The sequence below is a fragment of the Carassius auratus genome, unplaced genomic scaffold (assembly GCF_003368295.1).
Source record: "Carassius auratus strain Wakin unplaced genomic scaffold, ASM336829v1 scaf_tig00216216, whole genome shotgun sequence".
In the NCBI taxonomy this organism is placed as follows: Eukaryota; Metazoa; Chordata; class Actinopteri; order Cypriniformes; family Cyprinidae; genus Carassius; species Carassius auratus.
Window position 1 is genome coordinate 769 of NW_020528461.1, and position 56,062 is coordinate 56,830.

Below are 56,062 nucleotides of genomic sequence, written 5' to 3' on the forward strand. Positions count from 1 at the left end.
AATTAGTTATTGCATTTGATGCACAAAAAAAAAAAAGGTTTCAGCATTCGCTGCACTAAAAATAGGTTTAGTTATTGGATTTGGTGCACAAAAATAAACTGTTATAGCACAAAATTGATCTTCTATGATGCTAGAGTATTCTGAGTGGTTGCTAGGTGGTTACTTGCTGGCTAAAAGAGCCCATCACAAGTCTCCATGATGGTTTTGTCTGTTTAATGCATACAGTTAGGGGTTTGTTCAGCTCACTCATCCTAAGCATGAGCAAAAGAAATAGTGATGCTCTTTGAAAAAGCACCACTTGTGCCTGTTCTACCGCATACCCTCTGCAATTTCTTTATCATTCATTATTAGGATAGAGAGGCAGGAAAATTGCTACTGTTGAGTGTTCTGTTGAAATCAGAATAGCAACGAGAATGTTTTGCTTTTATGTTGCAGTGCTGAATGACTGCTGCGATTTATGATCTCCACTTAATGATGTCATCAAGCTTTCTCCTCACCGATGTGCATTTAACATCTGACACCCTGCTCTTGCAGTACATCTTTAATTTGACAGTAAAGTGGATGGGCTTTACTGAACAAGCTGGTTTAACTCTCTCTTGCAGTAGGTGCTAGTGATTAGGCAATGTCTCAGTGTATGAATGTGTTTTGTAGCTCCCCAGTGAATTAGAAAGTCCCTGCATATTCCTTCATCCTGGTTCTGACGCTTCTCTAATGAGTTTCAGAAAGAGAGATCAGATAAAAGAAGAGTCACCGTCCCGAGGGAAAAACGAGAGCGATTTAAAAACAAAGACTGGAACATAAAAATGCTGACTTTGCAAACAGCAACTAAGAGAGCGAAGTGATCAAGGCACATCTGAATCCACTGCATGCATATTAACATCCGTCTACTGTGATTCCTTCATCTGGTCGGGTTGAGGTCTGGACATGGGCCCCGAGCGGTCTGGTCTCACGGGGTCCGGTATGGGCTGGGGTCTCATTACTCTGTCTTGGTGTGGATCTGGGACTTGGCTTATAGTTTACAACAAGACCACAGTCTGTTTCCAGTGTATAAAGCTGATAATAACCTCAAACATTTCTGGCATGTAAGCTTCAGCATTAGAGTAAGATATTTCATCTATATAAATACTTTTCCCCCATATCAGCTCTTTCTGTATTTCTCACACTGTCGTCTTCTGGCTATTGATTCCTTTTTTTTGTGGTTCTCTTTCTGTGTTCCTCAGGATTGTTTCGAGGTCAGATGTCATCTACGATGAGGCCGTAACAACAGCTTTACCGGAGTTTGATCCTGATTGTTACCAGAATGGCCACTGCTAAGAAAGGTACGTCTCTTTCTCTTTTCCACCCTCACAATCAAAGTTGACTTTTTTTTTTACGTTTATAATTGTCAAAAATATCAACTATTTCCTCTTCCTTTTTGGCGAAAACAAACTTTCTTCCTCTTTAATTTGTCACATAATATATATATATATACACACACACTATAGAAGGATACAGACATGAACATTATCAATAATTATTAGTGGTGCTTATATGCTATTGTTCTTATATTTAGTTATATGCATATTTCCTGTTTGTTTATTATTATTATATTTTTGTTCAAAAGTAAGGATTTTCAGTCAGATATTTATTTTTACAAATTAAGGCTTTTATTTAGCAGGGATGCATCAAATTAATCAAAACTGACAGTAAAGACTTTTACAATGTTAGACAATATTATTATTTAATATTTAAATGTTATTTTGAACTTTACATTTTTTTTTAAAAAGTCCCGAAAAAAGCAGCAAACCAGTGTGTTAGAAGGATTTCTGAAGGATCATGTGACACTGATGCTGAAAATTCAGCATTGCATGAATACATTTAATTTTTTAAATAGTAAATTGTAATATTTCACAAAAATCTTGAATTTACTATATTTTTAATCAAATAAATGCAGTCTTGATGAACATAAGTCTTTCAAAAACAAAAATGACTGAATAAAACTATAACAACCTTTTTACAAAAGGAGTTGAATATGTTTTTTCAGAATAATCCCAGTAAGCTGACTTTTAAACTTTTTTTTTTTTTATGTCAATCTTCTTATGAGTTTTGACAACCTGCTGCTTTTTCCTTCTCAGGAATGAGACTTCGAGGATGATTTTAATAAAGCATAAACCGTACATGAATTCTTGCTCAGTCGGCGGTGGACTCAGCAGTTGCAAAACAAGTGGGCTGTTTCTTCTTATCACGGAAATGTGCAAGAGCTTGTGTCTGTTTTCACATCTGTCCGAAAAGCCTTTTCAGAGATGTCGGAAAACTCGAAAAAAAAAAAAAGATTAGGTCTTTCCACTATTTATTGTGGTTATCAATCCAGAACATCTATGTTTTCTTTCAGCTCCGACAGCTGTGCAACATTCACAGAGCATCTTTCGAGCCCTGGCTTTGTGTCGTTGCATGGCTGAAGCACGAAACTGAACCAGAACTGCTTTTTGGAAACGCTCCTTTCCATGGGCCGGTTCTCAGGGGCCAGATTTCTCCGTTAGTTGCCATGGTTACAGTGTGAAGTTTAGATGAGGTTCATAAAATGCGGTGCCTCTACTGCACCGCCGGGCATTCGTTTAATAGAGAGCCCGTCTATCTCTGATCCCAGCCAGACTGCAGCATTTCTGATTTGTTTTCAAGCAAATAAGACCTAAAGGTGGGGTGAGCTTTATCCAGCCTTATCTAGAAGTGATCCTAGTCACATACGATTTGAATACTCTGTTTCTTATGCTCCAGAATACTGGATCACTTTACCTTTAACAGACTCTCTAAATATAGATCTAAAATTAAAATCTTATACAATTTTGTACATTTTATTCAGGATAGCTTTTATTTTATATTTTACTATGCGTTTTTTATTTATTTATATATATTATTTTATATATGGTTAAATTAGGATAATTGGAGCATTCTTTTTCCCCAGTGATCTCAACAGCAAAAAAAAAAAAGTTTTTATTTTATTTCTTGCAGTTTTTATATTCTTTTTGGTGTACACACCTAGCTTAATTTAGAAGCTTGCTTTAAAAATAAAGCGGTTTATAATTTATTATTATTATTATTATTATTATTAATAATAACAACAACAAAAACACTAATAAAATCATTGAATCTTTTTTTTCTTAACCTATTGGCTTATGTAGCATTGCAGGGATGCTAGAGTCTTTTATTATTATTAACTTATGTTTTTTTTATTGTTAAGCACATTGAGAAGCTTGCTTTAAAATTACATTTTATTATTGTTTACTTTGTATTTTGTGTTCTTGTTTTCTCTGCTCTGTAATAACATTTAGGAGCTTGCTTCAAAAATAAAGTTTGTTTATTTTTGCCAACAAATAATTTGGCACTGGTAAAACATGTACTATATTATTTATAACATTGCATATCAGGACAGTCACTAGTGAAACTTGGTTTCTTGTGGCACCGTCAGCCAGCCAGTCTTTTTAGGCATCTATCAGGCATTTGGGGCTCAGGAAAAAACCCGAAAGTCAAAGACACAGATACATACACTGTTCAGGCTCTGCTGGTGCAGTGATCAATGTAGTGCTCAGAAGTCGCATGTAGCCAGTTTAATTGTAGATCTCCACTTCAGGACAGAGGAGTATTTTAAGTGTACAGATGTCATCCAGACCATGAGACTGTGTTTGGCAGGTCTGTCCGTCACGCGTGAGAGTGTTTATAGTGCTCTACATCGGGCAAACAGTTGGAGTCCATAACCTCTGAAATGAGGCCAATAATGTAGACACAAATGCCGTCCAGTCCCAGCTTACATTGCGTTATGTGTAATTTTATCTCTGTTGCACAAGACTTAGAGCAGCAGGCAAACAGCATCACCACTGACCCTCCAGACTCCTATCATTCTCATATTAGCATTATATAATCATACGCATTTCAAAAAAGTTTTCTTTCTCTTCTTTTCTGCATGTGCTAATCTAGTTTCAAATTAAAACTGGCATTGCACAATGCAAATATAGTTATAGCTCTTATGTGACAAATGGTTTGTAATGTTCTTGATGCTTTAGATCAGGGTTCCTCAAATCTTATCCTGGAGGGCCAATGTGCTCCAACCCTGATCAAACTAATCTACCTGTGATTTTCTAATGATCCCAAAGACATTGATTAGCATGCTCAGGTGTGTTTGATTAGGGTTTAAGATGAACTCTGCATGAAAAGTGGATCTCGTGGGTCAGATTTGAGGATCCCTGCTTTAGGTAAAAGCAGTTGCTAAATGCAATATTTACTGAAGCTAGTTTTGAGTGTGAATGTGTTGTATCCTGGCAATTGACTCTTCCTTTTTTTTTTTTTTTTATTACTCTTGCTACTCTCCCGAGATGTTCCCTGAATTTCACATGTCATTTATTTTTATTCATAGCGCAGGGATCTAAAGAGTCCCTGATGTTATCTACAGTCTGTCTGTCAATGGCTGCCTGTTTAATCTTTATTGTGGCTGCTATTGGCAGCTGTTATTGTTGCTCATACTTTGGTTTAGTGATCTGAATAAACTCTCAACACACATCTTAGATTGTTTGTGTCTGTGCAATCATGTGGTTGTTTGGCATTACTATATAAATCATATATGGATGATAGAATATGTGAAGTGGGTTTTTGATTTTGAAGGCTAATAAAACTTTAGCTCAAAAACCTTTTAGCGTGTGTGATCAGCATAAACATTTTCATCAGAAAATGTAAAAATATGAATCATTTTATAGTTACTTGCCCATTTAATTTAGATTCATAGTAGAAGAAAAAGTTAATTGTGGGAAATTAATTGTGACATCTCCAAAATGCAATAAAATCAGGTTATTTTTGCAGAGGCTTTGATCAGATGTAGAGGAATATAGAGAGAAAATGAAGGACAAATCACCATCGCTGATGTTCATTATGGTGGACTCGGATGTGAGTGATTGGAGACTGTTTAATACCCTTAATATGTGGTGTATCTAGCATTGATTTACTCTTACCCTGCCCCACAAATGGATTTTTAATGAAGAATGGGCATTGATCATGCACTCCAGTTTGATCTGTGTCTGAGAAATGTACCCCTGAGGGCCTGGTTACTTGCATTTATTAAATCAGACCATGAAAAGGAAGAACCTATAAGAGCATTAGAAGAGATTTTCTTAATTGTTTTAGTTTTGATATTTTTAATGCTGGTGCTTTAATTAGCACATACAGCTTCCACAGTAACATCATACCAGAAAAGTTGCATCTTTTAATAAATAATTACACTTTCAAAAGGCTCCTATATTCTTGTTCCATTTGCTTGTGCTCTATCTAGCTGTTTTTGAATGCATCTTACATAAACATCCCCTAAAACCACGTCAAGTGAACCTGATACCTGTTTTTCAGTCCTAATAGATCCTGTGGGAAAGAAAGACTGAGACAAACTTGAAAACTAAAAACACCCATATTAGTCTTCTTAGGCCCAATTTAGGTGCTTGTTTGGTCCAAAGCTTAAAGGAATTGTTCAACCAAAAATTTTAATATGCTGAAAATTTTACTCACCCTCAGGCCAAATTGAGTTTGTTTCTTATTGAGAACAGATTTGGAAAAATGTAGCATTGCATCACTTGCTCACCAATGGATCCTCTGGAGTGGTGTGTATTAATGTGGTGTTTTTATCAGATGTTTGGACTGCAGAGGATCCAGTAGTGAAGAGGAGAGATGTAATGCTACATTTCTCCAAATATGTTCCCATGAAGAAACAAACTCACCTTGGAGAGCCAACAAGTCAATACATTTTCATTGAGCGATCGTTTCCTTTATATAAAAAAACAGATTTTTTTAAATAGCATTTAAGACCATGAAGGCATTGGGGTTATTGTACACATCAGCTTTATTCTCTCTGATCCAAGTGTTTTAAACTGATCTGGTTTTGTATTCCTCTGCTTAAACGCAGTTTTTGCCTTTTACACTGAAGCTGGTAAATCCCATGCACATCCAAACTAATGTAAGCCCACTTATGATATAACTTTCTTTGACTAAAGTAATGAAAAGATCTCTGATATTAGAATGAAGGTCATTCAGGTTTTTAGGTGTGAGATGGCAAGTGTGATTTGAATAATTTCAACTTTAAAAGCTTATTGCTGAACATTTTCATTCAGCGACTCACAATCTGGATGTCTTTTAACCTGCGGTCAGTGTGTAATAAGTGCAGCTTTAATCGCTTTGCTTTTGTTCCTCCTGCAGCGTCGTCTAAGACAGGAGGCGTTCGCTTTGCTGAGGAACCCGCTGCAGCCGCTCACTCTCATGTGCATTTTGACGAAAAACTGCACGACTCTATTGTCATGGTGATCCCCGAGTCGAACGGGAACTTCCTGGTGAAGGTGAGAGCGAGTGCTATTGCTGGGGTTATTAATTAGCTTCATTTGAAGTTCTTCAGTCATGCATATGAGTTCATATTACAGGAAGAACATTGATTTAATTTCTCACATCAACGCTTCAGCTTCTTTCCTTTGGTCAGCATATTGTACTTGACTTCTAGCCTTGTCGTTATGTTGAAAGACAGTGACGGGACTCATGCTTGGAGCAGTCAGTATGTCAGAGCATGTGTACTGAACACTTGGCCAAAGCTTGGATGAGATCATTTTTTAATTCCGATTAACGGTTTCCTAATTTTTTCTTTTTGGTGCAATGCATTGCCATCAAGCTTTTTAATTAGTGGGTCTCACTAAGGCGAGCTATTTGAACCAATTGTAAGTATTAAACTGCTATGCAACTCATTCTGTAATGTGTGAAGCTGAATGATATCTGAAATCATGTGGCTTGCTCCAGAGAGATGCAGTGTTACTTTTCTAAGCGATCAGATTTAGTTTTTTTTTTAGAACACCTTGCATAGATGGATGGATGAAATGATGGATATAATGAAAGATGGATGGATGGATGAAAGAATGTATAGAATAAACAATAGATGGATGGATGGAACAAACAATGTATGTATGGATGGATAAAACGAATGATGAATGGATGAAACAATTAATAGAATGTTCAAAGGGTGGATGGACAGATGGATGGAATGAATGACGGTTGGGAGGGGTGGATCGATGGAAGATCGAATGATGGCTGGATGGACGAAACAATGGATAAAATAAAGAAAGGATAGAACGAACAATGGATGAATAGAATGTTGCATGGATGGATAAACAGAATGATGGGTGGACAGAAAGAATGATCGATGGAACAATGGATGCATAGAATGAATGAAGTATAGAAGCATCCCAGCGTTGAACTTGGTCTTGTTTATAAAACATTCCGCACTGAAATGACGGGAACAAACAAACTCCATTGCTGTCCCGGAAAAAACAAACTGCATCCACTGTTCCCTTAAAGCTGGGTTCTTTGAGAAGCCTAACAAGGTTATCTTTCCCACACAACCAAACATACTTCTTTGAAGACATTCTTCTTGAGCGGGTCCTGTTCAGCGCTGCCGATGACTTCCGTAACCCGAATGAAGCATGTTGAGGGGCTGCTCTTGCTCTCGCTCTGGTCGATGTGTGTGCGTGCTTTCAGGAGAAATGCCCATACAAGGAATTCTGCCCTATATGATGTCATACAGGGCCATATGCAAAAAAAAAAAAAAAAAAAATACTTAGTCATATGTCCAACATCTTTTTTTGAAACTTTGTTAAATAGTTGGATTCTAATGCTAACCATGGCCAGTGTAAATATCTCAGAATGTATAAAATAGCTCCCCCTCCCCTAAAAAGATTACTGAAGCTCAAGTCACACAAGTTCTTTGTTGTTGTTGTGAGAACAGTGACTTTTTGAACATATTTAATCACACAGAGAGTGTTTTTTCGTTCCTCCTACTCGCAAATATCTAAGACAAGATACACAGTTATGCTGGCGTTCACCCCACAGTGGGTGTCATATTCTCTTGACTCTTTTCATTGCAGATGTCTTTCTGAAACTGCCCTGTTACTGCCCCATGTTGCCATGGAGACCAGCTTCAGCACCGGCAAGCAGTATATAAACACCTGAACCTCTGGCCTGTCTGCTCTGTTTAATTATTGTGTTTAGATGAGGGCTCTGGTCAGATAAGATGTCATCCTTCACTGAGACACAGATGTAGTTTGATGGTTTCCTACCATGAGCTCTGTCACTGCCTTTCCTAATATTTTCACTTCCCATTCCAAAATATCATCCTAATTTCCTTCCTTGGTTAGTAAGATCTTCAATAATGAACTTTAAATCTGTTTTTTGGGCTGTGAAACAGTTTCATGCAGTTACATCAGTGGATCATATAACAGATTATAAATCATGTATTTCATGCTCCTAAAATTAAAGGGTTAGTTCATCCAAAAATGAAAATTATGTAATTAATAACTCACCCTCATGTCGTTCCAAACCCATAAGACTTCAGTTCATCTTCGGAACATAGTTTAAGATATTTTAGATTCAGTCCAAGAGCTCTCAGTCCCTCCATTGAAAATTATGGGTGCACCGATAAAGATCGGCCGATCATTAATGCGCATCTCGTCAGTAAAGCCGGTTCTCTAATCAGCGGTAAATTCCATCAGGTGCATGATTTTCACATAGTGCACCCCTATTGAAAATGTATGTACGGTATACTGTCCATGTCCAGAAAGGTAATAAAAACATCATCAAAGTAGTCCATGTGACATCAGAGGGTCAGTTCGAATTTGTTGAAGCTTCGAAAATACATTTTGGTCCAAAAATAGCAAAAATTACGACTTTATTCAGCATTGTCTTCTCCAAAAATAATAATATTCCGCACCGTCTTCTCTTAAAATAACATGCATGCATTTTTTCTGTAAAAGCTCAAATGTTCCATTAAAAAAAATAAATTTATAATATATCAGGTTTTGTGTGTTAATAAGTCAACTATGATTGTTGTTTGGCTCTAAATTCATTGAGCTAAGTTGACTATGCTTTCATCAACAGTCAAGGCTGATTTTGTTTATGAAATCAGCTAACTATGATGCCATAAATGAAGCAATCTACTAGGGACTTATAAATAAGTTAACTGTAATTCATACAATGATTTCATCACTCAACTAAGATTTCATTAACCTTGTTTATCACTGTAAACTATGATCTCAGATTTGACTCATTAATCTCATATAATCATAGACCTACTGACACCCAACCATAACCTCTCTGCTTCTCTCCATCTCCTCAGGTGGGCTTCCTGAAAACACAGCACCGATATGAGATAGTGTTCACACTGCCTGAGATGCCAGAACTCGGGAAAGATGTGTGTCCGGCCCCCATCCCCAATCCTCACCTCCATATCACTAACATAACACCGTCCTCAGATGGTACGTCCCATCACTTAAGGTTCAGCTCTCTGACCCATCACAGCTGAACATACTGATGGAGAAAAGAGACGTTAAGTCTGGTGATTTAACATTGCAGTGTTTCCCAAACGTTTTCCAAAATCCTTTAGGCATATTTAAATCATTTTTATAATGATAAAGAAACAAAAAAGTTGCAACTAAAGTCTTTTGGGGAAAAGAAAATGGTTCTTCTATATGGCATCTTTCTAAAAAAAAAAAAAACTTTTGGAAATGTTATATATAAGACTGAATTAGACCATGACATTCGCACAAACAGATCACAAATATACTTGTTTGACCGAGCTTTGCGTCCTCTTAAGAATAAAACTCCTGAGAGCTATATTCAAGTGAAGGGCCCTCAGAACCGGTTTACACCAGTTATGATTGAGTTCATTTAATGGGAAAGAATGAACGAGTGCTCTATGATCACTGCTGAACAAAAGATTAAGCGTGAATCATCGCATGATTGCTTTGAAAGCTGCGGATCTGCTGATGAGAAACGCTCACTATTTCAGCAGTAACTGAATTAAACTGATGCTCATTTGAGAGTATTGGCTGATCAGTTAAACAAAAAGATGCATGGGCCTATATGCTATTTTTTATAGGCATTAAAATAAAGCATTTATGGGTTTTTTCAACACGCAGCTGTTCTGTGAGACACAGTGAATTAAAAATGTCCCAACGTGTAAACATACGGCTCAGTAGCATTGCTGTTTGCGATTATAATACAACTCATGGTGCTGAATGTGGTGCCTACATTTAAAAACGTGAGACACATGTAAGTGGAGCAAGTTTTGCAAAGAAAAAAAAGATTCAAGCAAATTTACACCGTAAAAGAATGGAAAGCAGCCCCTCAGATTTTTGAGCCAAGAGTATTTTAATGCATTGAATGCATTTTCTATTTGATACAATCACACCGGTGTGATAAGAATGCTCAGTGCGGCACATCAGCAGCTGCTAAATTAAACCTGAGATCGCTCTGGCGCTGAGACAGAAGCATTTTTACAGCGCTGAGCATTATAACCAATCACAAACGATTCTGATGATCTTGTGAATTCAATGGCCAATCGGAGGTGTTCAGATGAGTCATCGCTTAAACCCTGGTGTTTTGTTCAGTGCGTGCACTCGCTGACTGAATTCTGCTCTCTGGCGAATTCTCTCACCAGAAACAATGAAGTGCAGATGTGTGTAAGATGTAAGCTAGATATTCAGGTTGGATATCAGGTAGGTTGCTTTGTCATTTAACTGAGGGCACATATTAACGAAATTCCATTCCTATGGCTCTGTACTAACTAAAACATGACTGTACAGTATCAGTAGCTATAAAAATATTTCAAAAAATATAATGAAAGATGCTACAGCATATATTAAAATAGAAGCTAGCACTAAAAGGAAATGAGATTTTTCTAATGCACATGGTGATGAGTGGCATCTAAATTCAATTATTGCACTTATTATGAAGTGGCAGCCGCTAAATACAATTATTGCACATTATAAATAAATACTGTTATTGCAGTATCCCCATCTTTACATTAACACTAACATTAGGCTACTTTGCCCATCACCCATTACATTACAGTTGATCAGCTAACATGATCTATAAAGGTGCAAAATGCATTTACTTACATATTTGAGAACGAATACGTTTGGTAATATTTCGGATATAAAAATTGAAAAATTACCAATTGTGGGCCTTTAATCAGTTTGTGCCCTCATAATCCATCCCTGGTGTATACATATGAGTGTCCCAACATCCCAAAACCTGCTGCAGTAGTGTTAGTGGAGACTGGCCTATGCCTGTTTGTGTTGTGATTTATAATGCTGCTTGTGACACCGCTCACAGCAGCTTCAAGGTATTTTCCATTGCGGCGATAGATTGTGTGCATTTGCCAAGGAGAAGATAAATATAGACATCAGATAGGAGATGTGCCCATGAATAAATACAGTTCTAGCTGAACTCATCGATTCCTAAATTGGTGTGACCTACAGCTAAGCAATCATTTTGTCTGTGAGATCAAGACATGTTTTGTGCACAGTGGCTGTAGATGATTGTGGAAAATACTTTTTGTTGTTGACTGTGTCTGTCTTCAGGAGGTCTGAGGGTGACTTGTGAATATATGGCCCATCAGGAGGGAGTGATGTGTGAGGAGGTGCAGATTCTTAGCGAGAGCAAAGAAGACGCGAGTGTGAAGGTCAAAGTTCATGCTCGTGTCATGGGTAAGTGACCGCTGATTTTCCATTATCCTGGCTAATGTTTCTGAGAAGTTGTGACATCTTTGGACAAAAAAATGTCCAAAAAGTTAAGGCACAATTTGAATGAAGCTCTGAATAAAAGGAGATCAGACACACGGTTGTTTGCTGCTCTCTACTGGTATTCTTATGTAAAATCTGATTAAAAGAATAGTTCAACACAAGTTTAGCTCTGACAGCATGTGCAGAATAATGTCCATCACAACAATAAGTTTAACTTGTCCCTTGTTTTGTTTTTAGTTCCACTGTAAGTGTTGATGTGTACGTTTTGCCATTTTTAAAGAAAATAATTTTTTATTTTCAGCAAAAATTTGCTGAAAAGGTCCTCACCCTCAGGCCATCCACGATTTAGATGAGTTTATTTCTTTGGAGAATCAAGCAATACATCACTTGTTCACCAATGGATCCTCTGCAGTGAAATGGGTGCCGTCAGAATGAGAGTCCAAACATCTGATAAAAACATCACAATAATGCACAAGTAATCCACACCACTCCAGTCCATCAGTTAATGTCTTGTGAAGTGAAAGATTGTGTGTTTTTAAGAGACAAATTCATCATTAAGATATTTTTTAATTCTAACCACTGCTTCCAGGTAAAATGTGACTTAACACTTTATAAGAAAGTAATCTCATCTGAAACCGGAGAGAATTTACTGTAATTCAAGCACCGTTTACAAGCAAAAACAGTTCTAAACAAATATTTTCATTGATTTTGATGTGGGAGGACAACGGGATTTTATTCTGTTAAGGACTCATATTTTGGCCAGAGGCTATGGATTAAAGTTAAAACATCTTAATGATGAATATGTTGCTTATAAACACAGCTTGTTGCGTCACAAGACATTATCTGATGGACTGGTGTGGATTCTCATGATGTTTTTGTCAGCTGTTTGGACTCTCATTTTGACGGCACCCATTCACTGCAGAGGATCCTTTGGTGAGCAAGTGATACAATGCTACATTTCTCCAAATCTGTTCTGATGAAGAAACAAACTACATTTTGGATGGCCTCAGGGTGAGTACATCTTCAGCAAAATAAAATTGTAAAAACTTCAAAACAGAATGTTTTGTGAACAGATATAAAGTTGAACTTGTGTAGTGCTGTAAACGTCTGTTCTCCTCTGTCAGACCGTCATCACGGGACTCCGATGCTGCTGGAAGGCGTGCGCTGCATAGGAGCAGAACTCGAGTATGACTCTGAGCAAAGCGACTGGCAAGGCTTCGACTGAGCGCCTGAACCTCACAGACTTCCCAATCAGTGCCATATATCTCGTGTCGGCGGCGACAGAATATTCCAGATTCTGGACTTCTGTAATCAGTGTCACTGCTTTCTGCTCGCAGCGTTTGGAAACAAACTGTGGTTACTAGCTTGTTTGTACTGTTACAATTGAATGTAGGAATGATCTATCGTTTACTGTAGCTCTCTGTGAATTGCTGTTTTTCAGGTTTGAATAAAAAACAATTTTTTTAGATAAAAACAAGTGTAATATGCTCTCATGTCTGTGCTTTTGCACTTTCTTGCAGCGAGCTGATGTGAGGATAATGTTTTTCAGCTTGTTTGTACCAGTAGGAGGCGCTGCTGGCAACAAAATCAATCTGACACGTTTCACCTTGAACTTCGGTGGCATCTTGGCTTTTAAAGTTTGAATGTTTTGATTCATCTGCTGAAATGAATTCGATAGTAATTTACTCCAAATCATTTTAGATCCAGCAAATGTTGGAGATTTTGTCTGCCCTGATAGATTTTTTATGAGATCATCAGTTTAAGGGCTTGTTCATTCATCTTTTGTGTGTTTTTTTTTTTAAGCCAAAGTGCCTGAATCACGTACCTTGTAGTTGATTTGATTGATGCTAGCATGTAAATCGAGCTATTACACATTGAACATTGACAGCCTTATTTCAGCATAGTGCTATGTCTATTCTTAACTCTATTTTACTGCTTTTATGAGGTCTCTGGATCTCTATGAAAGTTCATGTGTCTTTTCAAATGGAAATTCAAAATAATTTCTCCCAGAGCAAATAATGTTGAGGGTCTTCATTGTTAACGACTTGTTTCTCTGTCCTACTGTAATTTTTTAACTCAAAATTCAAATAAAATTCACTTGTTGATTCAAAATGCTTTTAGAAGTTTTAAGTTTATAAAACAATTGTGAATCATTGCATTGAACAACCACTAGTGAGCAGTGTACTCTAAAATTAATAATGAACATATTTACAGTTTCCTGAATGTTAAGGATTGGACATCTGGTTGCATGTTTTGGTTTTTGATAAATGTACAATAAAATCACAAGTCTGATAATGAATTATGAATATACAAATGTCTTCATGTCCACTCATGCATTTTCCTATGGAAAAGATGGATGTCTTCAGAAGATTAAATAATCATTGATCGGAGGTACTTGCATTACTTCTGAAGAAACTTTAACTTCATTTTCTGATCTTATTTTAAATTGATTAATGACTGACTTCATGCATTCCTCCTACATCCATCACGTGTAGCTTTCATTTTTCATCGCTAACAAATACACAATATTTTTTTGTATTTTTACATTTTAATTTTTAGCTATGCAAATCTGACACCCTGAAAGGAAAAAAACATGTGTAGTCTATCAGTATAATAATAAACCTTATTTCCAGACCCAGAGGGATCCATAGTACAACACAAAAACACATACATTGAAAAAAAAAACAAATAATAAATAAACAAGAAGTAAAAATAGACCCTCCACAGTGTTCAGTGTCTAACATACAGACATGTACACCAATGGTTCCACAGTCTGGACGAAAATCTTCGAACTTCGTCTAGGGTTAGCCAACACAGCAATTAGGTCATTTTTTGACTCAGACACCCTACCCATAAATTTAAACATTAAGTTACGCAAGACTGCAGCACAGGTACCCCAGCACTAACAAACATATGGCTGCACTGGAGTCTCTTGGGACTCTTAGCAGCAGCCTCATGCTGTCATTATAAGCCACTGTGAGCTTTCTAATGCTATCTTGCTTATAACGGCACCAAAGATAGGCAGTTAACAACGGTGTACAGTATGTTCTAAAGAGTGAAATCTTCACAGGAACAGAGCACATACTAAACTTACGACACAACATGTTCGCTTGCACATACAGCTTACGACGCTGCCTATAAATATCCTTATCATCAGACAGGTCATTTGCAATAATATGGCCAAGATATTTAATATCTGTGCATACATCAAGTACAGTACCAGATAGATAAAAATCAGGAAAATGAGAATGTTTATCATCTCTACTTCTTATAGTCATAATTTTACTCCTTTTTGGATTATACTTTATATCAAAATCTACACCATACTGTGTGCATAGTCTCAAAAGCTGTTGTATACCAGCACTATATGGGCTAAAAATTACCAAGTCATCAGCGTACATAAGGGGATTAATTAGTGAGTCACCAACCCTACAACCTGTACCACAAGCATTTAAAATCATAGACAAATCATTCATATACACATTAAAAAGAAAAGGAGACAGAATTCCACCCTGTCGAACCCCATTGGTCACTTTAAAGGGAGCCGTTGTTACACTCATTGTTAACTCTCATTGTCTGATGAGAATACCAATAGACCAAGATTCTAATCCAAAAACCAGGGACCCCACTTTTAATCAGTTTTAAAAACAATTTTTGATGATTAACACGGTCAAATGCTTTAGAGGCATCAATGAAGCACAAGAACATTGTGGAATTTTGTTTATTATATCTATCTAAAATTTCCTTTAGTGCAAAAATACATAAATCAGTACCATGCTTACGTTTAAAACCAAATTGATTATCCGTAGACAGGACGTACCTCTCAAGTCTACACAGAACAACTGTCTCCAGCACTTTTGACATAACACTGGCCAAAGCTATTGGCCTATAGTTATCTGAGCTATTCAGCTTCCCCACTTTATCCTTGATAACAGGTACCAGCTCAACAGACAGCATAGAATCAGGTAACTCCCCATGAACAAAAAACCCTGTGTAGCACATAGCCACCAGAGGACACAGTTTCTTACTGGCAAGTTTAAGATGTTCAGCTGTAATATGGTCCGGACCACATGCCTTATTATCCCTTAGCTTCAATATTGCTTCATGGATTTCAGAAGAAGTAATAACAACATCATCATTATGCTCCACATTATCCACCACAAACAGATTACTTTTTACACAGTTTAGTAGTTCACAATAATGTTTCCGCCATAACTGTGAAATTTCATCAGGACCACTCACACCATCTATATGAGACGGAAGAGATATTTTGCAATTATTAATAGTTTTAATTTCTTTCCAGAAATCATTAACATTATTATTTTGCAGCTTCCATGCCAGTGAATCAGACCTCATAATGTTTTCATTTTTTTTAATATAGCGAAGTGCACATTTAAATCTGGCATTAGTGCTTTTTTTTTTGTTGTTTCAAACAAGGGGCCATGCCTACTTTTGCCTGACTCAGCCCATTTTTTAAAAGCATTACGGGCCTCTGAAGCTCTTCTACGTATTCCTTTCAACCTGGCTTAGCAATGCACAAGTTTTTCCTAGGTTTATATAGAGGCCTACTCGAAATACTGAGAGCGTCATACAGGGAACATAAAGCCTTACAGTGTTGCACATTCTTACAATCCATATCCCGACACAATAAGGCATCATTTGGGACCTCAATATTGGCCAACAAAGCATCTGAATGATCAACATACCTATTAAGAAATTTTTGACAAATTTATTTTCTCTACATCAATGCCATTGTCCACAGGCAACAACACCGGTATAGTGCCCATGTTCAGCACCACGAAAAAAGGTATATGGTCCGTAGTAGCCAGATCATACTCAATCTTCATTATCTCAATGGAGTCATGGGCATCCACTGTACAAAGGCAGTGATCTAGCCAGGAAGTAGAGTGTCAGGCCTCACTGATATAAGTATAACTATCATTTGGCAATAGTACCTTACTAGATAAAATTAATCCACTGTCTGTACAAAACTGCAATAAATGATTACCAAATGAAGAGTTTGCATCAGTAATGTCAGCATTCATGTCACCTAAAACATATATGCAGGTGGATGAATTATCCTGAATAAAAGACATAATGAATGCCAATCTACTGAGGTACTCATCCTCATTAAATATGCACTCATATGGCATATAAACATTCAAAATGATTAGTATAAATTTTGCATGGTCTTCTATCTCATTTTCACTTCATTAATGAGAAAGCGCGCTATAGTGAGCAGATTACTGTGAGCCCAGATCAGTAATGAAGGTTTGTGGTTTTTATGTCAGTCATTCAGTGTCAGAATCTCCTCCTCAGGGAAGAGTATTGTCTCTATGTCTGAGTGTCACTATCTTTGTGTGTCACTGCGATGTCTGACACTGATCTACTGAAGCAGAAAACTCTGCTCAGAGCCAAATGAACACTCCTAATCTTAGTTTTATGAAAATGTGGCATCTTCTTCTTGACTGTGCCACATCTTCACAGCTGGTGAGAGCATGTGATGGTTTAACTGAGCTGCCAGAGTGTTTTTTCAAACTCATATTACAATTGATACAAACACAAAACTGACTTTAACAGGCTACACACGATACACAAGTTTCCATTAAGAAATGGTACAGAACATTGATAAAAAAAAAATTGTATTTTAAATAGTAACTGTCTATTTTGTTTATTGGCTATTCTTGGTTAGCCTAGCCTACTGAAATGTGTTTGCCACAATAAGATCACAGAACCTCGACTGTAATTTGAATTACAAATTCGATTTTTTTCTCATTACATCTATTTGATTTGTAAATGACTGTAACTACTATGGTTGGTTTTAAGTCTTATTTCAATAAAATGGCCTAGATTCATTTCTGTTTATTCATACTGATGTTCACATAGTTCACACGACGACGCCTTAAATTGATGCGAGTTTATTGCAGATTCCATGTTATAATATAAAGTTATCTATTGGATTTGTCGTTCCGGTTTAAACGTTTTCGTAGCTGCATTATTGTTCACTTTTAAAATGATAACGTTCACGTCTGATTCTATGATTTCTTATCAACTAATGATACTGGGGGGATTTTTTTTTATAATGTTTACAGTTAAGGTCCACGTTTTTCTATCAGAATGAAGAACCAAGAAACTGTTATGTCTTGATTTGACTCTTACATATAAATTAGATTGGGTGTAAATCAACGCACCCTGAGTTACATTCAATTATATTAATGACTTGAATCATATATTGAGCCTCATTTGATTTTACTTGACGAAACATGTCTGGTAGATAAAATATCCAACATATTAACTTTGAGAGCTTTTGAAAGCTTTTATTATAAGCTGGAAGCACGGGATACATTTTAAGCACGACTCACTTTCCTCAGCGAACGAATCACTTTCGTAGCCTTATTTTTGGACCGGGCCGCATGCCATACTAGACCTCTCTTGACTGAATACTGCTGGTTTGAGGAACTGACTGACAGCTCCATTCATCACCTTCACCGTTTAATCTGTGCTGAGCAGCTGAATTCAATAAAGAGCCATTTCACCACTGAATGAGAAACACTGTTGAAAGTGGCAAAACTGCAATTATGTCATTGCGGCCTCCGTAATGGGATCGCGCTCTAGTATAAAATATTCTAATTGTGTTGTTGTGTATTATGGCAGTGGTCCAGCGATGAGACGAACACATGTGGTTCACGCGCCGCGAGGTAAACACAAATAAACCTCTCCTTCATACAAGAATGACTAGAATGCATCTTACAAACCGAAACCCCATCCCTTCTGTCTATTCATGTGGATGTACATTGAAAGTCTGAACGTCTGTCAATACTGAGTCAAAAAGAGCTCAGTCTCATGAAAATGTGTATAAATAGTACTCTCAGTTTGGTTAACTATAGGCTACGCAATCAGGGGGAATACTGCAGATCTGACAGTAGTCCAGAAGACAATCATTTGACACCCTTCACAAGGAGGATAAGCCACAAATATTAATTGCCAAAGAAGCTGGCTGTTCACAGAGTGCTGTATTCAAGCATGTTAACAGAAAGTTGAGTGGAACAAAAAAGTATTGAAGAAAAAGATGCACAACCAAGAGAAACAGCTTTATGAGGATTGTCAAGCAAACTGGATTCAATAATTTGAGTGAACTTCACAAGGAGTGGGCTGGGGTCAAGGCATCAAGAGCCACCACACACAGACATTTACTTCTAAACCACAAACAACGTAAGAGGCATCTTACCTGGGCTAAGGAGAAGAACTGGACTGTTGCCCAGTGGTCCAAATTCCTCTTTTCAGATGAGAACAAGTTTTGTATTTGATTTGGAAACAGAGATCCTATAGAGTCTGGAGGAAGGGTGGAGAAGCTCAAAGCCTAAGTTGCTTGAAGTCCAGTGTTAAGTTTCCAAAGTCTGTGATGATTTGGGGTGCAATGTCATCTGCTGGTGTTGGTCCATTGTGTTTTTTGAAAACCAAAGTCACTGCACCCATTTACCAAGACATCTTGAAGCACTTCTGCTGACCAGCTTTTTGAATATGCTGATTTCATTTTAAAAGTAGGATTTGGGACCTGCCCACACTGCAAAAAGCACCAGAAGTTTGTTAAATGACTATGGAGAATCTATATACCAAAAAATACAGAGGAGCTGAAGGCCACTGTCAAAGAAACCTGGGTGTCCATACCACTTTAGCAGTCACAAACTGATCACCTCCATGCCATGCCAAATTGAAGGGAGCCCTACAAAGTATTGAGTAGCTACATGTACAGTAGAGTAAATGAGCATACTTTCCAGAAGGTCAACTCTTTTTATTGGTCTCATGAAGTATTCTAATTTGTTGAGATCGTGAATTGGTGGCTTTTTGTTAAATGTGAGCCAAAATCATCACAATTAAAAGAACCAAAGACTTAAACTGCTTCAGTCTGTGTGCATTGAATTTATTTAATACACGAGTTTCACAATTTGAGTTGAATTACCGAAATAAATAAACTATTCCAAAGACAATCTAATTTATTGAGATGCCCGCTTCTACCCCACAACTCTAAACCTAACCATCACGCATATCACGCCTAAGTCCAGTTTTGCATATACCACGAGTTTTCGTTTTTAATTGGTGTAGGTCTACTACTTATACGCACTTTCATGAGATCTGGTTTGTTTTCAAACATAAAGAATTAAACAACGGTGTTTAAGCAGGGAAATGGGCAAAAATCGTGTTATTAAATTTTAGCTTGACCGCTACCTTTTGATGTGTTCATCCAGGCGTATTTCTGCAAATAGTAGTAAATCCCTCGGTGCTTTTTCCATACTTTCAGATTTAGTTCGAAGAAATACTCATTCCGTGTTCTAATCTTTTAAAGCGCTTACTTTATAATCGAAGCATCAGATCACATTTGTCTTGACCGCCATTGGTGGCGCTGAACACCCCTGACATCTGACTGGCCACCTCAATTGAATATGCTAATATTGCATTTGCTTTGTTTAATCGCCTGCTGAAAGAAGCATTTATTTTAACCTTTAACTCAAGGACACAGTTCTAGAGAAACAGGAGCGTATTCTAATTAGCATGGTTTTTTTGTGTGTTTTTTTTATGAAGCATAATCATTTTGCAAAAAAATATTACGAAAGAGCAAATTAAGAAACTGTGGTTTAAAAGCAGCTCAGCTGTGAATAAAAAGTGACATCTAATTGTAATACATTACACTCACCGAGCGCAACTACGGGAATCGTTTTATTCCCATTTGGCTGAACGCTGACCACCACATGCTTTTACTCGTCTCTGTTTACCAATGGATTTGATGGATTACGGTCCGGAAGTGACGTCGACGCTGTCAGTCAACCTAACAAATATGTGCTGCTCTTACTCTAGAAATGATATGTTAACACTACGGCTGTTGCCCCCAGACTGTGTTCAAAATATTGTAATCACACTCACACATTTGTATTCCATTGTCTATTAGCCTATAGGACGTTCCTGAATTGGTCCCAAATAAAAATGAAGATATCAGTCGGCTCTTTCTCCAGAGCTTCTGTAGATCCCAGAGCAGATACAAAAACACACCCAGTGTAGACAACGAGTAAATCGACTATAGTCTAAGTCATAAAGAAGAAACAAAGGGAAAGTTTGTGCATCTTGGGTCCATGTTGCTTGTGTGGAATTACTTCTATGTGGTTAAGCAGTGAAGCGCCTCCCAGTGTCTCGGTCATAGACCTTGAAACCCAGCGCATATATCCAGAATGTATTTGGGTTGAGCGCGCTCCTATAGCTGACGAGGGTCCTTCCACTTGCACACAGGACCCCCTCCACCTCAACCTACCTTCCCTTCTTTATACATCTCCTCCTGCATGGACGCCCGATGCCGGAACATGCTAAAATATTTGGGAAGAAGCTCGGTTCCGTCACTGGAGTCTGTGGCTGGATTCTAATTTGTTGTTTTAATGGGAATAATCTCCCAATTTCTGACAGAAAAGAATTTAAGCTTACTATTTATTCAACCTCAGAGACCGCTCAGGAAAATAAGTGAACTCACAAAACAGTTAAATTATTAGATGTTTGATCAAGCCACGGGTATGGGCGATGGAATCTCCGAGGACCGAAACCACTCTGGATCCGATTCGTTGTGCCGTGACCGCGGCAGAGACTCCAAAACCCGGGCGGAAGTGGGGAACCGGTCACCTGTGCAGAGTTCTTCCGACACACCCGGGACTTCGGCCTCCACACCGACTTCATCGAGCGAGGATGGACACGATAAACTATTAGGAGTCGATCCGGACTATTGCAGAAGGATTCTGGTCAGAGGTGAGTGAGCGAATATTTATCGTAATTGTGTTAAATAGTTTCCTATTTGTTTAAGAATAAAATAATATACATATATACAATATCCCAATCAGACCTAGTTTCATTTCATTGTCATTATAAAACAGTTTTAATAACACAGTTAGTAATATTTCAAACAGACTCCCTTTCGTATTTTAGTGTATTTTGTTCTTGTAGTGGTCTTGATTATTATAATATACAAACCATAAATATCTGAGATTAGTTCACAGTATTTACAAATTACAATTTATGACCAACATTAATACAAAAATGTGCACAAAATTGTTGGTATTATCTGCCAAAAGGCGACCCCAAAATCTTAAAATGATACTTATTGAATACATTTTTTTTAAACATACACCACTATCTGAAACTTTACAAATATTTAAATCATCAACAATTTATTAAATATACTAAATATAAATAAAATAGCCTATACGTGTTTTCGAGGGGTGTTTTTTTTATACAGTGCTTTAAATTGATGAAAAGTATGGAGTTTCTTTTGTGTCTTTTTTAGTTTTACTCTCAAACACAATATGTTTGTTTGAATAAAAAAGACACAAAAGAAACTCCATAAAAGAAGTTATGTTTAATGTAATAAAAACTATAACCATTAAACATGAGTGAAGCAAAGCAAAGTTTGTGTGTGAATCTTTAAATTTCTTTAAATTTGAGAGCCAAAAACAAACAAATAAACAACGACTTAAAAGCAAACATTACGCATAATCGAAAGCGGTTCTTTAAATTGTTTAGAAAAATACAAAAAGGATATAAAAACTTCCATTTGATTATCAAAATCCATTTGATTTATTTTTTGACAGAACACACTTCATTTACAAGGGTGAAATATTTCTAAACACATTATACAATTGAGAAAAGGGAACAACTGTTAGAACAAAAAGTAAGAAATATACTGTCCATGTAAATGCCTTTTTTTATTATTAGTCTTAATTTAGAGAATATAAGTTGTAAAATAATTTTTGGTAAAGTGATATTATATTTACAGTCATGATGTACATTTTAGCTTGTCAACAATAAGAACAGACAAAATGTAGCATACTACTACTAATAATAATAATAATAACGACAGTAATATTGCGTAGTCTACATGTATATCAATGCACTAAATATTTGATACCGTCTGAACTGTTTGCACCAAGTAGCTGTAACGAAGTTTACATTTTTATTTTTATTTATTTTTTGCCGAATTAATAGTTGTAGAAATGCTTATGATATTATTCAATGCATTTATATATTGTCAATATATATATATTGTGAGTTTATTGTAATATACAACCTGAAAATTTAATTCCATGCTCTAAAATCTCAAGGCTTTTAATTTAAACGCCCTTTCACAATATGGTTTACGAAATGTAATGAACACAAACTGTCCAAGCTTTGAGTCCAGCAGTAGTAGTGGATGACCGAGCTAGTGGTTCGGTTGTGATTGGATGAACTGTAGGGGATCCAAGTGAATTTGGCGCTGTAAGCCCACAATCCCCGGCGTCACTATTTGTTTTGAAGCTGACGATTGACTGCGCCCGAGTCCTCCTGAGAGCCGGGGTCACTGAAAGGTCAGCAGGCCTGAGTCATAGGCCCATAGACTTGCGTTGATTTGCAACAGTGAGGAAAAAGGCAATTAAAAAAGTTTGCCATTAACATTCGACCGCTTTTCTTTTCTTTTCTTCTTTATATCACAATTAATATTAGTTCAATCAAGTGTGATCCAAAATACTGAGTTTAGTTGCCAGGCAGACAGTCAGATAGGCGGAGCTACAGATGTACAGAATGTCATTCTATAGGCTACATTAATAATTTGCCACAACATTGCAACACATAACGCTAATTAAACCAATTCTAATAACATAATATCACATTAATATAAATCATATTAATGTGATATGATGTTATTAGAATTGGTTTAATTAGCGTTATGTGTTGCAATGTTTTGGCAAATTACCATTAGCCTACCATTTTACCATTACCAACAGTTACCATTTTTGAAGTTCTGAAAAAAAAGAAAGAAAGAAAGAAAAAAAGACAGCAAATCTACAATAAGTATCTTCCTGTGGTCACAATCTGACAGATATCAGCCATTAAAATATGACCTTCTTAAAATTAAGGTTTACTTTTTTTCTCTCTCTCGAAATAGTGCACGTTTTGGTTTGAGACAGTCTTAGTATTTGTTTACTTTTACCTTTAATAAATATTTTCTAAGGTTTAATGATGGTGATACATCAGTCAACATGGAAAAAATTACTATAAAAATAAGTTTAAAGTAGTTCAATTATATTTATTTCTGTTTAATATCTGTAAAAATATATATTCATTATGTTTGGTTTCTAGGAAAATGTGAAATAAGAACCGAAAGTGGAAATCTTTCTCAGATTAATCAATTCAATTGCACTGTTTATGCTCAAAGACTCAAAACCGCTTGGATATTTAAAGTGTTTTAAAGTGACATGAAAATGAATTGTATGGGTCAAAATATGATCCATAAAAATGTTGCATTTTAACAATAAAAATGCATTAACCAAGACAAATCTTGGTGGAAGCCATGATTTCAGATTTTGCATGTCAGTCATGATATCAATAACATTTTGTGTTACTGTGTTGATAATCATGTTTTATGGTGACAAATAATAATCTTCAACTGATTGCAAATTAAAAGCTTGCTCCCCTTTGGAGTTTTCTGCTACACACAGCTTAAGCAGATCTCATTACCAATCAAGGAAAAAGACAGGACACTGGAGTTTAAAGCTCCTCTTTGGCAACTTATTTGTGTTACTGAATCAAAACAAAATCAAATCTCGATTAAACTACTGGGCGGCCATATTGAGCTAAACTCATGTTTAACTCAAAATGTGTACAAATTATCTCATTTTTTTTCTGTGATGCAAAAATGATGTAAAATACATGCACACACCCTTATTTTCTTAGATATAGGCCTATACTACTATATTTTTAAGTACCTTACAATATATGAATCAATTCGATTTTCTCCCAAGCCTAATAATGTAAATATCAGCTTATTTCAAAACGAATAGTAAATCATTTAGTGTGTTTGTGTCCTAAACAGACGCCAAGGGCACTATTCGGGAGATTGTTTTGCCAAAAGGCCTGGATCTAGACCGGCCGAAGCGCACGCGGACCTCGTTCACGGCGGAGCAGCTCTACCGGCTGGAGCTCGAGTTCCAGCGATGCCAGTATGTGGTCGGGCGCGAGCGCACGGAGCTCGCCAGACAGCTCAATCTTTCAGAAACTCAGGTATGAAACGTATTCATGCTTGTTAGACATGATAATAGTGAACTTCGCTTTTGAATGCAATGCTGCTTTTTAATGCAATATATAATTTAATAGTCTATAAAATATTTAGTTACATGGTTGGTGTACATGTTGTTGTTGTTGTTATTATTACACATTTCATTTTGTAGGCTATTTTACAATTATATTAATTACTAAAGTTCTGTTTGCAATTTGGTTGTCCCTGTAAATTCTCCAGAATTCTTCTTCATGTGATTTTGTTTTGATGACATCGTAGTTATTTCTTCGATTTTCCTAGTGTTTGAATTTTATTATAGCACTGTGAGGTATAGCTCGTTAAATGAGATAAATGGAAAATATGTATTTACGTCAGATGTGTTTTTTAAGAGTCCGCAAACTACTTCAACATTTCTTTTAGAGACTGCCTGTTATTTTAGTGTATTTACAACAAAACAATTTACTAAACAAAAACTAAATTATTTTACATGATACCCTCAATGATATTATCATGTAAAAATAAAGTAAATGAGCCTAATGCAATATTAAATTCCAATAAATAAATAAATAGTAACTGATATAAAAACGACCTGTTTTTGTTGACCTGTTCTGTCGTTGAATATAAAATATTAATTTATCGATGTTAAACGGGAAAGTAAATGCAATGGTCTAACGGACGGATAAATAAATAAATAAATAAATAAATAAATAAATAAATAAATAAATAAATAAATAAATAAATAAATAAATAAAAACTATTTGTTTTGTCATAGCAGTCAATGGTTGGTCAGATGGTATAGTAAAAAGCTGCAAAAATTGTAACGAGTGTAGACGTCAGATCGTGCACTAGAGTTGCCAGTCTCCTCTCTGCAAATGCTGCATGTCAACCTCCATTGTTATGAACACAATACTCATAATTAGTATTCGCACAGTGGGCGTTAGTGGGAGGAGCATTTCTTTATCCAGTCCTGGAAAAAAAAAAAAAAAAATTCAAAAATAAATAAAAGGGGGCCGCAGTTGTCCAGTCATCATTCGTGCACTCTGCTGGCGTCACTTCAGATTTATTTTATTATCTCTTTTTTAAGTTAAAATGTTAATTTTAAAGTTCGATTAAGTAAAAAGGTGTCATCCAAGTGATTCAAAAAACAGCAGATAACAACTATGAAATTCAGACGATTAAACGACGCTATTCCATTATTCGCAGATCCAACTATTGGTCATCTGGCTAACTTTACCAGACTCGGGTTTCATTATAAACTATCACACAGAGAATATCATTTATTATCTACCTTAAAAAAAAATCACCTTAATATGTTATGTAATATATAAATGCTGTATTATATATATATATATATATATATATATACGAAAGTGTATATATCAGGCAATGATGGAGTAGCCTAATTTCTAAGAAATTTCAATATTATCTGCACAGAGCACGGATCTCAGATCGCTATTAAGTTCCATTTTAAAAAGATGGTTCACTGCAATACTATAAATAATAATTTGGCATGATTAGATTCAAACAATGGTTTTATCATATTACTGGCACCTGAAAGGGTTTAATAAAACGATTTTAAATGGTTAATGGAGCTATTTATGATGTTTGCCGTTTTCAAACCTTGCTTCTTACCCGTCTGTTCTTATTTTAAAAATCTGATCAAAGCAAAACATTAATGCATTGTTACCAAATTCGAAATGAATGAATTAATTAAACGAATTGATAAATTAATAGGCCTAATTGCCCAATTTAAAATTTGTGTCGATCTGCGGCATGCTGTATAAATCTGTTTTCCTAAAAACAATGTGCGTAAATTCTTTTTTACTTTACAGGGGTCATATGACGTTGCTGAAAAGGAAATGATTTGGTGTAGTGCAATGTGTTTATGTGGTTTAAAAGACACATTCTTTTTCACATAGTGTACATTATTGTTTCTCATATGTTCCACCTTTCTGAAACGCATCTATTTTTACAAAGCTCATAATTCTGAAAAGCAGGTGTATGCTGATTGGCCAGGCCAGCTATCCAGTGTGTTGTGATTGGCCAAATGTGTGAGGGAAACAATAAGCCCCTTAACATACTGTGATGCTGTGTGTCCCGGGACAATGAAACAAAACCAGTAAAACCCCATTTGTTGCATCCAGTGGGGACATTACTGATTATAATGACTTATACTGTATTTTTACACGTTGCATATTGTCTGCATTTGTGATCGCAGAAAAAAGAAGTGCTACTCTACACTGCTCAAAACTGCATTTGAATCATCAAATCGTATGAAAATGTACTTACAGACCTTGCAAAGGTGAGTCCTTGCAAAGTTGGAATTGGCCCACTTTATAGAAACAGACAGCCTGTTTGTAGGCTACTCTCATAGGAAACAGTCCTCATCCTCCATTAAAATGTGCTGCATACATCTGAATTTTTCGGTTTGACTGTTCTGGAACAGTGTTGTAAATACAGCTTAACCATTGATTTCTAGTTGTTTCCTTTTTTGGGAGACCAAACATACAAAGTAGCTTCACTTTCACACTGAAACATCTCAACACATGCCTGCGGCAACAGAGAATAAAAGTTACACCTTCTTTCTTTGCTTGAACATTTGATCTGCATTTGAAAGTCTCCCCACATCATGACGTAGAGATGTGGGGGCGTGTTAGAAAGAGTTAGTTTAGGTATGCTTAACTGTTAACTTTTATAAAGAATATTGGATTTGAAACTTTATTCTTTGCAACTTTACAGATCTTCTTCATACACCAAGAGCTTGTAACAGTCCAAAGAGAAAGAAAAAGTTTAAATCGCATCATATGACCCCTGCTCACTCAGAATCTTTTCACGCTCAAAATTCCAGTTTTTATTGAGTGGTGAATTATGCGCTTTCGCAAATCCTCTCTTTAACATTCAACTGCACGATGTAAGATTCATTAGCCTATGCAGTGTATATAACTTTATTGATTTTAACGGAATGTTGTAAGATCAAGAACTGAATTGAGTGAAAGCTTTTCAGCGATTGTGAAGGAAGCGGTCATTCACACTTTCCAGGCTTTATAACTACACTCCCTTAAATAAAGTATTGTTTTACATGCTGCTAAGAGAACCGACGGCCTATTACACGCTGCAAAGGTTTGGAAATGACTAATAAATGCGTGATTCACTCTGAAGATCCAATTGGCATTGTGAAAGGCCTACTATAACAGCACAGGACAAAAATGTGGATTACAATATAATATAAATGCAAAAAAGATTTCTAGAAAATATTCGTATCAGTCTGTTTTTAAAATCCTTTATTTATTTATTTTATTTTTTGTGTGAAAGTAATGCCTTATAAATATTCCTAAATATCTCAATTAATGTCTCGATTAATGCGGAAGACCATCTAAAATTAAATTATTATAATGCATTCAGTTTTTTTAGCTCATATAAATTGAGATTACATTACATTAAATATTTGTCCTTAACATTTTTTTCCCACAATCTCCAGGACCATTCCAAAGCAACTAAAAACGAGTTGAAAAGTAAGAAATAGTGACCAGTTACCAATACAAAGATATCCTGATTAATAATAATAATAATAATAATAATAATAATAATAATAATAATAATAATTTTCAAAACAAAATAAATACGACATGTCAACCAAAAACTAAATGCAATTAATCAAATCATTCAAGAACTTCATTCAGCTTTTAACACTCCATTTCACTGTTTCTCACAAACATATAAAATAACATTATTTTTAAAAGAAGTTTACTGAAAACCACATCTGTGCTGGCCTTAAGAACTCGCGGTCAGTGTAAAATGGAGTCTTAAATCATGTCAAAAGTTTTGTTAAAGCAGCATAAGCTTCGTTTAAACGAAAATAATCAAATTTATGAACAAATAGCCAAAACCCATTCATTCACTTGTAATTGAACTTCAAAAAATAAATAGGCTAGTCTAAATAAAATAATATAGGCCTATAGTCTACAGCTTATTTCGTGAAGCTGTAATCATAATCAGCTCTGAAATCATTTCTGTTGTTAGTAAAACTGTGAACCAGCTAGTCATCAAAGTGATCAAATTATGGCTTTTGAGAAAAAAAAGCGTTTTCATCTTCCGTTTAATGAAATTGCTTTTAGAATTGATATAAAACAGATTGAGTGTTGATGCGTGTCTCTATTCATTTAAGCTCATACAGCTTCAATTTCGACGTGTGCAAAATACAAAATATGTGCATTTAGCCCAAGTTTACTTAATTGCAATATTAATATTTGTAAATCTGTCTCTATTTATATATTTTAAATATATTTTTGAAAGATGAATAACGCTAACCCACATAGTCTTTATGCACATACAGTATTTTGAGCCTTTGGATAATCGCGTCCATAGAAATTAAAAATATATATTTAAAATTAGTTTAAATTTGGCATCACAGTAGCATATGCAGGTGTTTCTATGTTTCTTCTGTTACAATATTGAACTACTTCACAATATTCAATAAATTATTCCAGTATTATACACCTTTATCGAAGTCCATTTAATCAAAAATAGCATGCTAATGATTTGCATTTATACTCAGAAATATGTAGTAACTGAAGCTAGTTAGGAGACACCCATGCATTTAACCAGAGGAAAAAAATAAATGAAAATCTCCTGTCACGCGCGCGCACGCGACTGTTGCGCCTCCGTTGTGAAAACATTTGCGATGGCTGTGAATTCCTTTCGAATTTCGGCAGATAACACGACCAGATCTTTATAAACTTCTCAGTCTTTGAATTTGTAACTTCTCCCCTGCCTATAATAACGCCAATGGTTAGACTATTGAAAATAAACGACGAAAGCTGTATTTGATTGTCTTTGCTTCAAACCCAATCAATATGGCTCTAAATGACCTCGAGGACTCGTCTAAAAAAGTGACGACACATTAAGCTTCCTTTTAATTTTTTTTATTATTATTATTATTTATTTTTGATAGCCGTGATTTCTTCAGTTGCGGTTTTGATTCGAGTGAAATAATATATATTCGTATATATTTATATAATCAAATATATTAAAATATATATAATCAAATATATATATATATTTGATTTCGTTCCCTCGTGATGTTTTAATAAGAATAAAAAAGTGGCCAGTCTTGCGAAAGCAGAGAAAAGTGCAAATTATCTTCAAACTGGATCGAATTTAACTAATTTAACGAGATTGAGTCTTCCCTTTACATTTGTCCTTACTGTCATTGGATAGATAGATAGATAGATAGATAGATAGATAGATAGATAGATAGATAGATAGATAGATAGATAGATAGATAGATAGATTTTTTTATGACGTTTAGACAGGATAGCATGTTGCATGAATATGATACTCATACACCATAGCATTACCATATGACACCATCACTGTACCATGATCAACTTTTACTTTAGCTATATTTCAGAATCATGGATGAAGATGACTCCCCTTGTGAGGGTTAAAAGCAGCTCAACTTTCCCCCTGCAGCTTCTCAGAGGATCAGTTTAGTGTGTTGGAGTGTACATGAGGGGAAAATGATTGGCTAAATATAATGCTTTTTTAAAGTTATAGGAATTCCCTGTTCATTTACATCAAAATACAGGGTTTCTGTCAGACCCTGTCCCCAGCAGGTGGCTCCCTGCTCCAGAGTAACACAGCAGGGATCCAAACCACACATGACTGGTCCCATAGACTCATCGATCATGAGTAGATCCCATGTCTGCTAGATATTTATTATCTGAGATGCTGTTACATTTGCTTACAGACTGAATGGGGAGCCTTTGTTCAGGCTTTAGTTCAACTGTTAACCTTTATATCAGCTGTGCGTTGATGGCTTGGCATCACTGAATGAAAGCCCACAAAATAGAAAGGCTTATGGAAAAATAAACCGAAGAACAAGAATGAATGAGCCGCAGCATCCTGACCAGTCTGCTTAAAGCGTTAGGAAATAAACAGGTTTTGTGAAGCACTTGTTTTTATTTAAGGGAGAGCTTTTTATTAGTCGAGTGAGTGACAGTTCTTCTCAGTATTTCTCTATTTGAGCACAATGAGTCTCTTCTCTTCTATCAGTGTGACCTTAAGCAGAACACAGGATTTGACTTCAACTGACCCTTCAGTGAAAGGCAACAGCATGTTGGATTGAAGAAACATTTGGATTTTGGCGTGAGGTTGATGTACAAACAAAGCTGGCAAACATTTAGTCTGAATTCGCAGGTCCTCGCAGTGATAAACAGCAGCTTTAATAGAATTAAATTGGCAGTTCTGAAAGCCTTGAGTGAGTCAGTGTGTGATCTTTTTATCAATACAGCCAGTTTCTGCAAATCACGACACACAGACAGCCTCACATTAACACAAACAAAAAGTCTTGTGCTAATGATACAGGAATGTTTTTATTTTTATTTTGTTATAATTGGGCTTTCAATATTTTGAGACTTTTGTGTTTCCCCTTCAGGTTTACAGTTATATTTTGGGTGGGTCACTTTTTGGGTGTGCATTTGTCTTTACACTCTTAAAAATAAAGGTTCTATATTGGTGTTGATGATTCCATGATGAACTTTTAACATCCATGGAATCTTTACATTCCAGAAAAGTTTCTGTATTTTTAGAATGCTCTTCAAACTATAAAAAATCTTCTTCTAACGCATCGTGAAAACCCCCCTTTTGGAATTTTTAAGAATGTGCCTTTAAATCAGGGTTCACAGTAATGTTTTGTGTTGAAAAACAACCCTTTAATTTAGAAACATGTTAGATTAAAGTGTGTTAGGATTGTTGTTGACTTCAACACTGGCCATTTCTTCCTCAATGGGTTTTTTGTTAACCAAGCAAAAAGCCTTGCAATTTTTATTTTCTTTGCCTTCCTTAATAAAATATCTCAGGCAAGGACAGAAGGATTCTTGCTTGCCACATATAAAATGATTTTGCATGTTGCTGCAAGGCATGACAAGCAGACGTACTCAAACATTTTTTCTTTGGTTAGAGTTGAACTTTGACTCTTTTGAGGCTTTATGTTTTTCTCTTGAGGTTTACAGTCATTATTTGGGTACAGAAACACACTGTTTCACTTAGGAATACAGTAAATTTAACTAAAGTGGGATGTTGTTGACTTCAACACTGTCCAGTCATTCTCAGTGATTTTGTGTTAATCAAGCCAGAGCCTTGCAATTTTTCTTTTCTTTGCCTTTTGAAATAAGATATCTCAGTCAAGGACACAAACACACTTTCTTGCCACATAGGAAACGGTTTTGTTTGGTTCTAAATGGGGGTAGCATTGTTTAGTGAAGAACAGCCAATGCCAGTCACAGCATAATGTGAGAACTCTTTAACGACCAAGGAGTATTTACCTTGAATGTGTAACCAATCCAGAGAACACATTTGATGCATTTGTGTTTGATATTATTAAAAAGACCTTAGAAAACATAGGTGAACATTTATTAAATGAATACAGTTTTTTTTTGTCTGAATATCATGTGCTTAAATGTAACAACTGGTGGCTCTGCTGTGTGGTCTTTATTCGCAAGATCCCTGGGCTTTGCTAAACACATTATACCATTCCCTTTGTTGCTTTCAGTTCATCCATGAGAAACCCATGGATTTAATGGACAAAAGATTGTGTAAGCCATGAATAAATTCAAAGTTTTTTTTTTTTTTTTACAAAGGAAATAGGAAGACCAAGGCAAATGGAAAACCATACTGTGCTTCCATGACATTCCAAAATGTTTTAATGTTACAATATTATTACAGTAATTTAACAAACTATAGTGATTTAAATATACTTTAAATCATTCAAAATAATTAAAATATAAATTTATATAACGATACTATATGCACATAAACCATTAGTGTTTATTAAATGTACATTAAACAATTGAAATACTAATTAATTATAATAATTTTTATATTAAATATAATTCAAAATAAAAAATTATGACAGTATCATTATATTTATATAACAAAGTACAGTGTTTTATTAATGTACATTAAAAATTTAAAATAATTAATTTAAATTTTTAAAAAAAAAATTAAGGTGGAAATGCATCATCACGGTGAAAATGTCTATTAGACTGTGCTGTTGGAGGTTTACCACTAGAGGCACTGTGGTTCAGCAGGGATGCCTTTTAATCCATTGGGTGGCACAAATTTATCAGTATCTGCCCACACTCTGTAAGCCTAATTGCCTGATCACATATACACGCGGGACGTGTCATCCAGTAGTTCTGGGGGAAGGGAACTAATAATAGTGCTGTTAGGAAGATTACAGAGCTCTATCTATCAGCCCTTGGTAAGACAGGGTTGACCCTTGGCTGAACCTACACGAACACGTGCTTCGGTAAAACTATGAACAAGGGTCAGTGTACGAGGGAAAGAGGGTAAACGGTTGTAACTGGCTAATATGATCATGTTATACACAGCGAGGAAGAAATAATTGAGATATTTGCAATATAAGTCTTTTTTCCCCTTCCACATTACGATACAGGTGTGCTGCGTGTTACAAAATGTGTGTACAACATCTAACTGGACATAACAGCACAAGTATGTTCATGTCAAACCAGATGTTGTGGCATATGTGCCAAGAGAGTTTCTGAAGACATCAACTCAGGCCTCAGCTAAATCAAAAATCAGTCTAGATGCATGAGATTAATGACCTACAAGCTCTTTAAAGAAGAGAGGTCTCAGAGGGATAACTGAATAACCAGAATGCTTCATTGCGTTCAACTATGCACACCATTATCACATGTGTAGGATCAAGAGATCAAAACTTCTGGATGGGGTCAACATAAGTGTTGAAAATTGTTGTTTCACCATCATTCATGCCCACATACACGGAACAACATCATGAACCGGGGAGATTTTTGTGGAGAATGTTGGAAACTCTAATTACAGCAGCACTGATACAATTTCAGTAGGACAGCAAAAGTATCTGATGAATTGACGTACTGGAGATCGTTCTGCACCAGTGCTTTGTGCTGATTCTGAGTTCGCTGAAGAACGAGAGCGGAGTGGATTGGGATGCCGCAGGCGAGGGAGCAAATCCAGGTCATGCAGATCCTGCATTTAGTAATCTCTGCCCCAGCGGTGAACCCTCGATCTAAATTAATATAATCTAATAATCTAAGAGGATTTCATTCCAGTAGTGTAGAAGTACAATGGAAGATATTTGCTTTTGTATTTTCACTTATCTACTCCCATCTTTTACCTTTTTTTTTTCTTTTAAGCTCTGTGAGGTTGTGTAATCTACAGAAAACAGGATAAGCTTCGCCCACTATGTGGCCTGAAAAAAAGTTGCAAAGCACAGATTACAGCCATCAAGTAAATACATACTTCCCATACTACACATACTTTTCATGAACAGATAGCATCATCATGCTTGTGTAAGCTTGAAGGGATCACTCCACAATCTCATTATCCTCACACTAATGGCCACATCGAGTCCATGATCTCAGTGTTATAGACCTCAGTTTGCAATAGTGTTTGGCCCAGGTTTTACTAGAGTCCTGCCGGGTTAACGATTGAATTTATTTTCCCGATTTGTGTTCGTGAGCAACACCAACAATACAGGTCAGGGTCATACATTCTTAGAGACTCCTAATGAATGGAGTTTGTACCCACAAGAAAGACTGAAACTGTGTGACACGCTTGAAATACCTTCGAGTAGCTGTCGGTACCTGACACATCCAGGCATTTAAAGGTTAATGTGAAATCCTCGTAACTCCAGTTTTCAGTGTCACATGATTCTCCAGAAATCAAATATGCTGATTTACGGCTCAAGAAACATTTCTTATTATTATGAAATGCTAATAACAGTTGTACTGCTTAATACTTGTCTAATCCTACTCAATGTAATGTCATCAAGGCCTCTTTAGTTTCAACCAGTGGTTGTTGGTTGTGCTTCAACCCCTTTTTTAAATCCAGTCAAGTCCCACCTTAGGTTTTTCTTGTTAAATATCCTATTTCACTGTAAAATGCATCACAGAACTAAAACAAGCTGCAAATATAGTTTCACATTGCCATTCTCTGTCTTCATGGTCCCCAGGGTGAGACAAAGCAGCAAGTAACAGATAAAACCCCAGTCAGGATGAAATGCATTTTTCATTGTCTCTATGTTTATGAGTAGAGCTTCATCTCGACTCATCATCGACCCCAGAATATACTCTGCAATAAAACAGCACTGTATTAATAAAGCATGCAGGACAAGGACATGCAGAGTTCAGTGCACTTATTAACCTGAGGTCAGCAGCACTTTAACTCAAGTTCAGCGCACTTCTGAACACGCTTCATTGATTTTTGCTTATGAGGAAGCCACAAGGCAAAGTCTTGGTGTACCAATGCTGCTAAAAAGACAAATCCCTGTTTTGTGGTAATTAATGGTGCTTGCTAAGGTACGTTTTCCCAAACATCTTACCCAAAAATTAAACTTGACACTCACAATGACTTGACTATAGACATGTTTCATAATTAGTGAATTTTGCAATGTTAACAGTTATTTTGCTGTGAATTAATGTGAAGCCACTTTGAGACATTTTTAATTGTGTAATACTTTTGTATTATTGTGTCCAAATACTTTTTTGGACCCAAAGTCACTGCATCCACCTTAATTTTTAACTTAAGAGCAGATTTAGCTCCGTTTTACTTTGAAAGCATGAGTCTTCTGATGTCATTCATTTCCAGATATGCCTTTAAATACTGCTTTATAGCAAGCAAGAGGCCTTTTCACACCAGTGTATCATTGTTCTGAATACCCCCTCTAACCCTGGGTAAAGAAACACTTTAGATTAGTTTTTAGTAATTTAGAACCAGGGTCAGCACTGCTTTTTACCTGGGGTTATGAAACCCTGCTCTTCTACAGTGTAAAATGAAGTGGTGTTGCAGAAACCTTTGAGGGGGAAAAATGACCAATTTTGACTGAAAATGTGTAATTTAGAGTGAAGAAGAGACCATTTAATTCCTACATTTAGAAAAAAACCTGATAGCACTGTTGTCTATATAAAATGTATTTATGAAGCTAATGAATCACAAGTCTAGTCTCTCTCTTCATCTGTTTTCCACATTGGTGTATCAATTTCTCTTACAACTTTTTCTCTCGTTTGGCAGGTGAAAGTGTGGTTTCAAAACCGCCGCACCAAACAGAAGAAGGACCAGACCAATGACGCTGACAAACGGTCGTCATCCACTACCGAATCGCTTGCCACATGCAACATCTTGCGGCTGCTTGAACAGGGGCGGCTTTTATCTGTGCCTGCGCCTCCACCCAACCCACTGCTGGCTCACTCACACCCGGGAAACAGCTCGCTCCTGGGCAGCTCGTCCATATCCACTTCCTCTGGGGTGATTAGCAGCACCACCACAGCGGCGGGCGGGACATTTGGACTGTCACTTTCTTCTTTAGGCGGCACCCCATCCTCGCCGCGCCTCGGGGTCCCACCGCCCTCCCTTTGCTTTACCATGCCTCTCTTGGGCAGCACCCATCACGAACTGCCATCGGGATATGGGTGTGGATCCTCAGCGTTTGAGCCCTACATGAGGATAGAGAGGAAGGACGGAGAGTTAAATGGGAAGAAGACGGTTTCCTAAAAACATTCCCAATCTGCTGGTACCTTCTCACTTCTACCTGTCTCAGGGGTCTCACCTGTGCCGTGAACAACCGAAAGATTTACAAACTAACAGAAAGCGATTGAATGATGGCCTCTCTTGCACTAGTGCCTATAACCAAACCAAGGCGAGTCGGACTCCATCGTTCCAGTGGAGGTGAGCGTTTGGGACGAAGCCTGTAATTAAGCATCGCTGTGTTTGGTCAATTGTGTCGTCCACACATTTCCTTCCATTTTTGCATTACGTGTGTGTTAAGGAAATTATTCTTTGTGAACGATGGAGAACGGCGTAAATGTAACTGTAATTGTAAAAGGCTTAATAATTTCTCAAGTTTGTTTCCAAAAAAAAAAAAAAAAAAGAAATTAGAAAAAATTATCAACATTGTGGTATGGTTTTATGTTGCTCTAAATTAATTGACTTTGGGGAGCTTCTTGTCAATATAAATGTGAGTCTGTGTGAAAGTATAAGAATGAGAGCATTAGGTGATTGAGTACGTACAGTAACTATAACAAGGCACTGACAAATTTTGTGGCATTTATTTCGCACTGGACCTTGGTACTAATGAGAGTTCAATGGACAGAGTGATTATTCATATAGGAGTGATACAACATTAAATTTGGGCATGTGGAAGATTATACAGGTCTTTAGCAAAACGCAAATAATAATAGCATCTAAACATACTCGTCACATGTGCTTCCCATCAAGGATAAGTTGTTCCAATGCACAACTCTTTAAAATAGGTTTCTTCTCTTGGTAACACATGAAACTCTCAATGGAAAGTGTTAAGATGCCTTCACTGGCTCAACAACAATATAAAGACCATTTTCACAGACTGTGATGACATGCTTCCAGTTATTAACAATGTAAATCTTTCAAGATTTTCATTAATCTTACATGTCAGAAAACTGGTTGAAGTTGCTGTGAGAGTGTTTCTAACACAACAGTTGAGGGAGTGACAGCAAATTTGACATTTTTCTCTCATCAGACCAACATAATCAATTTCATAATAATCAACAATTTCCTCCTCTTTTGAAGTCATAGAAACACCATTGTTTCGCAACTGGGGCAAATGACAAAACAAAAATTATATTTCTTGTGGTTTCCCGTTCACTACTATAGAAATTTACCCAGTTATGATAACTTCCGCTTCTGATAATGCCAGAAATGTGGCAATGGTCCACTGCCTCTAACATGCTTCCTCTTGTCAGAGAGCTGCTTCCAAATCAATGCAAAGGGCTAATTCTTGACTTCCCAGATGATCCGTCTTTCAAAGTCTTTCAGCACTTGGTTTCATTTTGTGAAATCTTAATAAATGCTCAATTATTGATGGAGCATTCATAGCATCAGTTTCACATTATGTGCACCTCATTCAGACATCGACTGCAGTTTACATGCACTAATGCTTGCTATTGCAGTACTAAAGACTTGGAGACTGAATCAAAACAAATAAATACTTTAAAAAGTACTTTGATAAAATGATTGCTTTAAAGAATACTATGGTAGTACTTTTTTTTGTTTTGTGAGAAATTTAGATTTTTTTTCACTTTTCCAAATTTTTGCCTTTAACCTTGTCAGAAGTGTTAGGTCAGTTCATCCTTTATATGACTTCAGAATTACAACCCACAATTAATCAGCATTTTTTCATTACCTCAAATTAGATGCACTTTATGTTTATGGATTTTCCTAGTCTTCTTCACTCAAAACCTACCATGCATATCGATAAGCATGGCATACATTCATTAAAAAAAAAAAAAATTCTCCAAACATTCCCGGTTTACATTTTTGAATGGTAGCCACAGACATCTACTGCAACTACATCCCAACCTCTAAACTGATTTAATGAAGCCTTGCACCAAAGCTAGGCCAACGCATGCAGACTCATGCTATAGTTTCATATTTAAAAGATTATTTCTAGTAAAGGATTTACCCTTAGCATTTTGCATGAATAAGTCAGAACAATCCTATTCACATTGAAAAAAAAAAATAAATAAATAAATAAATAAATAAATAAATATATATATATATATATATATATATATATATATATATATATATATAGGCAGACAACTTGTTTTGGGTCCTGGAAGTAAAATTTTCCCTATGTGTGGCAAAAAACCCACTAACAAATTAGATTTGGGGTTGTGAAATAGACGTATCTGTGCTGAGTGAAATCGTTATTGTCTGGTTGAGCTGAAATCTGTTTTGGGTTTGGCTAGCTGGGTTGTATTTTGCATTAAAGCATGTGAAGTGCTTTTCTGCTTTGCTCTTGATTAAAAAGACCTTTGCACTTGCTTGTTTTGTTCTTAAAGGTGCTGTAGGGAACTTTTGTAAAAAAAATATTTTTTACATATTTATTAAACCTGTCATTATGTCCTGACAGTAGAATATGAGACAGATAATCTGTGAAAAAAAAATCAAGCTCCTCTGGCTCCTCCCAGTGTCCTATTGCCATTTGCAGAAAGTCATGCGCTCCCGGTAAGAAACAACCAATCAGAGCTGCGGTCCGTAACTTTGTTTGTGTTCAAAATGTAGAAAAAAAATTATATAATAAGCGAGTACAGCATGAATCTATTTCCCAAACCGTGTTTTTGGCTTGTCCTGAATCACTAGGGTGCACCTATAATAAGTGTTTATATTCGGACTATTTTAGATTGCTTCGGGGGTACCGCGGCGGAGTAACCCAGTACCTTTGTGATTCTTCATAGACATAAACAGAGAGAAGTAGTTCCGTCTACGATGTTCTTCCGCAAGATGCAAGCAGTTCTGTTTATTAACCGCTAGAGCGTCAAAAGTTCCCTACAGCAGCTTTAAGGAACGTTCACAGTGACAATTTCAGTCTATAAAAGTTGCTGAAAGTGCTTATAATTTTAAAGCTTGTTGTTTTTAACGGTGATGATTTTGGCTCACATTTAACAAAAACCCACCAATTCAACAAATTAGAATAGAATAAAAAAAAAAAAAAAAGAGTGGCAATGGATGTTTGTGACTTACCCTCCTTGTAAAGGGTGTCAATGACTGTCTTCTGGACAACTGTCAAATCAGCAGTCTTCCCCATGATTGTGTAGCCTAGTGAACCAAACTGAGAGACCATTTTGAAGGCTCAGAAAAGCTTTGCAGGTGTTTTGAATTGATTAGCTGATTGGCATGTCACCATATTCTAATTTGTTAAGATTGTGAATTGGTGGGTTTTTGTTAAATGTGAGACAAAACCATCACAATTAAAAGAACCGAAGACTTAAACTACTTAAGTCTGTGTGAAATTAATATTTATTACACAAGTTTCATAATTTGAGTTGAATTACTGAAATAAATTAACTTTTCCACGACATTCTAATTTATTGAGATGCACCTGTATAATCTCATAATTCAAGAAAATAAGTAAATAGTTATGTGTTTAAAAAAATAGTGTCTAAATTTTAAGATATAAACTTGGAAATTGTGAGGGAAAAAGTCAGAGTAATGATACTGAGAGAATTGCAATTGCCTATTTTATATTATTATTCTTTGGCAAAAATAAATTTTCATAGCTACAACACTGTACTTTCATCCTTTCTCTATTTCTATCCTCTGACAGTATCCTAAATTGGACGTTGAAAAGTGTGTCATTTACCCTTGTTTGTTTCAAACCCGTATCGACTTCCATGGAATGGCAGATCTTCTATGAAACACAAAAGAGAAACATTAAAGATACAGAAGCAATACACTTTCCCAAATCTTCTGAAAGTCATATGATCATTTTGGGAGAGTATCAGATTAAAAACAACATTAATTTGCTTTCTGAGGCTTGAAATATCTAGTCCCCATTCATTTTGCTTGCATGGGAAGAGCAAGAAAGTCTTTGCAACAATAATTTGGGTGAGTGAATGAACAAAGAAATTTCATGTTTGGGTGGACTTTGCTTTCAAAAGAATACATGGACATGGTTTTAGCTTTTCATACATGTAGTATATGATTGCAAATGGATTGTAACTTGTGCATAAAAGTTCTCGTTGCAGTGGTGGTGTTGTCAAACACTGTTATTTCTTATAAGCATCATGTATAATTCACTGCAGCATCATTTAGCCTGAAGCGCTGCGACAGACACTGGCTCATAACAGTCCAGGCTTAAGAGAACAACAAACCTGTGAACATTGCACTTTTCTTTTCTCACTCTCTGTTTTTTAGTGACATCTCTCAAACCGTTTCCTAAAACAATAATGTATTGATAATTTTTTTACACGAACGATTACTTACTGATTTTCTTCACCATCACTAAAAAATTCTACCCTTTGAATTATGTGAACCGTATGCCTGAAATATACTTTCACAGTATGTTGAACAAGCAAAGACAGTAAATATAAATAACATTGCCACAGATATTATTGTAAAATGTGGTTTGAGTTTACTGTGAGTGTGTGGAACGATAAAACTTTTTATATTTCCTTCCATTGTTAAAGGGTCAGTGCTCTTGTCCTGACACAAAGATTATGTGTAAGTAAGCCATAAGCTTTTTGGCAGTACAGCATTTGTGTGACCGTGTCAAAAAAATAAGAATAAAATATTACATAATGGCACCAGCTTCTCACAAATAATCAAACACTTATACATTATGTAAATCTATGAATCTTTGCACAGTATTTTCATGTTGTATTATGTGATCTTGCAGAAAAAAATTAATGAAAAAAAAAACAATATAAATGCTTTACAATTCTTTGTCTCATTAACTCTTTGCACTTATTTAAATAAGTTTGTGTTCTGTGGCAAAAGAGCCTTTCTCATGGTTGGGCTAAAAAGCCAAGGTATTGTACAATATGTACATGTGATTTTATTCATATGCATATAAATATATGTCTATGTAATTTGCCTACTTGTGTGCCATTTTTATGACTCTCTCAATTGCTGCTAAAGACACACACACACACACACACACACACACATCAACTAAATATATACATAAAATAAATACATTTATATAAAGCATTCACAGTAAATTAGATCATTATATTGGCAGATTATAATGTCCTGAAACAATGCTTTAATGTCAGCCATTTCAATTTCTTCTAATGAAATAATAATAATCACTTAACTTCCATATGCGTACATAAAATGTTAAATCAATAATAAAAAATAAAAAAATAGATTACATTTTTCCCCTAGAAATTAAACACACACACACACACACATGCACATATATATATATATATAGACCCCATCAGTAAAAGCTTTTTTAGGTTTCAAAACAGCATTAATCAAATATTTACATCGCTCTTGATATTTATTATATCAGTGTAGGCTGATTAGGTATTAAGTTGTGCTTCTAGCCCCTCTTTCTCAAAACCTCCAGCTTTTCTCCAGATGAGGGGTTATTTTTCAGGAAACGGTAGACAAGCGGCCACAATATGTTTAACTGCATGTTTAGTCCCCTTGATCTCCTCCCTGCACTGCTCTCCCTTCCAGAGTCTCGCCTGGACAATCAACTCCAGGGTGCCAATTAAAATTTTTGCCATCTTTTCTTCATGGGAGTGGACGGATGGAGGGAACGGGGACTGGATGGGTGGCCCGGTGGTTTTAGTGTAGTTAAAAAAATAATAAATACAATGATTGGGTGAGGAACTGATAGGAAAGGTGTTCATTACGATGATCGTTCTCATCTGGTTTGTTTTCAGGAAGTGTGGTTTACCAGCACATTATAAATTATATATAAATATTATAACATCAATCAGATTTTGGCATTTGCTTCTATTCTAAAGTCTATCTGCATATGTACATGGTTAACTGCATTTCTTCATATCATCTAGCATTTGTAGCCACATAGTGTTAAAATCCTTTAAAACATTTGAAAGAAATTTCCCACTAATCTGAAGCCAGCTGATACAAAATAAATTCACACAAATATGCCAGATACTTACTGTTAAAATAAGGTATTACAGGCAGCATTCAGTTGCATAGTACAGTGTTAATAAAATAAAATGTTTTTTATGCTTTTATATATATATATATATATATATATATATATATATATATATATATATATATATATATATATTAATAAAAGTAATAATAATGTAAATTATATAACAAATTATGTATATATAAAATAGCATTACTTTCCTGTAAACATATTGTCTTGTTGAATGTTATTGCAGTATCTTATAAGATAAATCTTACTTTTTACTTCCAAAAACTACAACTTATGTATTTTGCAGTACAATATTTCACTGTACACAAGGTAACTTAGAGCAAACCAGTTAAACATTAGGTAGCTTTTTATTCATGCAAATTAGATTTTATTTTAATACAAATTGTCAAGCCTTCTTGATATTTGACAACATTTTTCTACAGCAAACAGCTTTGAAATGACACACAAAATGAAAGAACACTCATTTCATAGGCTGAAATATCCCTTATAGAAAATGGCATAATACTGCTGGACTTTTAAGCCCAGAACATTTCAAAGAAAAATGAAAGGGAACATAAAAACTTTGTATTTATCCACACTCAATAGTGCAGCTTGGCAACAATTCAAACACCACCCTGGCTAAAAAAAAAAGAGCCATGTTAAAGCAACTTTGTCCATCAGCATCTGCAATATTCTCCTTTTCAGTGTTAAAGCCATTTTGGTCTTCACGCCTTTAACCACGCATCACTGTCCAGCCGCCACCCTCCCTTTTCCTGTGTGATTCTTTTCTCTCTCACTCCCTCCTTCCGCTCACTCTTCCCGTCTGCGCTCCCTAGACCCTGTTCAGTGACCCTGCAGGAGGTTTTGTCACTAATTAGGGTCGCTAATTGGGGGGCAACGGGGCCGGGGTCCTCTCCACACCTGCACCAGTCATGTGACCCAGGGAGAGGTGCGTGGGGTCGGAGGTCACGGGGAGGGGGGCACGAATCAGCTGTGAAGGTTTTGGATTAGCAAGAGGAGGGTGCGCTATAAGGGTCGAATTTTTCAGCTCAGGAAAGATGAAGGCTGCTTGTTTTGACAGACTTTGCGCAAGTGGTCGACCCTGCCATGAAAGAAGCAGAGGAGGAGGAAGGCATGCACACAATGAGAGAGAATGATCAGACGATCCCTCCAACAAACCCCTAACCCCAAGGATTAAACTTCAGTTTCAGGACGTGACTTGTCCTGCTTCATTTGTGCTACCTGAATGAAATAGCAAATTGTGTGTTTGGTTGAGAAAAGGTTTGCTGTTGCATTTCTAATCGATCAAAGTAATGTGAAACTGAAACCATAACAACCCTAGCGACCATTCAAAACTTCTTAGAAACTGTATAGTAATTAGAGATCAAATTATTTTACAGATAACGCTAACTAGGCTGGACCACATTAACTGATAACCGATAGTTTTTACAATAGATACTAAATGAAAACAAATAACATTTCAAATTAAACAATGCTGAACTTTATTATAACTTTATTACAGCATCGCAAATATTTTGCGGTCTTTAACAGCATGTTTATTGCTTGGTTCCTCAGTCCGGTTTAGTGCCACTTACATTATTTCCCTACTATGTCTTTACTGAATAAGTGGGCGGGGCTACAGAATTAGGCGTTGATATTCTTCTGTGGAGGTGTTGTTTAATCTATCTATTAGGCACATTCCAGGATCTGGTGTGTGCTGGGCCTGGCGGCAATAAAAGCTTTTATTTCAGTAACAAGGGCGTTTTCAATTTTGAAACTTCATATTTTAGTACGATGACCTCTTATATAATCAAAAGCTCAACTAAAAGTGGATTTCTCAATTCATGACCCCTTTAAATCCACATCTGAAGCTCCCCATTCTGTGCAGGGCGCAGCCTCAATTGGGTTGTGGGTTCGAATCTCGGGCCGGCAATACCACGACTTAGGTGCCCTTGAGCAAGGCATTGAACCCCCAACTGCTCCCCGGGCGCCACAACATAAATGTCTGCCCACTGCTCCGGGTGTGTGTTCACAGTGTGTGTGTGTGTGTGGTCACTGCTCTGTGTGTGTGTGCACTTTGGATGGGTTAAATGCAGAGCACAAATTCTGAGTATGGGTCACCATACTTGGCTGAATCTCACATCACTTTTCACTTTCACTTTCACTCAATTATTGTCAAAACATTCAGCACATGGTGTCAGTGTTTCCACCTCTAGTGGCCGCTTTCGTACTGTATTAAGGTACCGGTGTTTTGCCAAATTTTCTTTCACTCCTGCCAGATTATGGCACCACACCGGATCCTTCTCAGCTGCTCCAGCAATGGACATAATCTTTAAAAACTTTTAGCATGAATTTTTGTTGATAACCAATTGTACTAGCAATTGGTTATCAGATCTGATTAATAGACAAAACCGATAAATCAGTAAACATCTAATTATTAATGTGATAAAAAAATCTCAAAGTTTAGCATTCCATCAACCTAGCAACCACTCAAACACCTCAAATGACCAGCATCACCCCAGCATTGTGGCAGTGAGATTCACATAAGCACCACTGCCATTTTCTTCAGCAAATTAAAGTAAAAAATTGTGTTCTTGTTTCCTTGTTTCCTTTGAAACTCTTTTTTGGGGGGCTCTTTAAGACACAGGAGATGTGTGTGTACATGTTTGGACTTGGTTGAGTTGAAAGGTTTGGTCCACAGTGAGATGAGCACCACTCCAAACCTGAAGCCCTTTCACAGACGGCCAGAATGAGAAACAAACGTTTGGGTTTGAGAACACACAGCGGCTCTTTCAACAACACAGATATTTCCTGAGAGATGAAGAGAGTTGACGGCATTAAAACGAAGAGCACCTGCTGAAGAGAAGAGAGAAGAGTGTCATTGTTTGTTCAGTAACAGAGAAACTAAAGTAGTTTCTGATATTGATGGCTCAAATTTACTACCAGTGGGAAGAAATGTGTAAAACCTTCACTTAGAAATGCTGGTACATTCATGTACTGTTTATCCTGGAAATATATATTTTACTCTTTAACCTTTCACATTTTTTAAGGTGTGTATTATATAAGCATTTGCTGCTTTAATGCTTCTCACATCTAGTCCATAATACTGCAATGATTAATTAATTTATAGAATAAAAAAACTATTGTTCTTGGTTTTCTGCAAATGGAAACATCAGTGTGCTGAATAAAATGTTGATTGTCACATTTTCTATGAAAACAAGTCAATTCACGTAAATCCACCCATTTTTTTTAGACCTAATGACCCCAATTTTACATGAAGCTCTAAGCCAAGGACGTTTTCTCCATCTGTGTGATCAATTCTCCTCCACAGAGACTATGAATTTGCTTTGTGTCCTCTAACATTTGTTCAAAATCAATTAAACCTTGCATCTCTGTATCATTTGCACAGTGCAGTGTGATGCACTACTGAACCGCGGCTCTCACACAACAGTACTTCAAAAGCTGGGCTGTGATTTCATAGTGCAGTCTTCGCTTTACTCTATAATAACTCTGTTTAAACCGTTTCCTGTGATCAATGGTACTATGAACTGATCAAACTGTTTTCTTTAAGAGTTGACTACTGAAAGAACACATTGAAGTCACCCAACTAACATCAATTTCGGTTAAACTTTTTTAGAATTTGTGCATGAAAGTTAATGTCGGTTTGATCAAGCAGTTTCATGTTTCTTAAAGGGGGGGGGGGGGGGGGGGGGTGAAATGCTATTTCATGCATACTGAAATTTTTACACTGTTAAAGAGTTGGATTCCCATGCTAAACATGGACAGAGTTTCAAAAATTAAGTTGTACGGTTTGTAAAAAGTTTCTGAAAATGTTTTTCGAGTATGGCTCTGTGTGACGTTAGATGGAGCGGAATTTCCTTATATGGGTCCTGAGGCACTTCTGCCGGAAGAGCGCGCGCTCCCGTATAGCACAGCACTGAGAGCACAGGCATTCACTGATCAGAGCGAGAGACCGAAATGTCACAAAAGAAGTGTGTTTTTAACAGCATTAAGGGACCAGTGGATGGAAAGCAGATCAAGTAAACAACAAGCGATGTTGTCATCAAACTGCACTTTCCACATGTACAGCTTAAAAAAAAAAAAAAAAAAGACGACAAAGTGGAACTTAGTCATTTTCCAAAACCGCTAAGCAAATATATACAGTTTCAGTACATACCACATAGAGACGTTGTTGCTGATGCTGCTCTTGTTAAATTTCCGCCTCTGGATCTGATTCTGGATCATAAATATACGCTGAATCTGACTGTTAGCCATGGTTTGTTTCGGATGTTTTTTTCCTTACGGTAATGTCACAGCTTCCAAACGCTCTCAACGCAAAAGCCTACTTGCGCTCGTGATTCTTTAGCTCCGCCCACACGTCACGCCTCCAGCCGCTCATGTTTTTCCGGGAAAAAAAAGCACAGACTATCTTTCTCTTATGAATATAATAAAACTAAAGACTTTTTGTAGTTATGAAGGATGCATTACAACTCTATAGGTACTCAAGATTAACAGGATATTGAGTGAAAATTAGCATTTCACCCCCCCTTTAAACTTTATCTGACACAGCAGGGTGGTGCAGCGAACTTTAATACCTAAAGTAAGCAAACAGAATTCAGAACTGCAATTTGAATTTGAAGAAATGAATTCAAATGGAATGAAATTTGAAGAAATTATTATGACTAATTTAAGACAAACTTTGAATGTATTTGGAAATGGATGGATGAACCGACAGATAGAATGATAGACAAAACTACAGATACTACAGGTAGATAGATAGATGGATAGATAGATAAGCTGATAGACAAAGTGTGACGGCAGCTCAATTATATGTCTGCTGTCAAAGAAACACCTCATATCTTCTCTTTACCTGACCGTTGACCCAGAGGTTATGGTCACCCATCTACACACCGACAAAGACACACAGGCTCATACCGGCTATAGTGATGCACAGAGGAACAACTGAATGAAACCGAGGAAATAGACTGTATGTGTGTGTGTGAGCGAAAGAGAGAGAGGCAGCCGGAGGAGGGGGAGGTTGGGAAGAGAGCGCTTCTTTTGAACAAACGTGTGAACAAAAGCCTGCTCAAACTGTCGGCCCAGAGGCCTGGGGTGTTTACTGCTTCTGTATCTATAACCAACAAATCAAGGCTTCCCCCCTCTCCACCACACCCTCAGCCACCTCTCTTTATTGGGAACTGCAAATTAGAGCCCTGTCCATCTGGGTGTTAGCACCAATTACGAGAGGAAGCTGTCAGGCCAGATTAGACCCCGCAGAGAAGGCGGGCATATAAACTGCTTTTATTAGAGGAAAAAAAAGAAGGATAGGAAGGGGAAAGTGTTGTGCAAATTTCAATTATTTAGACGTAAAATGACTAAAACCAAAGGGGTTTTTGATTTAGCTTGTCTCACATTAATTCTACCACTCTGTTAGACATAATTCACTGAATACCAAATAGCTATGGATAGAAAAGGAAGCTCAGTGTCAATAAAAAGGACGTTCAGAAGCTCTCCCTTTTAAAAATATAACCTCCAAAAGGAGGTTTTCGCAGCGATGCAATTAAAGAACCATTTTGGGTTCCCTAAAGAACCTTTCAGTGAACAGTTCTTAAAAGAAACCACATTTTATTCTAAGTGTTATAAACATTTAAAAAACTTATTTTCACTATAAAGAACCTTTTGTGGAATGTAAAGGTTCTAAAGATATTAAAGGTTCTTCATGGAACTATGGAAGCCAGTAAAGAACCAGAATTTATGTTGTTTCTTTTGTCGTCGATTTTCTTTTTTTTCACCATCAGTTGAACTGAAGCACCCATCATTAACATCTTGCTCTGTTGGAATGCTTAAAGACCCAAGCAGCCCCCTCTCTTTCGCACTAATTTGCCAGGACAAGGTGTGCAGAGGCTGGGCGGAGGGGGCGTGCAGTGAACTAGAGGAAAGATTGCAAGAATCATCAGGAAATCATGCCAGGAAGCTGTGATGAACATCCCTAGCCTGAGTTTGGGGGATGGAACAGACCAGAGCCAAACATTTCATCATTATTTGAGTATGAATCAGTGGTGGACGAAGTACACAAATCAAGTACTTGAGTAAAAGTACAGATACGAATAATAAAATATTACTCCAGTAAAAGTAAAAGTACTCCTTTTTAAGTTTTACTCAAGTGAAAGTACAAAAGTAATCAATTTTGTATGTACTTAAGTAAAAAAGTACTGAAAGATAGATGTTTGCAATTTTATATAGGCTAATTTAATTTTATATTAGCACTTTTTTTTTTTTTATATAATCCTACTGCTCAAAATACCTGGGATTTTTTTCCAAAATAACCACTATATGGAGTCAAGATATATTTTTGTTGTTGATATGGACTACGCTTATGAGAGTAATGTTCACTGTGAAGCTTACACTGTGATGTACCTGAGAGAAAACAGAGATGATAATCTGATCTTCACCCGTAAGTTTGTGGTTTTACAGAACACCACAGTTATATATGACAAGATAATAAGGCCTGAAGTTAGGAAGAACATCTTAAGGAAAATATAATTATATTTTCTTAATGATTTTTTTCCTTCTCAAACCTTGTCTGCGGTGTAAGAACACCCCTGGCCTAACGGGGTGCATCTCTTCCCCTCTTTGATAATTACTGTAGTTACCATGTTCTGAACATCACATCCTTTCTTTTCTCCCCAGATGTAATCTATCTATCTATCTATCTATCTATCTATCTATATATATATATATATATATATAGGTGTTTGAATAAAAATATTTGGACATTATTTATAAAAATTACCTCAAGTTAGCGCCAGCAAGCCTGCTAGACATTTAGCATCAGCTACAATATTTACTTATTTTCAGTACCGTTCTGAATAAACATTCATGTCTGTCTAACGTTACTCGTCTAAAAAAAAAGCCTCAAGTTCAAATATTCATTTATCACCAATTAACTGTTTGACAAACACTTCCTGCTTCGAGATCTGAATTAAAAAAAAAAAAATCAAACATGCTCCGAAGTCCCAATCTGAATCAACCGAGTCGCCAACAGGCTCCAAAGTGCCGATCTGAATCAACCGAGTCGCGAACATGCTCCGAAGTCCCAATCTGAATCAACCGAGTCGTCAACAGGCTCCGAAGTGCCGATCTGAATCAACCGAGTCGCGAACATGCTCCGAAGTCCCAATCTGAATCAACCGAGTCGCCAACAGGCTCCGAAGTGCCGATCTGAATCAACGGAGTCGCGAACATGCTCCGAAGTGCCGATCGGTATCAACCGAGTCGCGAACATGCTCCGAAGTGCCGATCTGAATCACCCGAGTCGCGAACAGGCTCCGAAGTCCTGATCTGAATCAACCGAGTCGCGAACATGCTCCGAAGTGCCGATCGGTATCAACCGAGTCGGGAACATGCTCCGAAGTCCTGATCTGAATCAACCGAGTCGCGAACATGCTCCGAAGTGCCGATCTGAATCAACCGAGTCGCGAACATGCTCCGAAGTCCCGATCTGAATCAACCGAGTCGCGAAAATGCTCCGAAGTCCAGAAGTCCCGATCTGAATCAACCGAGTCGCGAACATTCTCCGAAGTCCCGATCTGAATCAACCGAGTCGCGAACATGCTCCGAAGTGCCGATCTGAATCAACAGAGTCGCGAACAGGCTCCGAATTGCCGATCTGAAAACTTCGACCAAAGAATGTAAAAAATAATTATATTTCTCTAATAACTCTAACTCTACAACTCTATGAAAGACTCAGATCACGTATCTAAAAATAAATCGCTATAGTAAAAGAGAGAGGAGTGAAGTTTCCTTCCACTCTGCTGTGTTTGGTCCTCAAGCGCGTCTGACGCTCCGCAGCGCGTCTCCGCCCCTCACACGCGCGTTTACAGCGCTAAATTAATCATCTTTGCTAATTATTATACATTTACTTCATTGTCAGCTTCAGGTACTTCATTTATTATTGTTCAATGAACTGTTTGAAACAAAAAAAGGTTGTATTTCAGTAATAATTCTAAATTATCAAAATAAAAAATATAAAATAAATAATAAAAAATATGATTTTCAGTTACAATAATTAATCCTAAATTCCGACATTAATAACTTACTTTTAGCAACATCAGACGCACGCGCTCACAATATCTCACGGTTCTTACTTCTGTAGACTCACACTAAACGGTTCATTTGAATCAGTGAGTGGTCGACTCCAGAACAGCTGCAATCGGATCATTCTAATTCGTAAACGAATCGTTTGGTGCGATTCGCGATCCGATTTAAAGGTTTATTTTGAAAAGACTCGTTCGTTTATGATGAATCAGACACCGCTTCTGCGTGTCGGAGCACGTGATATATTATAGGGAGTAACGATATGTTTTATGAAATGTAGTGAAGTTAAAAGTACGATCTTATGCTTTGGAATGTAGTGAAGTAAAAGTAAAAGTTACTCAAAATAAAACTACTTCAGTAAAGTACAGATACTTGAAAAATGTACTTAAGTACAGTAACGAAGTAAAGCTACTCCGTTACTGTCCACCACTGGTATGAATACAACAAAAAAATTAATAACTTTGGTGCATATATTGCACAACATAATTTGTAAAATGTGCATGTTTAAAATTTTGTTTTCATGTACTTTTCTAAGTAATCAGATTTTTTTTGAAGGATAAAAAAATCTAATATGTGATCATCTTAAAACACTGCATTATGTTTTTTGTTTGCATAGGCATTTCAGTCTTACATCAAAAGTTTTTTCAACATATGATGCTATATCTCTGTTTCATTATTATTTAGGCAACATAGTCATTTGTCCCGAAGCATAGACTTTTCAAAAAAGCAAAAATCAACATTATGTTGCTTCAAAAGATACTTTGTTATTGGCCAAATTCTAAGCAAACATTACAAAAGGCATTGCAATACTATACTCATAAACTTAAAACCTTTGAATACTGAAAAGTATTATAAAATCAGTCACTCAAAATTCAGTGCTTATTAGAGTAACACATTTTGAGTTTAGCGATGTGCTCTTCAGATATATGAACAGACGCAGTGAGAAGGGGCTGTACAGCGAGGCAGGGGAAGCACTAATGGGCTCTAATTGAATTGGATGTGCAGCGCAGACACAGACTGTGGAAGTAATCTGCAGTGCCACAGCAAATAAAGCACGGCAGGACAAGAGTGTCCGCCTCATGTGACAGACTGTAACGTAGCCTGTGAGAGGGCAACGGCCCCCTTAACGGCTTGGCAGGCACTAACAGCCGAGAGCTGCCGGCTGGTCACAGAGGAAAGATGGGCTACAGCACTCCAGGAGCAGTGTGGGAAGCTTCAGGAAGTTAAGGAAGCTGAGAGAAGAGAAAATGGTTTAGTTATGGTCATTATTATTAGAACTATGAGCAGTGAATACAAAGTTAATGCATTTACATTAATATGTAAGATATCTAAAACAACAATTACGATATTATGTTAGAGAATAAATATTGCACACTCCAACTTAGGCTGCCTAGGTAGTTGGGAAGAAGCAAATAGCAATCACCCAGAACACCCTGGATACCTCCCTAAACCACCACGAGTATACCCAAGCAAACACCAGCAATTACCCAGAACAGCAGAGAAACCAAACCTGACCTGCCTGACAACTACAATAACTCAGCATTCTGAGAAAACACCACTTACACTGAATGCACTCAGAAATTGCTATTACATTTCACAATAATACAAAACAAAATCAAAGCATGCACAAAAGAGTATCTGAGAGCCGGTCGGTGAGTTGTTGGGTGTGAGAGCATGTGGCGGAGCGGCAGAGAAGAAGAAGAGGAACTCAGTGGGCAGCACTGGACTCTCGCACGCAGATATGTGATTATGCTGCTCTGAAACCCTGCCAAGACCTGCAGCGCGGGGTCCTGACCTTTACAGAATCAGTGGTCCTGCACGTCAGAACTAATGGAGGTTTGAGAGAGTCCCAACAGAGACCGGAGAGAGAGAGAGAGAGAGAGAGAGAGAGACTCTTTATCTCACCAAACATCTGTGCAGCATTATAATTGCTCTTCTGTATTAAAAGAGAGCAGTGTTGAATTGTCAAGTTAGAAGTGAGTTATGGGCTGAAATCACTATCATTTGAATTTTTTTAAAAATATTTATTTATAAAAAAATCCTCTTTTTGCTGGCTAAAGCTCATATCAAATCTAGAATTTAGAGGAATAGTTCAACCGAAAAGGAATTTTGTCATGATTTACTCACCCTTAAATTGTTCCAAACCTGTATACGTGTATTTCTTCTGTTCTGAACACAAAATAAGATATTTTATAAAATGTTGGTAACCAAACAGACTTTGTTTACAACAGTATTCAAAATATCATATAATATTCAAATGTTATAATTATGTAAATGACCATCTTTTGGGGGGTGAACTATCCCTTTAATATACCATAAATATACTCCATATCAATACTTTTTGTGTTTATCATTTATATGCACAATTAACAATATTTAAAACTTTTTTCAAAAAAATTCAAACATTTAACAAAATTACACTTGTATGCGTACAAATAAAACAGTCCAAAACAATGTAAATTAAATGATGGAAGGTAAAGCCTTAATGAAATATCCAGTATTTTTACTTTGTTTTGCTCGTTTCACACATGACATTTTATAAATGTAATCTTAAGCTCTTCACTGTCTCCTTGGTAACACTGATGTTTTTATTTTATGTCTGAATACGTACACCACCATTCAAAAGTTTGGAGACTAAAAGATTGAATGTTTTTGAGTCTTATAAACTTATGATCACCAATGCTGCATTTATTTGATCACAAATACAGTAAAAACAGTAAAATTGCGAAATATTATTACAATTTTAAATAACCATTTTCTATGTGAATATATTTAAAATTTTAATTTATTTATATGATGCAAAACTGAATTTTCAGCATCATTACTCTTCAGTGTCCCACGATCCTTCAGAAATTATTCTAAAATGCTGGTTTGCTGCTCAAAAAAATATTTCTGATTATTATAACAATTTTCAATACAGTTGTGCTGCTTCATATTTTTGTGGAAAAACCATAATATATTTTATTTTCACGATTCTTTTCATAAATGAAAAGTTCAAAAGAACAGCATTTATTTAAAATCAAAATCTTTTGTAATGTTATAATCTCTTTACACTCACTTATGATCAATTTAATGCATCCTTGCTGAATAAAATAATTTATTTAAAAAAAAACTTTTTTTAAGGTAGAATATATATATATTTTTTACCTTTTCTCTGTATTCCTTATCTTTATTGAAGTAGGGTTGTACTGAAGAATGTTTTGTTTTACATTATTTTCTTTGTACACAAACTACTAAGCAGCAAATGCCTCACTAATATGAATGAATGATTATTTGTTACACAGATAAAGAATGTGAACTGAAACTGAGTGAGAACAGAGAACAGAGAACAAAGTGAGAACAGATACGAGAGAAATCTAGAAAAAGGGAAGAACAAGAGGTTGAGCAATAGGGCTGGATTACATAAATTCACTCCCGCTGATAAAGGACTACATCCTCATCCTGCTCCGTGAACGGATGTCGGGACGGAGGAGGAGACAAAGGCCTTAAAGGGGCTTAGACATGGCCTGAAACAGGTGGCAGGCTGGTGTTGATACCCTGCAGGGAAAAATCACACTCACTAAAAAAAACCTAGTCGTCTGGGACTTCCTGTTTTGTTTTCCTATTGAGGATCACAATAAATCACAGTAAACATGACAATATTTTTCATCCATCATGTGTCTATGTCTCTTTCTCTCATGAGTCACAGCTGTCTGGTGAATGTACCACTGTGTGCCGGGCCAGACATTGCTTCCTGTGACGTTGCCATCGGGACACAGGGGCGGTCTGTCCCCGTCTATATATCTTCCTCTGTCCCAGCCAGCATCTTTTAAAGACTGTGACATACTGTCTGTACCACTGCGTGCACAACAATCACAATCACATCCCGTCTGCGACTGCCAGGCTCTAGTTTTTGTACAACACTTGACAGGAAGACATTTTACATAAACAGGGTGCAAAATATGGTTTGAAAATCTTCAAGAAAATCCTCAATTAAATCGCTTAAAATAAAATAATATTAATAATAATGATAATAATTATAACAGGATTGTAAATTAAGCCTATATTACATTTTGCGATCAAATGTTGGTTTGTAGGCAGGGGTGATTTTGTAATAAATTTGGATTTTCAAATTAAATATATATATATATATATATATTTTTTTTTTTTTTTTTGCTACAACATTTGAAAACTGAGCATGTCAAATTAAATTGATAATTCAAATGAATCTAAAAAAAAAAAGAAAAAAAATATAAATTAGTTTTCTTGAATGAATTAAATAATTTAATCGACTATTTAATTTTGTGAAATGTTTGTGTAAATTGTGTAAATGCAGAAAAGGCTCAAAATAAAGTAGCATATGTTGTGGTTTTAATAAAATTCCATTTTTATTCATTCTTTTTTTTTTTACTGTGTCCATTTTTTTTTAATAAGGGGGATTTTAATGCAGCAACTTCCATTATTAAAACTTTATTTCAATTAATACAATTTAATTCATTCAAAATGTTAATATCAAAATTATGATATTGCTTTATGATTTTAACTAACTGATATATTCAAAAAGGTGTGGAACATGGCTAGGACAGGCCAAATGGGGTTTTAGATAAATGTTCATCTAAAATATATAATTATTCCTTCAATGGAATTATTTGTGCCTTTTTATGTTAGATATTGTTTATGAAACATATAATAATTCCTTCTAATGGGATTTTTAGTGTATAGTAGCCGTGCAAATAACAGGTCACCAAATATGTGCCCTATTCTCTTTAAAGTGATGTAAATATAGTAATATTTATGGGTGTTTTTAGTGAAATTGAACACTATTAAGTGAGAACTGAGTAAATCATGTGAACAGCTCAAGAAACAAGCATCAACCAACTCAATACCACTGCGGTTTTCTTAAAATCAAGCACTTCAAGCTGAAAGTTTACTGGTTCATGGCGAGAAGTATCAGAATCATGAGGGGAGACACAAGCAACAGGTTTCCGTTCACACAAGGCCAGAGCGCCACCTACAGGCCAAGTACAATCATGACTGATGAAGTCCAATATCCTAATCATCTCATTGACAATGCCTGTACAGCCAACCAATAGCAGCTAGATTTGTATTTCCTAAAGAAAATAGCAGTGCTTGAAAAACAGCACAAAAATAAGAAATGTAGTTAATATTCAGTAAAGGAGAAGAAAACAGAAAGGAGACCCATCTGACATCAAACAGCTGAAGCTGAATTTCTGACTAATTATTAATTATGAATAGTTATTTTTGACAAACAGTTCGTAAACAAGCTTCTATCGCTGAAAAGAAAGTGTGATTCTTCTTTTATAAAAACCTGCCCTTCTGGCATCACCAAATGTAGGTTTGTTTGTAAAGCGCAGTGAAGTCACTGAGGGGCCACTCGTATCTTCCAGGCTGCCCTGTCACATCACATCACATACAGTCCTGAATCTGACCCATCCTCTTCCTCCCTCTCGCTCTGCCTTCTGTCCCGCTGATCAGTTTATGCGGTTCGAAACAAGAGAAACCCTGGCCCTTTATGTTGTAAAGCACACAGCTGAAACTGACTGATTTAATCAATGTTCGCTGTATGTTTGTGTTCGGGTAAGCAGTCGATAAAAGGCACTACATGTCTTAATTCATAATTACAAAAAAATACCTAAAGGTGTAGCTTGTACAAAAAACGAAATATGTAAAGGAAGCATACTATGCGTCTTACCGAATATCGAATACCGATCAGCGAGATTTGCCGCTTGAAGTCAAGGTAGGTGTTGAAAACGGAGCACTGCGACTCTCACGAATTGTTTACTGTCTCTATTGCAGTTAGATTAAGTTGGTTAGATATATTTCTCAAATAAACTGTTTTAGACATTTACATGTGTTTACAGAAAGCCTTTTCATTCAGTAATGTAT

General features: G+C 36.3%; 2 protein-coding genes across 2 annotated transcripts; both read left to right on the forward strand.

Moving 5' to 3' along the window:
• The first annotated feature begins 864 nt into the window (after positions 1-864).
• LOC113097386 (UPF0687 protein C20orf27 homolog) lies at positions 865-13,866 on the forward strand. The gene is made up of 6 exons (XM_026262627.1): positions 865-1,082; positions 1,221-1,319; positions 6,205-6,341; positions 9,158-9,296; positions 11,406-11,531; positions 12,692-13,866. Exons 2-6 carry the CDS (start codon positions 1,301-1,303, stop codon positions 12,790-12,792), a joined length of 522 nt encoding a protein of 173 aa, XP_026118412.1. The 5' UTR covers positions 865-1,082; positions 1,221-1,300; the 3' UTR covers positions 12,793-13,866.
• Positions 13,867-20,809: 6,943 nt separating this feature from the next.
• LOC113097385 (ventral anterior homeobox 2-like) lies at positions 20,810-36,548 on the forward strand. The gene is made up of 3 exons (XM_026262626.1): positions 20,810-21,350; positions 24,448-24,635; positions 35,704-36,548. The coding sequence occupies exons 1-3, from the start codon at positions 21,101-21,103 to the stop codon at positions 36,181-36,183; spliced, it is 918 nt and encodes a 305-aa protein (XP_026118411.1). The 5' UTR covers positions 20,810-21,100; the 3' UTR covers positions 36,184-36,548.
• The last annotated feature ends 19,514 nt before the right edge of the window (positions 36,549-56,062 follow it).

What these genes read in the sequence shown, in the direction of transcription:
- LOC113097386 (XM_026262627.1), top strand. An exon ending in CATAACACCGTCCTCAGATG is followed by an intron (nt 9,297 to 11,405) that starts GTACGTCCCATC and finishes GTCTGTCTTCAG; the next exon opens with GAGGTCTGAGGGTGACTTGT. An exon ending in AGTTCATGCTCGTGTCATGG is followed by an intron (nt 11,532 to 12,691) that starts GTAAGTGACCGC and finishes CTCCTCTGTCAG; the next exon opens with ACCGTCATCACGGGACTCCG.
- LOC113097385 (XM_026262626.1), top strand. Translation starts at nt 21,101, where the DNA reads ATGTTTGATCAAGCCACGGGTATGGGCGATGGAATCTCCGAGGACCGA. An exon ending in CAGAAGGATTCTGGTCAGAG is followed by an intron (nt 21,351 to 24,447) that starts GTGAGTGAGCGA and finishes TGTCCTAAACAG; the next exon opens with ACGCCAAGGGCACTATTCGG. An exon ending in TCAATCTTTCAGAAACTCAG is followed by an intron (nt 24,636 to 35,703) that starts GTATGAAACGTA and finishes CTCGTTTGGCAG; the next exon opens with GTGAAAGTGTGGTTTCAAAA.